Source organism: Candoia aspera, chromosome 3 (assembly GCF_035149785.1).
Source record: "Candoia aspera isolate rCanAsp1 chromosome 3, rCanAsp1.hap2, whole genome shotgun sequence".
Lineage (NCBI taxonomy): Eukaryota > Metazoa > Chordata > Lepidosauria > Squamata > Boidae > Candoia > Candoia aspera.
Window position 1 is genome coordinate 943121 of NC_086155.1, and position 69514 is coordinate 1012634.

The window sequence follows — 69514 nt, forward strand, 5'->3', positions numbered from 1 at the left end:
GAACTGCTTCTGGACAAGGTGTAACCCTTTCCTGTTGACTACTGCTTGATTCAAGGAGGAAGCGGTCAATTTTCCACATTGGATGCGCTGATCAGCCCTGGCAAAGTCCTGGACCCTTGAGAGCAGTGTTTCTTAACCTTGGCAAGTTTAAGATGGGTGGACTTCAACTGCCAGAATTCCCCAGCCAGCATGGGAGTTGAAGTCCACCCATCTTAAACTTGCCAAGTTGGAAAGACGCTGCATGAGAGTGGGATGGGGTACAGAAAAGATGGGGCTGAAGGTGGGCACTGAAGCACTCTGTCTGTAAGAGAATGGCTCTGTTGTGCTTTCTGGGCTTGTTGGCTCCTCCGCACCAGTTTGGTTTCTGCTGGCATCCTACAGGTTGCCTGGCTGCCTCTTCTGCACTGTCCCATGCCCAAGGCAATTTTGTGCATGCTGTGGTGGCAGGACTAATGCACAGGCCCCCTTGGGCCAGACCATCCCTGCTTTGCCTGCACTGGCAGGGAGACACCTGTGCCCCAGCTCCACTCCAGGTAGCTCCCCATGTGTGGGAGTCTTCCAGTGACACCGGCGTATTAGGGGAACCTGTCTGGGCAGGGCTGGCTTAGTGGGGAATTCACGCAGTTGCTGGGAGAGGCTCTGAAAGAGCCGGCGCCCAGGCAGCCCCACCTGCTGGGCTCTTTAAATCCAGCCTGGCTTGTCTCCCGGGTTCAGATGCAGCTTTGGCAGCGCCATGAAGGCCCGCAGGTTCCTCCTTGCCCTGGCTCTGCTTGCCCTCGGGGCCCAGGGTGCCTCCTTGGCTGGCCAAGGGGAGCAAGGTGAGTGCACTCAGCCGACGGGGAGGTTCAGTCCCCTGAAAGGGGTATAGCCTCTTCTGGGATTAGAAGGGAAAAGTTGCTATGGGGCACTCACACGTGCATTTGTGTGCAAACACACATACCCACACGCAGCAGCTGGACTGCTTCCAGCTGCACCTCTTTAAGTGGCCAAAAGTGCCTGCCCCTGGGGCTGGGTTTCTGGGCCCCTAGACGCTCAGGAGGCCCCGCACCCCTGCTGTGGTTGCCCAGGATGCCCGTGGAACAGTGGGGGATACAAGCACTGCATCCTCAGATCCCCCCAGATCTTAGTTGCTATGCCCAAACTCCAGAACTGGGCACGTGGTAACAGACCCCTTGTGGGGGATCCCGGGCCCCCAAACCTCCTTAGAGCTGAAGGCTTCCTGTTTTCCTAGTGTGGATAATGATGGCCTGAACACCCGAATCTGCTGGAGTGGAAGAATTGGCACCTGGGTGGGTCTCTTCTTTCGAAGGGTGTCCTCAGGGTATAGTAAAAAAAGTTAGGATGGCAGCCAGGATGGTGCAATCAAAGCTTAGCATGTTTTTTTTGTATCTTCTTTTTTTTTTTTACTATACCCTGCGGACACCATGGTTCTTTCTCTTCACCCCCGGACCAGAGCTGATTTCAGTGGGCAGAACTTAATTTGTTAATCTATTTTTGTGTACATTGCTCATCCCAGCAATTCCAGGTACAAGTCAAGGATGCAGTTTTTCCAAGTGCTTGGAAAAGATAGATGCTCTTCTTCCAAGGGCTGAGAGTGGGATGTTCCCCTGGCCCCCTTCCCTCCTCATTCTCTCCCAACAGCCCTATGAGTTAGGTTAAGCCTTGTGGCATGGGCGGCTGGCCCAGGTTCTCCTGCTGGCATGGAAATCCTGGCCTCTCAAGAGCCTTTCTAGAGACACCCCAGGAACTTTCACCCAGAGGCTCAGCTGCCTATATCAAGATTAGGGCAGGCTCCCTACTCAGCTATCTGTGCAGCTGGTAACAGTTCACAAAGACTTGACAGCACATAATCAATCAATCAATCAATCAATCAATCAATCAATCCCTACTCAACTGGCTTCTGGACAGGCTGGATCTGCCCCTCATTGACAGAAGGAGTTGGAGAAAGCTAGATGATGGGAAGGATTCCTGAACAAAATGCTTTTGAAGCAGAATTAGCCCCAGGGTCTCTTCTCCCAAATGTGGAGCCCACCTTCTGGGTTGTTCTCTCCTTGCATTTCACTTCTCACCCGTGCTTTGCAGCCAAGGACGGCCACTGTTACAACGTGCCACCCTTGGGAGATGTCTTTGACACCCAGGACTGCAGTGCCTGCCTGAAGAACAAGTCCTGCTCCAACTGTGCCAGGGATGACCGGTGCCCAGGCACCCAGAAATGCTGCCCTGGTGACTGTGGCTATGTCTGCCAGGAGGCCATTATGGGTGAGTTGCCCCCTCCATCTGCTGTTTACCCATTTCTTTCCTTTCTGTCAAGGATGGGAGTGGGAAGACAGTCCAAGAAGCCCCCCTGCCTCGCCCAGCTCCCCTGTGGCTTTTAAGACCTTCTGACCAGGACACATTGTGCGGGAGACAGGTCTTCCTTAGATTACGTACATTTCTGGCAGAAGAAGCATTTGCATGGTTCAGGGAATGTCCTAGGTTCATAGTGTTGACAGAGATCTCAGAGGTCCCATAATCCAAGAGATCATGTGCTGCAGGCCCAAGGATGGACTTCCTTGCTTGCAGCATGTTGCAGAATGTGGAATGCTGGTGGCCACGGGAGGATGGAAATCTGTTTCCAGCTACCCCAACATCTTGGCTCCTCCAATCACACTGGCGGCCTGTTCAAAGCCGACCAGAGATCAGTAAGAAGCAAGGAACCCCAGCCTACAAAAGACGGCACCCTAGGGATGGAAGGAAGACTGGCTCCATGGGAGCAGGAAGGTCCCCTAGCTGGCTGCCAGATCTCCTTTGTGGAGCATCACGGCTGCCTTTGACCCGTGCCCCAGCTTCTACGAGCTGGGCCTGGCTCACTCCAAGGCAAAGCCAAAATGAATGGGCAGAGCACGGTGGTATAATTATTCCTTTTAAATTGGTTTGCAAGGTTCCTTTCTGAAATTATTAGGAGTCTCTGTCAGCTAAACATTTGACTACTGTAGTCTGAGTGTGGTCCTGGCAATCCTGCCTTCAGGGAGGACAAGGGAGCCGAAGAGCCGATGGACTGCTCCTAGGAGACTATCCCCAGAGTCTAGGTATTTCAAGGGTCATGTGGGATGTCCCAAATCCCCCTGCTCTGATGGGCCTTTTCGTCTCCTTAATTCCTCGATGGCTCTGTAATTGCCACCCTTCCGAGGTTCCCTCCAGGGCCCACTGTTCCTATTTGTACAGCCCCAAGTGGAGAGAATCTTGTCAGGGGTCACTTTGTCCTGAGCTACCTCACCTGCAAAACATCAGCCCTTTGCTGTGCCTGAGATGGAAACCCACCAGACAGATCATTGCCATAGGCTGGAGGGGGAGGGGTGGGTGGGAGGATTTGGATCTGTGAGAGAGAGGGGAGATGCTGACCCCTGCCCCTCCATGCCTCCCTGTTGCATGCCTGGTATTTCTTCCTGATTCCATGCTTAGTGCTGGAAGGGAGCCACTTGGGTGCGTCATCGCAAGGGTGGGGCCTGGAGGCTGTTGACAAAGCCGAAGAATGCAACCGCTGGAGGTTTCATCCTGACCTTCCCCAACGCCTCAGGGAGCTGCACACCCTGCTTGGCTTCTTGCCTTTTCTCGATTGCTCTGGCATGTTGTTTATCCCTCACTTGCTCGTTTGCTTCCTCCTTCTCTCCAAAAGAGCTCATTCCTTCTGCACTTTACACTTCCACCATCCAGTCTACCACAGAGCTATGCGAGCATCATTATAACCCTTTTTAGTAAATAAATAAATAGTGTCCTGAAAGGTAGAACAGCAGAGAACATCTGCGGCACAGAAAATAATAGAGTGGGAAATGTGTCTTTTGGACAAATGCTTCTGAAATTGGAGATTGAGAGGTCAGCTCAACCTGCTTTGCTGGTTCTGAAGCATCTCCTTGTTCAGTCCTGCCTGCTCTGACTGGTTTCTCTTGAAAGCCCCAAAATCAGTGTCATTCAAGGAGCTGGAGGTATTGAGAAGAAACCCATCTTAGAAAGGAATGTCTAGCTCTTATCAGAGGATTTTCCCAAATTATCCATCCATAAGACTTCCAAGGCTCTAGAAGCCAACCCTGGGGAATGTTGAGCACAGAACCTTGGGAGGGGCATTTTCCAGGCAGCAGGAAACAGGCAAGCTCTGGGTGAGCAAGGACCAACTGCTGCCAAGGCAGCTGCCTACCCACAGGCCTGGTGGGGTGGCAGACTCACTTATGGGGCACTTCCATAGAGAAGTCCCACCCTTTTTTTGCACAGGGTGCTCTGAGAGTGAGATCAGGAACCCAACAACCTCGCTCTTTGGTCTCTCACTGGGTGGAGGGTGGCCTGGGCCAGCAGAACACTTTGGTGGGTATGGGGTGAAAAGGCCCTTCAGCTTGCACTCCCCTGATAGTTGTACTGGCACATGGACACATCCCTGTAGTTGTCCTGGCAACTGTGTGACTAGTGATTTTCTCCCACCCATCAACCAATCAGGCCTGACTTCCATGCCCAGCGTAGGGCAGCAGGCACTGCTACCTCCTGAAGTGTGAATGAACGTGTGGGGTCCCAAACATAGGTTTCCCCAGCAGTGTGATTGTGCCCTGCAAGGTGGGCCCTCTGAGCCCCGGCCAAGCATGCTGCAAAGCAGGCAGAGTGCAGGCGCCATCTTTGAGGCCTGGGGCTGTCATGTAATCCAAAACTGGGGCTTGCCTTGTGTAAGGGGGGGGGATGCGCCATTTCCACAGCCTCAGGTATTAACACATCCCACCTTCCTGTTGGCTGGGGCAGCCAAACCTTCTCCCCGCCCCTTTCTGAGAGGGTGGATGTCCTGCCGGTGACCGGCGGGGGGCGGGGGGCTTCTAGAGATCATTTCCCCTTTTCTCCTGCCTCATCTTGTGTCTCTCTGGCTGCCGCAGATATCTGCCAGCTCCCCTCCGTCAGTGGAAACTGCAAGGCGATGTTCCCACGCTTCTTCTACGATGCCTCCACTCAGAAATGTGAGAAGTTCATCTATGGTGGCTGTGGGGGGAACAAGAACAACTTTGAATCTGAAGACGAGTGTCTCAAAGCCTGTGGGTCGCTCCAGAGTGCCAGCCGCTCCCCAGCCAAAAGCAAAGACTAGGAGGCTCTGGGAGGAGGGAAGCCGAAGGCAGACGCCTCACAGGGCCAAGCAGGATCTTCAGGTCTTCAAGTCTTCCTTACAGCTAAAGGGCCCTTCCTTTTGAGCCCACTTGTCAGTTGGTGCTGATAGGCAGGATTTGAAATGCTTTCAACTTCTGGGGTTTTGACATCACTCCAGGAGGAAAGACCCATCCTCATGTCCTGCTAACCACAGCACCAACTTGGACTGGTAACTGTTTTGAGCATTGTGTCCCCCTGATGTGGCCTTGTCCTCTTCCCTAGCCCATGTCTGGGCAGCCTGAAGTCATCCTTAGCTTCTTCCCAGTTTTAAAGTAGTGTTTCCCCCCAAACCCAAATTTTTGCTGTGGATGCAGCTTAGTCTTTCATTGATGGTTGCTGGGATCTGCCCTCTGTGGTCATTCTACTTTGGCTTCAGGGGACATTGGACACCTGACTACCAAGAACATCTGCCTGCATAACGTCTGACTGGTGCTTTCTGAAGTGCCTGTTTGGTTTTACGTGGGCTCCTTATAAATGTAGGTTAAGAGCTTTGTGAAAGACCACTAGACTTATCTTCAAAAACGGGATGAGCAGTCTATCACCCTTGGGTGCACAACAGGGTTTCTGCTGCTTCCACCAACAAGGAGTTTCACGTGCTTGTGCTTCTTGGCCCCCTCAACCTTCACCATCCTCAGTGCCTGCAGCCCATAAGCCAGGATTGTTTTACCTGCTGGTCAGAAGGTAACCCCCTCTACGCCTGCAGCCTGTTAGTTGGGCAACTTGGTAAGCGGTGAAACGTGCCAGGGTTCCAAGTAGCTGTTTACACTTGCTCAGTCCACATGAAGAGGGACAGGTGGTGGTTTTCGCAACACAGGCCATGTCTGGTGGGAAAGAAACAGAGTCAGGGGACTCCTCCAGTCGCCTTCCTTGACCTGTCCCCCATGAATACGGGAAGATCACCATCAGTGGACAGCAGACAAGGGCTCCATCAATGGGTTGGCAAGTTTTGTGTGGCCTCTTCTCTTGTGGCTTGTGGGGCAGTGGAGAGGCCACAAATGCAGCTGTGGCCAAGGCAGCCAACACTTTCCTGACTGAATAAATTAAGTCACACCAGGCAGGGCTTCTTGGCTGGGTGGCTTGCCTGGGACTGGACTTTAAAATGTTAGCTGGCCACATGGTAGCCCTTTCAGGCTGAGGGCTTGTGAGGCAACTGTGGAGGCCACGCCACTCTTGCAATTTGCCCCTGGATCAGGTTTTCTCAACCTGGGCCACTTTAAAGTGTCGACTTCATCTCCCAGAATTCCCCAGCCAGCAGAGTTGAAGTCCACACCTTAAAGTGGCCCAGGTTGAGAAACCCTGCCCTGGATTGATCATGACCCCAATGGGTATCTCCCTGCTATTTTAAGCCTATGATGCAGCCATTGCTCTGTTTTTTGGTGGTCAGTTGCCAATATCTGGGCTAGTCTCGATTGGCCCCTGTGGTCTAAACCACCATCCTTCCATTGTCAGGGAATGCCTAACCACTGGCTGGAAAAGAGATGGCAAAATCACCTGACTGGACTCCTGACTCAGCCGTTTTCCTGGACCTTCAACCTGCTGCAGAGACAGTGCCTCCAAGTGGTTGAAACTGCCTCACCTGCCCCCCCCACCACCACCACGCACACGCCATGTTCTGTGTGTCTGCACAGCTGTCTCCCAAAGGACTCTTCCTGCCACTCCCTGGGCTGGCCCAGGTTGGCACGTTCCCCTTTGCTATTGCCTGTCCCCAGGAGAGAGTCACGCCCCTTTCCCTGGGTCTTGAGAAAGGGTGGCCCTGCATGTTCCTGGAACTGGATGGGAGGACTAGCAGTCCTCGGCAGTCTGGCCAGATGGGACCGTGGCTGCTTGGCTCACTCTCTGCCAGGCGCCAGGAGGGCTCCTGCTTCGGGGTCGTTGGTCTTGAAAGGAAGGGCACATGAGGGGGCAGAGGGTGCTCTGAGTGCAGGTGGTCCTTGGCCTTTGGAGACTTGGGCCCTGGCTTGGTGGGAACCACCAGGGCCCAGCCTTGGGTCACCCCAGGGGCAAATGGCATCATCCTGACTCAGGGAGCCTTGAATTTGGGGGAAACATGAAGTCGGGCATGCAGTGGCTGAAAGGCCAGGAGATGGGAGACCCTCCTGGACACGGTCTGGGTCACTCTTTCTCAGCTCAACTTCCCTTCCAGGGCTGGTGGTGTGGGGAAAACGTGGAGGACAGGTGGTTTGTGTGGGGTGAGTGTGGGCACATGTGCTGTGCTGGAGGGAAGTCGGGATAGAGGGCTGATAAATCCATGCAGAAAGGCTCCCTGCTTTCAGGCTGCCCCCCCACCCCAACCTGTTCACTTTGGGACTTTGCTTGTACATAATAAAAGAGAGCATTACAAAGATACTGAAGGCTTACAAAACAGCATGAAGCTGGGCACGGGAGAGTTTGTGTGTGTTTTGTCAGTTGCTGTGTTGCTGCAAAATGACCCAGAGGAACCACATTCCAGCCAGCCCTTGCAGGAGCAACGCAAGCGGGGCAGGGGGGTGGGGAGGAGGAGGAGGATAAATGGAGACCTGGCATTCCTGGCCAAGATAGACCCTGCTGTAGCCTCACTTCTTTCACAGGTTCATTAGAAGGGTCAGTTGTCTGGCCCCCATCTGTGCTAATTTGTGTCCTTGGCAGGAAGCGAGGCAAGAAGGCGATAAAGTCTTGCTATCTGAATGCAGGTTGGTGGCAGCAAAACCGTGGGTTAGGAGGCACCATCTGGACTGCCCTTCCTCTTCTCCCTGCAACAGTGGGTTGATTGTGCTCTAAGCTGATCTGGAGAAAGCCAGAGATTGCTCGCCCTCCTAACACAGAAATCTAGTCATCGAATCCAATGGTTGGGAGGGACCCTGAGGTCTTCTAGCCCAACCCCCTGCCCAGGGCAGGAATCCTCAGACCGCCAACAGATGCCCGCCTTCGCTTGGAACCCTCCAGAGAGGGAGCCCCTAGGACTCCCACAGGGGGGAGGCTGTGCCACCACTTCACAGCTCTCTTGTGGGCAGGAGCGACTTCAAGCTGGGCTCTCTGTCCGTGATGCTTCCACACGCTGGTTCTTGTCCTGCCATTGGGAGCTGTGCAGAATAAGCCTACACCCTCTTCCCTGGGGGAGCCCTTCAAGAACCGAAGGCGGTTGTCACGTCCCCCTCTGCCTTCTCTTCTTTTGGCTAAGCAGACCCAGTTCTTTCAGTGGCTCTTTGTTGGACTGAGCCTCTGCACCCCTTTCCCCCAGCTTCTGCAGGTTCAGCACAGAGACTTGGTGGCTGAGGTCACCTGGGGGAACATCCACAGTGGGTGGCCGGATGTCTGGGGGCTGCTGGGGCCCTTTGTCCCCCTTTCTCAGGAGCTTCTGGGCTCTCTCCTCCCTCCCCTGAGTTGCAAAGGGGTCATTCCACCCCCCGGATCTGGTGCGGAGGGTTCGCAAACTGCAGAGACCCAGAGGCAGCCAGGAGCATCGGACTGCAGGAACAGCCTCTGGGCTGAGAGTCTCGAAGATGGCGATGCAGGATCAGCCCCCGGCACTGAGCCCCAAGAGGGGACCCCTGCGTCCCGACTCTGGGTCTGAAGGCCTGTCTCCATGATTCTTGAGCCAAGAACGCTTGCGCGTCCCCAAGAGCTTGATCCCTCGACCCCAAGCATGACTATCACACAGGTTTCCAGATTCCTTGGTTCAGGGCAGGTAAGAGGAATTCATGTTACCCGGAAGAGAGAGGGGAGCACGTCCTTGCTGGAGGCCTTAAGCAGAAGCCAGGCACCAGTAGCTGGGGAAGGTGCCCAATGCATTGCTCCTCATAGTTGTTTCAATGCGCATCCTCCTGTCGTAGAGCAGGCAGCAATGCCACGCTGACATTAACGGCCCTGCCCTGGCTATCCAAGTATGGTGAGGGGAGAATTCCCTTGGCTGGGTTCCCCCCTCCCTACAAGTGTTACCTGCTGGTGGGAAAAGCCAACCACCAACCACTGCCTCCCGGGTGGGTGCCCAGGGTGGAGGGCTTAGCTCGGTGTTTCTCAGCCTCGGCAACGTCAAGATGTTTAAACTTTAAGAACTTCTTAAAGTTGCTGAGGTTGAGAAACACTGGTTTAAGTGCTTTAAAACTGCTCAGGTGACAAGTCACCGGCATGGAGGTTCTCCGAGACAGCAACCTGCCATCCTGCCTATTTCTGAATGTGGGTCGAGAGCTCTTCTCAAACCTTGTCCAAAAATAGGGCTGTCAGCAGGTCCCTGTCTAGTAATAGCCTGAATCACGCCCCCATGCCCCTTTGCTGCACCGGCAACCTGTTCCTTGGGCTGACACGGGGAACAGCTTCACCTGGGCATTCATGTGTCCCAAGGGAATGCCCACAGGGGAAAGGCAGTGCTGGCAGTGAGTGGGCATGGCTGTCTGCACCCAGGAGGAGTCTCTGCCACAGGCAAAGCGGTAGAAAGTTCAGTCACTGAGCCCCCTTCCTGGCAGAAGCTTTGAGGAACTTGCAGTGCCCTCGGGATACATGCTGGCAGAACCTGGCTCTCTTTCATGATGGGAATGGCCTTTGGGGGCCACCGCTTTTTCCAAGTCCTGTTTTTAAATGTAGTCTAGCCCTCTTTTAAAAGCCCGAAACCCATGAATAGAAGGAATCTACACAATGCCCAAATAGTACTCTCTGAAGTGCTGGTTAGAGATTTTGTAGGCAGAAGTTACTAGTGGGGCATTTTTAGGGCACAGTTAGAGGGATGGGAAGGTGAGCCCTCTCTGTCCTACCCCAGCTGGGCACTTGTTGGGCAAGCAGACTGACGGAGCTTCTCCCACCTCCAACTACCGGAAGCTGCCTTCGTATGTTCCTTCAGCCTCGCCTGGAGCTGAGGAGCCCCTGAGATTGCCCAGAAGCCCTCCTGCTCCACGGATCTTCTGGAAGAGAGGGATTCAGGACAAGGGGTCTTGGCAAACACCTCCACTTGCAGCCTCAGAGCCAGGAAGAGTTGGAGCAACTTGGTTCCCATCTCCCAGCGTTTCTCCACAAGGTGGGGGTCTCTTTTGGGAGGGAAAGGGCCAGTAAAAGGAGGAGGTGCAGGACGATGGAATGGGTGGCCAGAAAGGAGGGCAGGAGATGTGTCTTGCAGGTGATGGGAGGGTCAGGCTAAGGCTATCACCACCTCCCACCATGGAAATGACCACTGAGACCGGCATCGGGCTGCACCGGCGTTTATCGGCGGGGAACGTTGCACAGCGAGGCCCCTGCCCCGGAGATGAGACGGACAGCCCAGGTCAGGGCTGGCAGTGAGGATGGGGGGAAGGAGGGAGGGGTCTTTCGGGTGGTCATCTCTGCCACGGGGGGCCAAGAAGCCAGAGCAGGGAGGAGGGAGCACTTCGCAAGCCGGACAGCGAGGAGGAGGGGGGGGAAGGCTTCCAGCACGGCCGCGTCTTCGCCCGGGTTGGGCCCAAAGGACCGTCCCAAGAGCCGGACCTTCCGCCCGGGGGGGATCACGGCCTCTGCAAAGGAAAGAGAGGCGCTCGGCTGGGGAAGCGGCAGAGAGGCTCCCTGGGGAGGGCGGGGGCTGCCCCCCCGCACACCAGCCCTGCGCTTGACCGAGTGGCAGCAGGGCCCATCCAGCAAGAAGAGCCAGGCCGGGCCTCCGTGGGTCGGCCACGAGGGAAGGGGACGGTCTGCGGCCAATCGGGATTCCTCCCCTTTGGACAAGCCGCTTCACACACACACACACACACACAGAGCTCCAGCTCTGAGGGCAGAAAGGCACCTGCCGTCCAGGGAGCCCCAGGCCAACCCCCCCTGGGGGGGCCAGTCAGGCAGGGCCTTCAATGTCCAGAGCCCCCTGCCTGGGAAGGCTGCCTGGTGCCCAGGAGAAGGTGGGGCCCTATTCCAGCATCCTGCAGCAATGAGGGGGGGGGGGGTAGGCAGCAAAGGGGAGCTCAGTAATTCACTTCCACACTCTCTCTGTCCCTCCCCCCCCCCAGCCACCACTCCTGAAATGGGAGACATACCCTCTGAACTGGGTCTTGGCAGGTCCGGCCACAGCCGTTGAAGCAGCATTTCCTCCCTTCTGGGCAGCCATCATCTGAATCGCATTTATGAATACAGGTGCCAACAGTAGCAGGGCGGACGGGTGGGCAGCGTCCTGGTCGCCATGGAGAGAAACTCTGGTGGCCAGTAGAATTTCTCAGAAGCACTTTCCCTGTGAGGGGGACGCCAGAGTTTGGACGATCTGGTTTAGAAAAGAGACCCTTGTGAGGAAGAAAATCGAGGTTTATAAACCGGCATTTGGCAGATCCAGCACAGCTGCTGGGGCAGCATCTCCTCCCTTCTGTGCAGCTGCCACCTGATCCGTATCGATTAACACGGGTGCCATATTAAGGGGGGTTGGGCAGCCTCCTGGTCGCCCTGGAGGAAAGGTTATTGCTGTTTCCCGCAAAACCAAAAGAGCCTCTGGCTGGGAATCAGAACTGAGGAGAAGGGAGGACAGAGGGGAGGGAGGCGGCCGGACACAGGTTTGAGGTGGCCCTGCTGCCTTCCAGCTTGGGGAAGCCTGGCCTCTCCTGGACCAGGCACTGGCCCCCCACCTTTGTGGAAAGCCCTCTGTGGCTGCAACCTCCGTTACGTGCCAACAGAATCACCACAATTAAGGGTGCCTTCTGCAAGGACAGAGACTCTTTCCAGTTTGCAGAAAAAATGGAATTTGCAAACTTGTTCCAGTCTGAGAAGCCGCTCTGAGCCCCACAGGCTGCAGCCGGTGCTTTGTGCCCCGCGGCCCAGATCCCAGGCCGCCTCTGCCCAGGACTGGCCACGCCCCAGCCATATCTGCTCTCACTTAGACACTCTTTGGTCGAAGGAGAGATTGCCTGGACAGCTGAGGTTAGACAGATGGAAGGATGGAATGAAAAGCAAGGATACCCAAGACAAAGCACCTTTGTCTGACTGGGAAAATGGAAGGAATCAAGTTATAGATGAATGGCAGAAACTTAAAGAAAGTAAATGAATCTGTGTCTCTTGGTGGAAGGATCACTAAAGGTGGGAAAATGGATGGAGAAATTCCGAGTAGTCACACCACCCCTTCCTCTGGGTTTGTGCATCTGGGGAACAGGGAGGTTTATCCCCAGAGGTCGCCCCAGGAAGCGCATGAACAAAGTCATTGCTGCTGCCGGAAGGAGCGCTTCACCCTTAAAGCTTGTGGATGCCAGTTTCTCCCTTTCCCCCAGTGCTTAGAACAGTGCTGCTCAACCTTGACCCCTTGAAGAGGTGTGGACTTCAACTCCCAGAATTCCCCAACCAGCATGGCTGGCTTGGGAATTCTGGGAGTTCAAGTCCACACCTCTTCAACTTCCCAGGGTCGAGAAACACTGGCTTAGTAGCAAACTCCAGCCCAGCGGGGCGGCTGGCAGAGGAGAAGCGGCAGCCAGGAGGGACCCCTGGCAGCGAGGGGGGCAGATGAGCGGCCGGCGCACTCTCTGCTCTGGGACGGAGTGCCAGCTTGAAAGAAGGGTCTGGGCAGGAGAGGGTCTCTCTCCGTAGTGGGCCAAGAAGCGGAGCCTGCCCAGCTGCCCCCCGTGTTTGGCCGCCCAACCCGCTGCAGGAAAGGGCGAGCGCTGGGGGCCGAAGCCCACCACGGCACCTGGCCCAGGTGGAGAAGGACGGAGCCCCCACCCACCGGGCCGGACTCTCGGAGCAACCCCCACCCGGGCTTTCTGCAGCTTCACTCCCCGCCAGCCACTTCAGAAAAAAAACATAAAAAGTGACATGCATTTGGAAAAGGAATACCTTTGCTACCTTGCAATTGCTTGAGGATATTATGAAAGGCCTATTAGATGCCAGTTCAATTTTGGGCCTTGTCACCCCGGGAAGGATCACTGGTGGTGGCGGTGAAGCTGGGGAGGTGGCCCTTTCCACCTCTTTCCACCATCCACCGTGGTGATGGACAGAGTGAGTGTGACCTGGCATCCACCTGACCTTCCCACTCACTAGTGGAATTTTTCACGTACAGACGCCTGAGCTCCGCCTTCCCCCGGCTTCTCCACTCAGAGCGTGCTTCTTGTCCGCAGAACTGCTCAGCGTAAACCAGTGTTTTTCAACCTTGGCAACTTTTAAGGTGTGTGGACTTCAGCTCTCAGAATTCCCCAGCCCACAGTTGAAGTCCACACATCTTAAAAGTTGCCAAGGTTGAAAAACACTGGTATAAACCACAATGAAATGTGCATTGCAAGAACACAGTGCACACCTTGGCTTTCATATTGGTTTCCTGATGTCCAATGCAAGTATGCAAGTCATGTAGTTTGTGTCACAACCTGGTGAGGCACATTTTGTTATTTGCCCCACCTTGTCCCCCCCCCCCCATGGCCATAGTGGACCTGTGCCAGGTGAGAGAAAGGCTGCTCCAGATGCATCACCTTCTTGACCCAAGCTGGATCTGGGTGGGAAGAGCGACCTGCTGCTGCTGGGCCATTCCCAACCTTCTCGCCACCTGCATAATGCCAGAGACGATGGGCCAAGACCAGAGAGGCTCGCTTCAGATTGCAAGGGAGGTCTCCTCGGCCAGTGTGCAGGCTATCTCTGGACCGAGAGAGACCGTGGGCCTCCACTGTGGAGAGACAATGGGGGTGAGAACATGTTTCCATGCTGCCAGTAGCAAACAGCCTGATACCAGATCAGTCAGTTATTAAAACCAGAGACAGATGGAAACCGACTTTCCTCACAAGAGAGTGGTTCTAACCCATGATATTATGCAGGTGGGAGAAAGAGGTGCAAGGATTTGGTTTCATTCTAAATAGGGCTTGCATCTGATACAGAGCAGTTACTTGAATTCTTTCATGATGGCTCCTTTAACTTTGCCGCAATTCAGTGGCATGATGAGGCCTAGGTCTCTGGATCAAAGTCCAGCTCCTGAGGTCCCAAATGGCAACCCAGAAAGAGGAAGGATTAAGTGGTGGGAAACTGCCTTGCTGGAGCAATGTCCATAGCTATGGATGCTTATTTTATTGGATTTACATGGCAAAAATATACAGCTATGCGGATCCTCCACAGTATGGCCCCCGGCGAGAATGCTGGAGGTCCTGGGTTGCTCCTTTGCTTCCCGCAAAGTCCACGTGAGGCCGGGGTCTGGATCTCCCAGAGGGGGCTACTCAAGAACCACACTCAGAATATGCAGGGAAATCCACATCTTTATTTTGGAGAAGACAGGAAGCTCTAACAGGAAAGGAGCTTGGGCTATGGCAGCGGCAGCAGCACGATGCTGGCATCTGCTCCCACTTCCACGCAGTGACGTCCCAGAGGGGGACATGCTTTAGGGGGCTGCTGTCACTCTGCGGAGAGAACAGAGAAGCGGTGGGTGGGCAGGGGCTTCTGCTCCCGTGGTCAAGGCCTGGCCAAGCAGGGCAGAGCAGAGGGTGCTTGGCCTTGTGGGGCGTGGCAGCTTCTGCCTGGGTCTCTTGCCCAGATCCTAACCTCTGTCCCAGAGGCAAAGGGGACCACTGGCGGCCCTGAGGGGGTCCCTCTGCTTTCTCTGCCTCCCCTGCCTGGGCCTTTCCCCTTGCCGAGTCAAGGGCTCCCCACCGGCCCTTGAGTGGGTGGAAAACTCTCCTGGCAAAACTCTCCTATCCTGTTTCTGTGATGAACAAAGCAATCGACTGGGTTCCCCCCACCGCCGGGTTGGCTGCCCTCCCCTCCAGCAATCCCCAGCCAGCGGGACAGCCTCCACCAGCCACAGCTGCGTAGCAGGACTCCGCTTGCCTTCCTAGGCTGCTTTTGGGCCCTCTTTCCATGCCCCACGATGTCATGCATGTGGTGCAGGTAAAAAAAAGAGGAGGGGGTTCAATTACCCAGTCACAGCCACAGTCTTGACTTCCTTGGCAACCCCACCCCAGGATGCCCTGGTCCTCTTGTTTCCTAAGACTCATTTTGTAAAGGAGTCAAGCAGGGAGCTAAGTCACTGGGACCAGCTTTGGGGAAAGAGCACGTCAGCATAGGGTTTCTCCACCCCCAACGCCGTTCTGTTGCTGTGCAAGACCAGCCTTGTGCAAAATGGGGAAATAGCAGAGAATTACAGCGAGCAGGACTGTCTCCCGCTATTGCGCTCATCCGGTTAACCACAGTAACTGTCATGATCGCCGTTGCGATGGTTGTGACATCGCAACGGCTCGCATGACAATACAAGATTATGGGTCCCTGGCTGATAAGGCAAGAGCAATAAAGAAACACAAAAAGCAACACTGAGTCTAAAGAAACAATGTAACGACCGAGGGCGGCAGCCCAGGAAGCAACAAGAAAGGAAACTGACACAAAATTAAATAATCGAACAGGTGAGGTTCGGAAGGGCGCGCCCGGGCTTTTGAGGAATTAGAAGCCTGATCGCCCGGCAACGGATCGTCAACACACAGGAAGGTGATCGAGGTGATGCCCGGGGCGCAGGGGGCTGGACGACCTCTCACCTGGACGAACTGCTGGACGAACTGCTGGGACTCGTGGGGCGCACCTGGGGTAAGGTGGGGTGGAGCGCTGACCGGCGCGGGCTATTTAAATCCCATTCCGGCACGCTCCCCTCACTCTCAGCTTTCTAAGGGCGTGGAGTCTATTCCCAAATAAACCCAGAACCTCTCCTCTAGCGTCTGTGTTTTTATTGGGTCTCAGGCAGACCCTGACAGTAACTGAGTTTTCACAGAACACAAGGAGGTCATTGGACAATAAATCCTGCAGTAAAGTTGGAGATACAACATTGGGACACAGAGGGTGGCTTATGGCAGTCTCACTCAAGAGCTGGAGGCAAGACGTGAGATCTTAGGAGAAACCATTAATGACCGAGTTGTGGTTAGGGTAGGGTTATCTTCCAGACACAACACGTGCGTACGCACACAAGCCTGCGTGCATTCTTGTTCCTTACCTAACCCTTCACAGACCATACGGCACTCCAGTTTGGTGGGGAAGCGGTTCTCGTTGCCACCGCACAGTCCATGAACAAACTTTTCACACTTTTTGGTGTCCCGGTTGTAGTAGTAATTTTCTGAATAGCCACGACAAGGCCCTGGGTCGGCTGGCAGCTTGCAAACCTCTGTAGCCGGAGGGAGGGAGTGGGGCAGGAGAGGAGGAAAGAGGACAGTGAGATGGACTGAGGAGGAACCTTTTCCTTCCGAAAGTGGGTCAGGCTACCCTTCCCTGAAAACATTAGATGAACCCTAAACTCTAAAATTGGATGCTTCCAATAGAGATTTGTGTGGGACTGAATGGGTCATGTGCAAGAGTAGAATCACAATGCAGGCCAAAAGTGTTAGTAACTGTAATGGTCTTTGGGAATGGCCTTGGGAGACGGGAGGAAAAGCTGCAGACCAGGCAATGGTAGGAGAAGAGGCAGCTGAGCCTGCAGCAGGAATGGGGGCCTGGCAAAGGTCTCAGGAGGGACCCTTCCTCGTTTCTTGGATCATAAAGGCGGGGGGGGGGGGGATGCACTTTCAGATTTGCAAGATTCTGTTAATGTAGCCTTACAGTAAAGTTAGAGCTAGGACTTCTGAGAAAATAGAGGAATATCTCAGAAAACAAAATTTAACGAAGACCACAGAAGAACAAATTATGAGTGGACCTACAATGATAAGAGAAGTTTCAGAAGCTGTTAAAAAGAGTAAACTAGGAAAGGTGCCTGGAGCAGATGAGTTATCGAGTTTGTATCACAAGTGTTTTGAGGATGAGCTCGTACCACCTTGGCAATTGGAAGCTGCTTCTTTCTATTTCTTTTTATTTTTTCTTACTACAATTTTGTTTTTTCTTCTTTCTTTTCTTTCTTTTGTAGTAGTTTGTGTTACTCTTTAAAACTTTAAATAGAATTTATAGAGAAGAAGAAGAGCAGAGTTCTGGCCTGTTCCCTCCAAGTTCTTGTGCTCCTCTGGGGGCAGGGGGGAGGGAGTGCTGGTGTTCCGGCCTGACGGGGCCAGGGTCACCGATGCAAAACGGACCCGCCGTGCCTCGACTGAGTCTCCCACAGGCCTTCTCGCACTGACTCCTGGTCTCAAAGTTGTTGCGGTTGCCCCCACAGCCGTGGTAGACGAACGGGACGCACTTCTTCTCGGCCGGGCTGTAGTAGTAGCGCTCCAGATGCTGCGAGCAGCTCCCCTGGTCTGAAGGCAGCTGGCACCGGTCACTGCAAACTGCAAGAGGCGGAGAGGGGCAGCTCACAAGGCCAGGCTCGGGGGCACTTGCGGCTGTCCTGGGGCTCAGCCCCAGGGAAGAGGGGGAGGGATGGAGGCCTGGACAGACCTGAGGGCAGGCAGCCTCGGCTGCAGCCACTAAAGCAGCACTTCTCAGTAAGGGGGCAGTCCCGGTCATCGCTGCAGCTGCTGTTGCAGGTGGTGAAGGTCTGCACCACCGTCTTCCTGGGACACACGCCAGGGTGCTCTAGAAAAAGAGGCCAGGAGGAGGAGGGCTTGCACGGTGCCCTGGACTTGGATGGCAGAAGCCTCTGCCCATTGCAGGCTTGCCCCTTCCTCCCCTGCTGTAGGGCTGGGCCAGGCCCCCCTCCTGCCCCCCACCCTGGGTCCTGGAGCGTATCAGGAAGGAATTCCGGGGGTCAGTCCAAGAAGCCTGGAGGGTGAGGAGGATGGAGGCCCTGGGAGGATGCGCAGCGTGAACAACGTGTGGATGCAAGGGACAGGGAAGGCCAAGCAGGTACAGTCCACCCCGTGCTCGGCCTGGTTAATGTTAAACTTGCATGGGTGCCTCGGTGGCTTAACACTGGGTGCAAACCTGCACATCTGGTTCCTTACAGATAGGCAGGTTGTCCACATTCAGGAAATCAGTTAATTTGGGAACCAGGTCAAGTGCATGCTGTGAAGAGCTCCAGTGATATTATGGGGTTGGGCACCCTGCCGTCAGTCCCTGTTGCCCCTGGTTGGCGGGGGTGGGGGTGTAGAAAGAGAGAGAGAGAAAGCGGGGGACCTTCTGCAGCCTCCAGGCACAGCTTCCTGTCCCCAGAATGGCAGCACTTCTTCCAGGGAATGTGAACGCCAGAGTTGCAATCCCAGTCACCAGTGCAGTTTTTGAAGCAAATGGTGTCATTGCCACGCGGAAGAATCAGCAGTGGGCAGTATCCGCTGAAATCTGGGAACAAAAGGGGGACACAGAAGAGAAGAGTCTATTCAGTCACGGAGTGGAGTTCTCTCCCTAGAACAGCGTTTCTCAACCTTGGCAGCTTTAAGCTGGGTGGACTTCAACTCCCAGAATTCCCCAGCCAGCCATGCATTGAGTTGAAGTCCACCCAGCTTAAAGTTGCCAATGTTGAGAAATGCTGCCCTAGAAAAAGAGGATCTCTCCAAATACTGCTGGACCTTCCTCAGCCAGCAGGGGCATCTGTGGGGTGGGGGTGGGGGTGGGGGTGGGGGTGGGTGATTTTACAAGTCAGCCCCACAGCAACAGCCCTTCCACCTCTTTTACAAGCTTCGACATGCTGGAGACTCTGGCCACATCCCACACAGTGATGGAATGGCCCCCTGGCCTGTGTGGCACCTGTCCTAAGAGGCTGGGGGTGGGTGGGGCAGGGTGGGGTACGGAGGACAGCCCTGGAAGCTCCCCCTGGCCAGAGGTGTCTTCCCTGACCAGGCGGCATCAGGTCTGGTCCTGCAGGGAAACTGTCCAACCTCCCTTCAGGGCTTGACAGGGTCTGTCCCAGCCTCCTGGGAGGCCCAGGGAATATGGCACAGAGAGGCATCCAGCGGGGCTGATCTGCCTGCAGATCAGGACTGACTGGGGCTGCCCAAGTGCAGGCTGGCACTGGAACCATCCACAAGCAGCTCTAATGCGCATGCCTTCTCCTTCCTTTTAAATGGTGGGAGTAGCTCACTCAAACTGTGTTGAGTTCTTGCCGCAAAGCTTTCTTGGAAAGTGCCTTGGACAATGACCTCCCAACCCCCAACTTTGGCTGCTGGCAGGAACCCGCTTCCCCTTGAGACCCAGCGGTGTTTCAAGATGACCTCCTGGCTGGTGGATGCCAAGTCTAAGCTGGCGGGGCAAGAACCCCACTGGCTCTTGGACGGCTCTCCTCTGCTTTTCTGGATACTGGATGGGCACGCCCTCCCCCCCTCAATTCCTCCCCCCTTCTGTCCAGGACCCCGGGCCCAGAAGCAGGCTTACCTTCTTCCGGGCGTTCACACTGCCGCCCGCAGGGGGTGGCACAGCAGCGCTCGCTGCCTGGGCAGCTGGAGTCGGTGGAGCAGAACTGGCCGCACATGGTGTTGTTGGTCTGAACTGGGGTGGGGCAGGTGCCAGGCTTCCTCAGACCTGCAGGACGGGTGGGATTCCTATTGGCAAAGTGCTCACATTCACCTGGAAAACTGCCTGTGAATTCAGCAGTGCTTTTGTCAGGCTCATCCAGCCCTCTTGAAATAGAGAATTCTCCAGTGTTTCCTCAGGCTGGGGGATAAACCCGGGGGGAAACTGGGGGAGGGGCTGTAAGTGGGGGCTAGAAAAGCTCATGTTGAGGCCTAGCTTTAGCTTCCATCTTAAGACGGATTGTGGGAAGGCCTGAAGGACCAGGTTGGGGACAGATCGTCCTGGAGAAAATTTTCTATGCCGTTGCTAGGAGTCAAACATGACTTGATGGCACATAATCCATCAACTGGTTAGGGAAGAAGAAACGGAAGGAAGAAAAGCTTGTTATGGGTTAGTACAGATGAATAACTGCATGTCTGGAAACAATCAGCGGGAAACTAGAGGATGGTGAAGAAATGAAGATGATTGTTCTTTGAGGGTGAAGAAGGGATAAAGATGGAGAGAGTGCTGGAGAAGTAAAGGGAAGATTAGTCCTAGGGAGGAAGGCAAGGACAGGAGGGAAAGGGCACTTCTGTGTCCATAAAAAGATAAGAAGAGATCACGCAATCATCTTTCCAGCGGCAAGGTATGGGTATGAAAGCTGGACCTGAGAAGGGAGATGGAAATATTTAGATCAGTGTTTCTCAACCTCGGCAACTTTAAGATGTGTGGACTTCAACTCCCAGAATTCCCCAGCCAGCCATGCTGGGGTTGGTCCACGCTGGGAGTTGAAGTCCACACATCTTGAAGTTGCCGAGGTTGAGAAACACTGATCTAAGTTATGGATCTGGAAAGGGTTAGGTGAGAAGAACCAACCAATCTACCTGGACTATAGAATGGGTGACTGCCCTCTTGAGCAAGGATCAGCAATGAGAAACCCACATATTTTGGGCAAGTGATATGAGGAGGAGGAGGAGAAGATAAGATTGGCAACATTGAAGTAGAAGAAGGAAAAGTCCATGGATAAGGTAGATGGACATGATGATCAAAGAAATTACTGGATGCCCCCGGAAGAAGTTGTTGTTACTAGATAAGTCAAGAGTGCAAGCATTGATTCACAAAGTAACCAGCAATCAAACCCAGGTTAATGGGTCATAACTAATTAACTAACCTAATTAAGCACCAAAAGGCAAGTGTGGTGAGGAACAAGTATTGCTGCCGCTCCACTCCATCCTTTCCTTCCTCTGCTTCTGAGTACTGGACTTGCCCACCTGTCCCTCTCTATTCTCTCCTTGAAGTATTGTTTCATGAATGGAAGTCTACAAGAGGGCTTACCCTTTCCAGCACCTCCTTGTCCTCCTTTCCGCCGCCATTCCTCCTTTCTCAGAACCCTTCCCTTCCCTTCTTCCTCCCCCCCTCGTTTCTGCTCCCCTTCTCTGTTTCTCCTATTTTCCAACCCCCTTGGATCTCAACCACCTACAGGGCTTTGCTCCAAGCAGCAACCGGCCCCCAAGGCAGCCTGTGCCAGGCAAGGGCCATCTGGTCTACTGTGAATGCTCCTTCCCTTGGACCTCGGACCTCTCCTCTGTCTGCCTGGATCTCACCTGGATTGACGCAGCGGCGCTCACATTCTTCAAGAAGCTTGAAATTGTTAGCATTCCCGCAGCAGCCTCCATAGATGAAACGCTCACATCTCCTGGACCTGTGGTTGTAGAACCAGCGAGGATCTCGTGCGTCACAGGGGCCTTTCTCTTTAGGGAGGTGGCAGATATCTGAGAAACAGAATAGAAGGCCGGGCCTGAAGTTTGCTCCTGGATGCCACATCTCTCAAGTGGGCAGAGGAGGGCAGGAGGACTCAGCGACTGTGGAACGGATCTGTCACCCACTCCTGTGGTGCCCTTGTGCTGGTTGGTGGCTGCATGCAGCTCTGTCTTGGGGAGAACATGACTCTCAGATGCCCAGGAGACATCTAGCTGGCAACTACTGTGGCTGGCATCTGGCTTGGCTGGAAAACAGAGGAATCTGGTGGTGGAAGAGCCGGCTCACTGAATATGAGCCCTCCCCATTATTGCCTACTGCAGTGTTTCTCAACCTCAGCAACTTTAAGATGTGTGGACTTCAACTCCCAGAATTCCCCAGCCAGCCATGCTGGGGTTGGTCCATGCTGGGAGTTGAAGTCCACACATCTTAAAGTTGCACTGATTTTTTTAAAAAGACGTTTGTTGTGAAGCATTTCATTGCCTTTCAGTGGGATCAACTTTTCCTCTGGGCTTTAACTAGCTGTCCTGCTGCTGCCTTCCAGCTCCACCTCAGTCAGCTCAGGAGTTGTTGCTGTTGTTGTAATTGTTACATTTTTATGCTGCTCTGGCGAACCATGTTTGGGGTCTGTTGGGCGTGAGGACGAACTGGGAAGTGGCGGGCGGGATTTCCCCTAACTTGGGCATGATTTGCCAGCGGGATGGATTTACTTCAAGCGCGCGTCCTCCGACCGTTTCAAGCCCTGAACTTTCTAGCCACGAATCCTTCGGTGCCTGGGCTTTTTCTTCACCACACAGGGGCGCATTTGCACAAAGGGAGAGCCTGATGCGTGTTGATATTGGAGTGAGCTTTTGAAGAGGGCAGCTCAAGCCGCCCTCACGCACGCGGGGGGGGGGGGGCGCCAGTCGTCCTGTCGGCTTTCTTCCTGCCCCCTCCGAGGCCACCCGGAGCCGCTCCCGCCCCGATTCAGCTTGGGACTCACCTTGTGGCCGGCATTCTCGCCTGCACACTCCCCTGCAGCACCTCTTCCGGTGGGGACAGTCCCGCCCCGTGTGGCACCGTGCCCACACGGACTCCTCCTCGGAAGCCTGAGCATCTCCACCTTCTTTCCCTGGAGGGGAGCGAAGACCCTCAGGTGCAGGCAGGCCAAAGCTGCCAGGCTGCAGGAGATGCCCTGCCTGGTAGCTTCTGCTCTGCGCCACCATCGCCCCCGGCAGGAGCTTCCTGTGGAAAGAGTGGCCGGCTTTCCAGGGCCTCTCCTTTCCTCTGCTCTGCTCCCGGACGGGTCAGCCTGGGAACCCCACCGCACAAAACGGGTCCTCAGCGTGTTGCACCCAGGTTACCCAAGAAAAGCCGAACTCCGGAACGAATATAGAACTGGCCGCCCTCATTACTTCTGCATGTTGGCAAGATTTGTTGCTTGAGCCTGTGGGCTCGTTTGTCTTGCTTTGTACTTTGCGGGGGGGGGGGGCAGAGGGAAGTCAGGAAACTTGCCTAACCCCTCCTGATACCCCTCCAGATATTCCAGCGAATATGCCCCCCACCCCAAATTTAAAGAAGAGGATCTTGACCCAAAGCTTTCCAGGAGGCTGTTCCTCTCCCCCTTACCCAACCTGGCAACCTGGCTTTTCCCACCAAGCACATGCTGGGACCTGGCTGGCAAGAATCGGGCAGGTGGGGAGCACCTTTGAGCCTCCTCTCTTCCTTCCTCTGGACCAGCCTTTCTCAACTTTCTGACCCTGGAGGAACCCTTGAAATATTTTCCGGGCCTCCGGGAACCCCTGACCATTCAGGCTCAAATATAGGCCAGAAGTTACAAAATTATTGTATTCATTTCATGGGTAGGCCTGTATTACAGGCATTAACAGTGTTCTTAAACTAAAAATAAAAAATGAAGCTTGCCTCTTTCATGTGAAGTTGCCCGAATTTGAAATAATTTTTTAAATAAATCGTGATCTCCCAGTGAACCCCTAGGGACCTCTCGCAGAACCCTGGGGTGGCACGGAACCCTGGTCGAGGAACCCTGCTCTGGACCTTTGCTCTCCTGCCCCACATATAATCTCCGAATCGATCCTGGAACCCTGGTGTTAGAAGGGGGCCCTGTGGGCCATGCAGTCCAACCCCTGTTCAGGGCAGGAATCCCAGTCACAGCTCCCCAGAGGCCAGTGGCTGCTCGGCCCCTGCTGAACACATCCACATCTTTGGACCATCAGTTTCACTCTCCCACTGTTCTTACTGCTAGGAGTGCTTTTCTTATGATCAGTCAGGACCTGACTACCTGTAGCTTAAATCCATTACGCCATGCCCTGCCCATTCAGGCCATGCAGAACAGCCTTCAGGACAAATGGCCTGATTTGGGACAGGGTGGGCGGGAAGCTGCAGAAGGAAGACGCTGATTTAAAACAGCGATCAGGACTTGGATTAGTGCACAGACTATGTGGTAGGAGCCACGCCAGGGGGCTCCAGGATCTTCATATATTGTCCAAAGATCTCTGTGATTTTTTGGTAAGGGAGCAAAACCACACAGATCCAACTAGTCTTCCAAGTCTCCAGAAAGACCACAGTGACTGAGCACCCCATGCTGGTTCCAGTTTGAGCTTTCCCAGACAAAGGGTCTTGCCCCACCGTGGAGCTGAATGGCTCCTTCAGTCATTGGAAAACGATCATGGCATGGCTTGGGCTGATCCCTGGCTGATCCTCTGCTGATCCCTCTCCTGCCTCAGTTGCCTCTGTTCCCAGTCCCTGGCTTCCCTCCAAGATGAGAGGTGACAAGTGGGGCTTACCTTGCAGCTGTCCTTGGACTGGATCAGACAAAGGTTGGGGAACGACTTGAACCCCAGAACCGCCAGGATGCCTTCAGCCTGTCTCATGGATAAGGTGGCGAGGAGGTGATGGAGGAAAGAAGGTGGCCAGCCAGGGCCTGGAGGTGCCGCAGTTGGGGCAAGGGTGGACAGGCTGAAGGACCTTTTGGAGAACCCATCAGAGTGCGAGAGACCCACGGGGGCTGCCTTGCCATCTCTTTCTTGCCTGGGGCAGCTGCTTCCTCACCTGCCTTCTGCTCTTCAGCCTGGTCCCGATCCTGTTTCCGGGGCTCTCCTGGACGGTGTCTTTCAGGGGTGACGCACTTCAGGCCACACTCGGCAAAGCAGCACTTCTTCCCAAGGGGGCAGGACCGGTCATCCTTGCACTGGTTTGTGCAGGGGGTGAAGACCCGTGGAAGGTTCCTCTTGGGGCAAAGGCCGGGGGCAGCTGGGCGGGAGGGAAAGGGTTAAGCGTGCTGGAGCCACAGGGGCTAGGTTGGGGGGGACAGCAAAGGAGAAGGGGTGGCACTCAGGCGCTCAGCTTATCCGTTTGGTGGGGAGGGACAGAAGCAGGGCACCCATCCCCTGTGTACCCATCCAGGTTTGGTCCGAGGCTTCTAAGTCTACCTTCCTTTGCTTCCCCCCACCCAATGACTCTACTCTTTAATTTCTTTAAACCCAATTAAAAGGAAGGCGGATCTTGCAAAGCAAAGGGCCAGCCTCCAGGGTCCTCCAGATTTCCAGGTTAGCTCAGATGCCTGAGGGTTGGTGGGTTACGTGTGTTAGAAGTCCTGGCAAATCCAGCATGCCTCATTAGCATGTGAATTAGCATGTAAATTGAGTTGTCCCACAATGCAACTCTGAGGAAGCTGTTTGTTGCCACTCCCACTTCCTCTCTCTCTCTTTCCCCTTCTTCCACCAATCAAGCAGGCAGCATGGATGCTGCTCTTCTCATCAGGGCCATGTGCTCGGGCCTTGATGAAGAATTCTGCCCCTTTCTTCCACGCAGCACTTGGCAGCTGTAGGGCTGAGAGTTTAGGGCAAACTAAGTATTTAGAAAGAAAAGAGGAACAAAGGAAGTTCATCTTTTCCACCAAGGTGGATGTAACAGAAGCAATGAAGACTAAGGTCAGTAAGAAATGCTTTTACTTATCTTAACCTAATGTCTAAGTGTGTGATTCTTTATGCTTGGGAGGGCTGAATGGGTAAGATCAATAACCTGTATTTCTCTGGCATGCTCACTGAAGCTACCTAAGATAATTTTCTTTTTCTGCGCCAGCTTCTCAGCTGCGTTATAAGCTCTGCTCCATTTCAGTGGTTCTAGCAGGCCACTAAATTGGCTTCAATGTGCCCACCCCTCAACAGCATGAAGATTAGCAGGAAGGATCCTCAATGGGCTCTCTCTGCTTGGTAGCCATTTCAAGAATGGTCAAGTCTGCCCCCACAGCAGCCATTTTCTTTGAATGCCCATGATGTGTGCCCCAGTGGGTGATGGTACCTCCAAAATTGGAGGACCCTCAGTTTTTGTACCTGCACTGTGAGCTAACCCTCTGAGGCCCTCTAGGGGAGGCGGGGGCATGTGTCCTGCAGATACTCCACCTGGCACAGCTGGGGTACATTTCTTGTGATGGTCCGTCTTGCAGCATTTCTCGTGCCAGCTGCACTGATGGTCTCCTGCACAGGGCTTCTTGTAGATGGCACCATCTTCCTGCCTGGGACAGTAACCATGATGCACTGGAAGGGAAAGGGTGAGCACAGAGTGGGCCCTTCAGGCCAAGATGGTCTCCTGGCATCTTCTGCAGTTGGGTCTGAACTTGACACTCAGGTTGCCTGGTGGGCACATCTGCAATCCCAGCTGATTGCCACTGGTAGAGGTGACACCAGGAACGTGTGCTACAGTCCCATCTGTGGGGTCTTTAGAAGGGCACCACGGTACTGGAGGGGAGGCACTCTGACCCTTTTCCAGAAAGTACACTCCTGGCAAGAACAGAGTTGGATCCTGGGACAGGATGTGAGATCCCTCTGGGCCCTCCTCCTCCTACTTCCATCTCTGTCACCCCAACCCTCGGTCCATCGTGCAGCAGAATGGGGAGGGGTCACCCACCTCCTTCCGGAAGGATGCATTTCCTGATGTTCCCAACGCGGCAGCATTTTTCGTCCCCTGGGCAGCATCTGTGTTCCAGGCAGTAGGCCGTGACAGGATGGGAAAGCCAAGAAGGTGTGGCTGGGCACAGGCCATACTTGGGGGGTCCTGAACAGGAAGGGAAGCAGCCTCAATCAGCATTTGCCAAGGCAGAGGAGGAGGGTAAACAGTCCCGCAGCCAAGGGAAGCCTGGACCTTCCCTTGGTCTTTCGGAGGGATGGCTCCAGTCTCCTTCCAACTGCAAAGTAGTCATGCCACCATCTCAACAGGATGAAGACCTGGAGAAAGCTGGCTTCAGCCATGGCCCTAAAACCCACCCTGGGAGAGAATGGAGGCATCGTAATGTCCTTCAGGTTCATGCCAGTAGAAAAGCTGATGCTCTTCACAATTTTCCGAAGGCCAGTGTTACAGCAGCCCCTGTCCTTCCGCGGGTCTAGATCGAGGATATATTGCTTGATCCCTTGCAAGGCCCTCTCAGACCTGAGGGGTACCAGTGATGGGGCTGAGAATCCACAGGGTGTAAAATCTGATCTCCCTGCCCATCACTCCAACTGTACTATGGAAGAGAACACACTTTTTAATTAGCTGATAAACCCTCAGAAATTAAAAAAAAAGTGGGGAAACATTGCTCAGTCATGACTGTGTAATGTAAGGAAACTTTAGGAGCAATGAAGCCCTGTTATACTGCCCCATATCAGAAGGTAATTAGCTATGTTACTCGTTTTGAATAATTTAGTTCACGTGGGGTTGCTGGATGTTTTATATGGTGTTTTATATGATGGCATAAATAAACTTGGAACACTTCCCCCCATTTGAAAAGCAAGATGCAAGTTGTTTTCTACAAGGGGGGAATGTTCCCTGTGGCTGCCTTTGCAGGATGGGGCTGCCTGGAACTGGGGCTACATGGACTTTCCATGGGGAAATTTTATCTGCTCTTGTCCCAGCCAGAAGGTCCTTGCAAGGACACGACAGAGATGGTTTGCTGAGGGCTAATGTGTGACATTTGATCCCAAACAGCCTTTCCATGAGGAGAGATGGGGACCTTGTCTGTCCACTCTCAATCCTGCCTTCTCGGCCTCGCTTGAAACACCCTAGCTGGGCAATCCACTCTCACTAGCTGTTCCGGGAATCTAGTATCGCTGGAGGTCGATCAGAGGCGGAGGGGCAATCGCACTGTCTCTTTTCCAAACTGGGTGTTCCTCTGTGTTCCTTCTTACAACGGGGTTTGAGTATTGGAGTTGTGGGGCAATGCAATAATGTTAAAGGAAGGACTTATTCTTATTTTAAGACGTGGACTACTGAATGATGAAATGAGCAAATATAAAAGAACAAAAACATGTTAAAGAATCCATGGAACACTTAGCAAATGGTTCAACAATAAGCAGTGAGGAAGACAAGGAAGTGAGATTTCCCCTGGGTTTCTATGGGGGACGCTTGTGATGACCTTGGAGGCATGTCAGTTGAGGGCATGGATGGACGTGCGCTTTGGTACACAAACGGTGCTTTCTCATTTGCAGAGAAGCAAAATGATTTGCAGTGAATATTAGATCGATCGTTTAACACGTTGCGGAGTGTGGAACTGAAAATAAGGCATTAAAGACAAAGGCATTTGTACTTGGCACAGAAAATAGAGCGACCAATTCAAGGCTGCCAATAAAGGGCAAACCATTAGAGCAAGTAGAGAAATGTTAAATTATGCAAAGGCTGGCAGGAAGGGAGGGGTAGTGTGTGACTGGTTGTGAGGAAGGAATGTTTGACAAAAGCAGTGAAAATGGCTGTGCATAACAGCTCGCTTCTGCTGACTTTGAGACATGAAAGTGAGGTATATCAGGAGGAACCTCAGAGTGAGTTGGCTGCAGTGGGAACTCAGTATGGAAACGGGGTGAGGTCAAGAATGAACCAGTGGGGAACAAATGTGGGCAGAAGAGAGCGGGGGGGGGGAAGTAAGTTGGAGGTGGTTTGGTCATACTGAGGGAACAAAAGAGGGTTAAATCACAAAATAAACTGATCAAGGAAGACAGTGGGGTAAGAGCAAGAGAAAGATTAAGAAAGCCAGGACTGAGTGAGACTTGAAAAAGTGGGTAGTTTAAAGAAGAGAAGGCAATGTAGGAAGTGGGAGATGGCCATGGTGAAAACAAGGCTGGTTTGCAAGGAGAGATGTAGAGAACGGGGCTGGCCCTCACTTGTTCTAGCCTGATGTCCTGGTCTTGCCTCCCACCTCTATTATCTCTGACCTGCTATTTCTTTTTCTGCCCTCTCTGTAACGTGGCTTACTCTGAACGGGAATAGTGTGATGATTGAAAGGCGAAGGGTCCCCTGCGCCAGCAGTGAGTCACACCTGACCCTCTGGGGGGCGCCGCTTGCGCAATGTTTTCTTGGCAGGCGATAGAGCGGGGTGGTTGGCCGTGGCCTCCCCCAGCCGCCCCTTCCCCAGCAAGCAAGCCGGGTGCTCCTTTCACCCACCTTGGAAGGACGGGAGGCTGAGTCGACCCGAGCCGGCTGCCCGAGAATTAGGCATCCCTTAACTGAAAATGAGTAATTTTGCTACCATTCCTATAGGGAGAGATTGCCCAAGGACATAGCAAAAGTCATGCCAGGTTTTCCCTGAAGCTTCTCACCAGGGGGGATGTTAGTTGGAGATGGTGGACTCTGGAAAGACAACTCCTCCGCGTGTTTTCCCTTTTCATGGTGCTGACTGTCATCTAGGAGGAGGGGACAGAAAAATTAGATCTTCGTCATCTGCAGTGTGTCCTTTCCTCTCCTGCAAAATGCTTTGTCCCAATCCCCGAGAGCCACTAGTCAGCCCCATGGCTGTAGCTCAGCTGTGGGTGCTGCTTCTCTTCCCCAAGGTGGGTCTGATGGGGCAGGGCCATCTGAAGTGGAGAACCGGTGGGAAACAGGGACAGGTGTGTGTGTGTGTGTGTGTGTGTGTGTCTACAATGCCAGTCCTTTAATTTCCTCCCCCAGCAGCTCTCCTCATTGCCCCAGACCCTTTGCGCTCTCCAGAATGCGCTTTCTGGACTGCTTAAGGAGCAGCGGGTTCCCATGTTATTGTGGTGGAGAACTGAGGAAACGGGAGGCGTTGCCTCCTTCCCCTGCCATACCACTCCATCCAGGAAGAAAGGAACCTGCACTCACCGCTTCTCCTTTGATAGGGCTCCACTTGGAAGACCAGGAGGCCCACGAGGAGGAGGAAGGAGACGAGGGGGCCCTTCATGGTTGAAGCTGGGGCTGGTGCGGTGTGTGGTGGATGAGCCTGGAATATATACCTCCCACCCTTTGATGCCAAGGCTGAACCTGGCAAGCCAGGCTTTCATATCCCTGCTGATGCCAATTCCCAGAATGCCTTGCAGGTGTGTCCACAGGCTTATCTTGTGTCCCTCAAGGTTGTTTGGGGCATGTCAGGGTGACCCCTGGAGGAAGGTAGATCTCCCCACCCCATCCTTGGCAGCAGCCAGCGGGCTGCTCTGCTCCCTCTGGATAGCCAATATTTACAAGGCAATGGACTGTGGTCGCCTTCCGTGGATTCTTACTCGGTCCTCATGGGGAGACGACCAGCTGGCTTTTAGGGCAGCAGTGGAACCATTGCCTGTCCGGGCTGCTGTGCCCAGGTTGGAATCCTACGAGCAGCATGTGCTCTTGGTAGGGAGGACCCCGAGGGTGCCATTGGCACGAAGATTTCCTCCAACCGCTGCTCCCCATATTCCGCTTGGTTAGAACATGACAGCAAAGTGCCAGTCCTTCTGTTCCGGCCTGAGCTGATTGTTTCCAAAGACCTTTCCGGCTGAGAAGCCTCATTCTCCCTTTTCCACTGAGAACAAACGTCAAACTCCTTAGCAATGTGGGGGCCTTCTCAGCCTCCTGGGAGCCAAGCCAACCCGATTAGCAGCCAGCCCGTGAGAAACCATGTTTAGGGAGCGGCACCCATTTGCAGCTGTGCCCCAGTAGGGGGTTGTGTTCAGCTTTCCTTGGCAAATGTTTAATGTGTAACAAGCTACAGTACTTATTCTCCGATCAGGAAAAAGAGTCACTCCTTTTTCCTCCTCCAGAATAGTTTATCTAGAGCCCAGTCTCATGGCAGACTCTGCTGGCACCTCCTCCTAAGGAGTGGATCAGAGCTTCTTTCTTTCCAGAAATGTGTGACCCCGGGGTAGTACCCGCAGGAGGGAGAAGCAAGGACACAGCCAGCCTGCTGCTCCACCACCCAGCCCGCGTTCCCTTCCCTTTGCCCCCCCTCCCCCCCCCGCAAAGGCCGATCCTGGCCAGTGCTTAGGAGCAGCCTCCTGCCCGCTGAATTAGGATCAAAGGTGGACCGGGAGGAGGCCAGCAGTGTGGGGGCAGTCTGCCTCTCCCTCCAGTGAAAGGCAAAGCCCAGGAGAAGCTTGCTGGACAACGCATCCACCAATATAAAGCAAGGGAAGGCGGGGGCGGGGGGGGTGGGACCGGTAGAGCATCTGGAGAATTTTGCTGGTCACCAAGAGGTGGCACAAATGTGCAGCTGGAGAGGGGGTGTCCAGAAGCAAATGCTGGGGAAATCTCGGGGTGGGGGGATTCAGCACAAGTGCAGAGCTGCCTCTGGTGATGGAGAGCCCCCCGTTTTGAGTCTTGAGCTCATTGGGGCAGGATTGGCCCACTGGCGGCTCCTCGTCTAGATGGCTGATAGCAGCCCCTGGAATCCCACCCTTGGGGAGAGGGAGGGGGAGACCCTCCAGCTAGTTTTCTGAATGTGCCTGGCTGGCTGTGGACCTGCGACTGAAGCTGTGGCCGGAGGGGCCTTGGGCCTGGCCCAGTTCAGAGTGAGTGAGCCAAAGCGCTTTGAAGGAGAATTCCTTATTAATCCTTCCTCAGGACCAGAACTGCATATTCACAAGTGACCTCTTGAGTCCTTATCACGAGCTTTTGCTAAATTCCCTCATCCTGGGAAAACCCAAAACACCATTTCCTTTTATTCTTTTCTTAGAGCTGGGCCTTGGCCAAAGCACTGAGGATGGTCAAGAGGCTTGATCCAACGGATGGCAGCTTCTTGGCATGTGGGGAGGACACGTAGAAGAAGGAATCTGTCTACCTCCCCTTTCAGGTTCCATTACAAACAACATTTTGGTTCAGGTTACAACACAGCTGAACTTCAGTTGCTGCTGCTACTTTTGCTGAGGTCAACAATCTGAGCAAGCTCACTGATGCTGTCTAAAAACTGCTATCCTGGGCTGGAAGGAAGGAAGGAAGACGAGGACAGCACTGCATGCAGGGAAGGTGAAGAAGCTACACTTATAGAATCATAAGTTGGAAGGGACTTTGGAAGTCATCTAGTCTGACCCCTTGCTCAGTACAGAATCCACTGGAGCATCTCTGACATACGACCATCCTGCCTTTCTCTGAAGACCTCCAGTGGAGAACTCACCACTTCATGTGGCAGCCTGTTCCACTGGCTGACAGCTCACATCAAGAAATTGGCTCTCTCAGCTGCATCTGGAAGTTCCTTCTGGTATCTAGCCTGAATTTCTCTCTTTGTAGTTTTAATGCCATGATTCTAGTTCTGCCCTCTGGGGCAAGAGAGAATGACCCCTCCCCCTCCCCATAGGATGGTCCTGTTAGTATATTGTTTTCTGCTACAGATTAAGGTTACTGTGGTAACAAATGATTTTGGCAGTGAGGAGGTTGAATTTAATTGTCCTCTTTTCAGGTGTTAATAGTTGTTAATAGCCTGAAGCAAGGGCAGTTAGCTTGGTTTCAGTTTTCCTTCTCTTTAGGCATGTAGCCAGTAAGCAGCTCTCAGAGAGCCTGTGAGAATGCAGAAGCCTGTAAATATGTTTTTGTGCTTTCTGTAAATAAATTTATTTTTATAGAAATGCCTGGTGTGAGACTTTTCTGATCTCTCCTGGGCCAAATCCTTTCTAGCACTCTGCCAACAGGTCCTTCAGAAATGGGAAGGCATCTTTTATGTACTGTAAAGGATAACAATATCGGGGATAGCTTTGACGGTGTGGTCAGTGAGCTAGAGCCAGACATCCTGAAGAGTGAGGTTGAATGGGCTTTAAGAAGCATTGCTAATAACAAGGCAGCAGGAGACGACGGCATCCCAGCTGAACTGTTCAAAATCTTGCAAGATGATGCTGTCAAGGTGATGCATGCTATATGCCAGCAAATTTGGAAAACACAAGAATGGCCATCAGATTGGAAAAAATCAACTTATATTCCCATACCAAAAAACGGAAACACTAAATGTTCAAACTGGGCACTTATTTCACATGCCAGTAAGGTAATGCTCAAGATCCTGCAAGGTAGACTTCAGCAATTCATGGAGCGAGAATTGCCAGATGTACAAGCTGGGTTTAGAAAAGGCAGAGGAACTAGAGACCAAATTGCCAATATCTGCTGGATAATGGAAAAGGTCAGGGAGTTTCAGAAAAACATCTATTTCTGTTTGATTAACTATTCTAAAGCCTTTGACTGTGTGGACTACAACAAATTGTGGCAAGTTCTTAGTGGTATGGGAATACCAAGTTATCTTGTCTGCCTCCTGAGGAATCTGTATAACGACCAAGTAGCAACAGTAAGAACAGACCACGGAACAACGGACTGGTTTAAGATTGGGAAAGGAGTACGGCAGGGCTGTATACTCTCATCCTACCTATTCAACTTGTACGCAGAACACATCATGCGACATGCTGGGCTTGAGGAATCCAAGGCTGGGGTTCAAATCACTGGAAGAAACATTAACAATCTCAGATATGCAGATGATACCACTTTGACGGCTGAAAACGAGGAGGAACTGAGTAGCCTTATGATGAAGGTGAAAGAAGAAAGTGCAAAAGCTGGCTTGCAGCTAAACCTCAACAAAACCAAGATTATGGCAACCAGCTTGATTGATAACTGGCAAATAGAGGGAGAAAACGTAGAAGCAGTGAAAGACCTTGTATTTCTAGGTGCGAAGATTACTGCAGATGCTGACTGCGGTCAGGAAATCAGAAGACGCTTAATCCTTGGGAGAAGAGCAATGACCAATCTCGATAAAATAGTTAAGAGCAGAGACATCACACTGACAACAAAGGTTCGCATAGTTAAAGCAATGGTGTTCCCCGTAGTAACATACGGCTGCAAGAGCTGGACCATAAGGAAGGCTGAGCGAAGGAAGATCGATGCTTTTGAACTGTGGTGTTGGAGGAAAATTCTGAGAGTGCCTTGGACTGCAGGAAGATCAAACCAGTCCATCCTCCAGGAAATAAAGCCAGACTGCTCACTTGAGGGAATGATACTAAAGGCAAAAGTGAAATACTTTGGCCACATAATGGGAAGACAGTACACCCCGGAGAAGATGCTGATGCTAGGGAGAGTGGAGGGCAAAAGGAAGAGGGGCCGACCAAGGGCAAGGTGGATGGATGACATTCTAGAGGTGACGGACTTGTCCCTGGGGGAGCTGGGGGTGGCGACCACTGACAGGCAGCTCTGGCATGGGCTGGTCCATGAAGTCATGAAGAGTTGGAAGTGACTGGACGAATAAACAGCAACAAAACAAAGCTAAACATACCCAGGTCTTTTAACCGTTCCTCACGGGGCGTGGTTTCCAAGCCCTTTGCCATCGTGGTGGCCTTCTCTGACCTTGCTCCAATTCGAATTGTGGGGTCAACAGAACACATGCTCCCAGTGGGATTTGAGTGGCCCCACTCTTTGGGACCACTAATGGAGCATCAGATACCTGCAGCCTTTTTAGCAGCTGTGTCGCGTTGCTGGCTCTCATTTAACCATGAGGACATCCGGACCTCTTTCACAGGCACAACCGCCAAGCCAGGGCTCCCCCATCCTACGCTTGGGCCTTACATTTTTCCTACTTAGATGCAGAACTTGACGTTTCTCCCTGTTCGCTTCCACCCCGTGCATCCCAGCCCATTGCTCAAGCCCGTCTCAATGCCCCTCCCGCCTCAGTGTCCTCTGCAGACGTGATACGGGTCCCTCGGCTCCCTCACCCTGCCATTCTTGAGCAGCACGAGGGCCAGGACAGAGCCCTGTGGGGCCCCCCTCGACCCTTCCCTCCAGGCTGAAGCAGAACCATACCACCACTAATAGATGGGCTCTCAGGTGGCTGAATGACCTCACCCAAAGGGTCCCCATTAATGGCTCTGAACAGGGACACTTTGGGTGAGGTCATTCAGCCGCCCATCAGTGGGACCATCTAGCCTGTATTTCACCATTTTATTCAGCAGAAAACAAGAGGTGTTCGGATGAAGGCTGTGCCGAGGTCCGCTGTGAACACTGTGTCTACCGCATTTCTCTGATCTAGTAACTCTCTTAAGGAGACACAGTTCAGTGTGGCACAATTTCTTTGACACAAACCCCATGATGGCTCCTGTTATTTGTAGCCTGTCTATCCAGGTGCTCATAAGATGCTGCTTAATAATTTGTGCAGAGACTTCGTTTACTATAGACATCAAGGTGACAGGTCTATAGTTTCCCAGGTCCTCCTCCTTCCCCTTCCCCTTCTTCAAGGTGGGAACTACATTTGCTCTCCTTACCTTTAGGACCTCCCTGGTCCTCCAGGAGTTTTCAGAAGGTTGCCAGAAATACCTGAGCCCAATAACATTACAGGTGATGTGGAATTGCAAGAATACAGAGCTTCCCTTGCCCCACTGGCAGTCCCCCTCTGGGTGGTGTCATACAACATGCTAACCCAAAACCTGGGTTAATAATCCACAGTTCCCATGTTGAAAAAATGTATTGCCCATTTCTTAATGGCTTAATGGGATGGGCTGGTCCAAAAAGTGGGGCTGGCCCCAAGTCGTTGCCTGGTTTCTACAACACAGTGAACCTCGATGTACCCAACCCCCATTTTCATCTAGTGGCATGAGTGGTACAAATGCAGACCCTGAATGACCAGAAGTGGGAATCCCCCTGTAGATGTCACCTGGTAGGTTGAGCTCCACAATAAGCGTGAGGGCCAGGAATTCCTCTGAGGGCCCCGAATGGAAGGCTGGGCATCTTGCAAGGGCCACTCTCAAGGATGGCACACGCTGCAAAATTACATTTCCTACAAGTATCTACATTGCTTATCTTGTGCAAATCTAGAGGCCTTGGTGGTTCACCCATGCCCCATGTGGAACTGCATTAAGCCGGTTCCCTTCCTTTGAGTTGTAATGCTCTAAAACTCCAGGGATTTGGCAGAAGCTGGCATGTTGCTTACACAGTAAATACCACTCCTGTGATTGGATGTCAGGACTGTTTCTCCCACGGCTAAGAACAGTGCAGGACTTGCACCAGCCAGCCTCAGAACGAGCAGCTCCACAAGCCAAGACGATGTGCAGCGGGGTCGGGTCGCAGGTTTTATTTGACGTGTGGTGGAACGTCTCCCGAATGAGAACTGGTGTGATTAACACCTCCATCCTTCGGCTGCGAACCTGCAGTTAATTCTCTGTACGCAGCTTTCTTCGTGCAAAGAACAGTTGGTAGTATCACTCGTTATTATAATTGGTCACACAGTCAGCCAGATGTTTAGGCTGGACCTGGGATAGGCAGATGTTGTTAAAGGTATCGTCATAGGATGTCGGCTGTTCCAAGTAAAGCTGCCTTTTGCGATTGACCGATGTGATTTTATTTGATTATAATGATAATGGCAATGATTATTACTATTATTAGCTACACTGTACTTGTTCCCTTTAGTCTTAGAGTGAAAGCGCCAACAGTCCCCATCCTGGAGATAACAGCTGCTGTTTCCCAAGGCTTGCTCCGTCCCATCCGTCCAGGAGATCTGTCGCTTCTTCTCAGAAGCCTTCCTCGGGTCCCCCGGAAGAGGAGGTGCACGGGAGCCCATCCTGACCAATGATGGTCTCGTCCAGAATTCTGTGGTGTGGAAACTCCGAGGCCCTCAGCTACTCAATCAGCCTGTTCCTGAGAGAGAAGGAGCAGGCAAATGCTCCTGGGCAAGAGGTCAAGGAAAGGTGCTCTGGGCAGAGGCTGGTCCGGAAGGAGACTGCGCTGAGACCTGGAGGGTCTTCCCCCTGCCCTAGATTGGCACAGATTCTGGACAGGTTGCTCTTATTCTGCTGGATAAGACCAGGGCACATCTAGACCACTCTTCTAATCCATCCAGTAGTCTCTGGACCAGTGTTCCTCGACCAGCCTGGGGAATTGGGGGAGTTGAAGTCCACCCGCCTTCAAGTTCCCAAGGTTGAGGAACGCTGCTCTGGAAGTCTACGTAGTTACAAAAAACCCACTGAAAGCTACCAATACAAAATTTATCTTTGAAAAAGCGGAAGAACACAAATACACAATGGATGGGTAGAAGAGGAAGGAATAAAACTTAAATGCGTTTTGAAGACGCCTGAGAAGAGAGGGTGCTGACCCTTCCCTTCAGGAGAAGACGCTGAGGAAGAAACCCTTTCTTGGGCTCGGAGAGTCCTGCACAACGGCGCAGAAGCCGCTTCCTTTGCGGAACTGACGAGAGCTCCTGCCCCCAGGCTGCCCAGGCCGTGTGGGGAGAGCTGGAACAGGGGTGGGCTGGGCGGGGGGATGAGGGTTTCAGGGTCTCTCTCCCCCCAGCAGGGCCAGCTGATCTTCCTCAGGCTCCTTGCAGACCATCCTGCAGCTGTTGGAACAACACTTTTTGGCCGCCTCGCAGTCAAAGCCACGGCTGCAATTCTGCAGCGTCCCTTCCCGGCACGGTTCCAGGGAGCCCCGCAACAGCAAGGGACACAGTCCAGGCTTCCCTGCAACACAGGAGAGGCCCAAGTGCTGCAGCAGAGCCGGGAAAGGCAGGCCCTCGGCCCCCCCACCAGCACTTGGGCTCCTCTTCTGCCCCTGCCCGCTGCCCAGCCCCCCTCCTCCCCCCCTCGCTCCCCTTCTCTCTCTGGGCTGCAACCCCGAGTGCGTCTCTAAAGCTAAAGCAGGTGAAGATCCACAGTGGGGTTCTGCGGGGGGGCACAGCAGATCAGTCCAAGCCCAAAGCATTTGGCAGCGGCCTCCCCCCTCCATCTTAGGATACACTGGGGGCTCTGCAGTCCTTCGGAGACCCCTCAAGGAGCGAGGCAGAGAGCCACGGAGGGCCTGGCCCTGAGCAGACGCCCGCAGAGCCTCCCCGGGCACAGGCCTTGCTCCAGAGCGGCTGTGGCTGAGGCTGCCCTACCCCAGCCTGGTGCGCTCCGGGCATTGCACGAAAGCCCGCTCTGGGTCCCGCTGTCTTTAGGGGGCATGGCCCAGACCTCGCCCCCCACTCCTCAGATCCTGAGCCAGGGTGGCGAGCAGGCCACGGGTCGGTCCTCTGGGAAGCAGGTGGGTGGCCAAGGAAGGCTCTGGGCTTGGTCGGGCCCCCTTCTTGCTACTGGTGACCAGGGTCCCCCCCGCTTTGTTTTCCTTTCTCCAGGGTGCCTCCCCCAACTTCCCCCAGGTAGCTATCTCGGAAGGAAGGCCCACCCCACCCTCTGTGTTCTGAAGTCCATAATCCTTCCGTTGCTGGGCCTTGGCTGGCCCTCCCACAGAGCCCTCGACACAGCGGAGGAGCAGAGGCCGGAAGGGCCGGCTGCTTGCCTGGCCGCTGGACACTCCCCTCCTCCAGGAAGAAGGGGGACCGCTAGGCGCTCTCCCAGAACTGCCCCCCTCAAAGCGATGAGGACCTTGGCTCTCGGCCTCCTGGGCAGTGGGACTGCTGCTGAGGGCCATCTGCTGGGAGACCGGCGGGCTCCCTCGGGCACTGGGCTGGCCCCTGGGAGAACAGACTGCTGAGTGCCGTCCAGCAGGAGCCAGGCTCAAGTCCCGATGTTCGTCTGGACATCCTTCAAGAAAGCAGGAGGGGAAGCAGGCGAAGGAATGCTTTGGGAGAGCGGGGTGCCCACCAGGGCTCCGCACCCTCCCTGACTAGGCCTGGGGCTGGAGACTCTTCCCTTTGCTCCCGGGGGGCGGGGGGGGGGGCGCGTGCAGAGCCAGGACATACCTGGAGGAGGCCCTTTGCACTGGAAGCCACACGCTGTGGGGCGGCACTTCTCCCTCTCTGCACAGTCCGTGTCCTCCCTACAGAGATCTCGGCATTTTGGCACTGCTGGGTCTGCGCAAGCCCCAGGCCCTTCTGGGAAGAGAGAGAGATGCTTCCACTATGCCATTCCAAGCTTTCCAGGGGTGTTCGTGTGCCCTGTTTGGTTTTCAAGGCCACAAAGGTATGCTGGGCACAGCACATCTGTCTTCCTGCACACAAATGCACCCGATCAATGCCTCCTGCTGCAAGATGCAGAAGCCCCTGGCATCTGGGGGCACAGAGCCAGCTTGCTCTGGATAGGGTTTCTTTCCAGTGCATGGCTATTTCTCAGCAGCTGGGACATTTGGAGCATGGGGAATCCAAGCATAAATAATCAGGTTGTGCCCCCGGCACAAAACAGGGATTTTGCTTGAACCGGTGAGATGCAGGACCAGGATGGAAGAGAGGAGGACAACACTTTTTGTTTGAAAAATGGAATGCTTGCTGGGAGCAGGCAAGTGATAAATGTTTTTTTTTAAGTATGATGCTTTTTATATCTGAGTAATAACACAGGAAATGGAGCAAATCAAGGATGTATAATGTGCTTAACCAAGTCCGTTCAGGACTCAGGTAGCTGTATTCCTACAACATGCCAAGCTTGGTCGCGATTAATTTTGGTTTGGCTTTTTTCTAGCTTAGAGGTGCAATTCTGTTTAGCTTAGAGTTCAGTATTTTATGCAAACTCAGAAAATGAGTTAATTCAATAATCAGGTTCAGTAGGTTGTGTGAAGAGAACCACAGAAGTTTAACCTGGTCTGTCTTTTCTGGGATCAAGAGGTGCAAAACTTTTATAATCACACAGAGCCAGTAAGACGCAAGACTAAAAGCAGGGCGTTCTAGTGCTGACTTAGGCACAGGAGCCAAGTGAATGACTTTGGGCCAGCTATTCTCTCAGCCCTGGGAAGAGGAAGGCAAGGGCTAGCCACTTCCAAAAAGGTGGCTGAGAAAACAGTATGGCAAAGTTTCTCAACCTTGGCAACTTGAAGATGGGTGGACTTCAACTCCCAGAATTCCCCAGCCAGCCAGCCATTCCCCATGCTGGTTGGGGAATTCTGGGAGTCGAAGTCCACCCATCTTCAAGTTCTGAAGGTTGAGAAACATTGCAGTATGGACTTATTCACGGAGTCGCCAGGAGTCAAGACTTACTCCAAGACATACACAAATAAAAAGAGGCTCCGGGGTTGTATCTTTCCAACAGCATCAGCTTAATAAATGCCTCGCTCCACTTCAGGTGAGGCCTGCCTGCTCTCCACAGACAAGCGACCCAGCCTGAGTCCAGAGCAGGGTTTTTCAAACTTGGCCACTTTAAGATGTGTGGATTTCAGCTCCCAGAATTCTGGCTGGGGAATTCTGGGAGTTGAAGCTCCCACTTCTTAAAATGGCCAAGGTGGAGAAACACTGGTCTAGATGGAGGTCACAGAGGAGATAAAGGCGAACCTGACGCATCCAGGAAGAAATAAGACTCGGGATCAGGAGGCACTCTCTCCATGGGGCAGAGAGAGCCCTGGCCTCAGGCACAGAAGTTGGTGTGCGAGGCCAGTGTTTCGAAAGACAAATAACAGCCTCGCTGCGGTTTCCTCTAGAGAGAAGCAAAAGAATTAAAAAACTATAGATCGGCCAGGTTCTTGGCGTGAGATCAGTCACGTTCAGGTGGTGCAAAATGCTGGGTGGGAGCTCTCTGTGCAGGCAAGGCTGTTTCCTCATCGAACAGCCCGCCCCAACCTGATTTGGTGCCCACGTGGCAGGGCCGGGGAAGGGGCAGAGTAGGGCCTCTCCCCTTGCCCTGCAGATGGGTGCAGCTGGGATGGGGTCTCGGAAGCCCCCTAGGCTCACGGTGAGAACTGCAGGCGGCGCAGACCTTCTCTGGTCCCTTTGGGTGCAGCTCTGTCTGTTGGGGCCCTTCTCCCCTCAAGAGGGGCTGCGTGGAGGGAGTGAGTGAGGTCCCTCCCTCAGGACCCAGAGAGCCCCAAATAGCTGCTGTAGAGCAATTCCCCTGGGGGAGATGGTCCTGTCAGACCAAAACACATTTTGCATTTGTTTGAAATGAAATATTTACCCTCCCTCCCTCCTCCCAGGATGCTCTCCAACTGCCGTTTGTTCCAGGCTGGGGGCAGAAATCCAAACAGCCCCCCTCACTTTCCATTTGCAAAGAATGCCTCTGGGGAGGATGTGGGGTGGGGAAGGGCGGCCTCTCCTTTTCTGCTTTTTTCTTTTTCTCTTGAAGCCAGGTAGGGCCATTGCCCCCACCCCACCCCCAAGGTCACGTGGTGGTGGAATTTCCACCCAGGCTTCCCCTGGAAAGGATCCTCTGGGGCGGCTACCTGCTCTGGGCTGCATGCACTCCAGGCTGCAGCCGGCGAAGCAGCACTTCTGACCCGGGGGGCAGCTCCTGTCATCCTTGCACTGGTTTGGGCAGGGGGCCCCAGTGGGCAGCACCCTTCTCCTCTGGCACTGGCCTGGTCAGGCTGGGGCAGACAGAGGGAGACGCCGTGGTGAGCCAAGCCTTCCGCGGCCCCAGGGTGCATGCCCGCCCTGCGCTCTCCCCCTCCCCACCACAGGGGAGCCTCCCTCTGCCCAGCCAGGGAAAGCCCCCACACCTGGCTCAGCCCTCACGCACTGCAGCAGGCAGTCCTGGCGGCAGCACTTCTCCCCGGGACCGCAGGCGGCATCGTCCAGGCAGCGCACCTGGCAGGGCTGCAGGGCTTTGGGGCAGGCGGTGGGGCAATAGCCAGGGCCCACTGCGGAAGAGGCAGAAGAGGAAGCCCCCCGCTGGCCTGCCCCAGACTGGTACAGGGGCTGCATGCCAATGCCTGCTCTCAGGCGGCAGCCGGGGGAACAGCGTTGCCCCTGCCCTCAGCCCTGGGAAAGGCTGGGCTGGCTCAGGGGCTGGCGGAGAGATTGAGCCCATTTTGCCAACATGCGCAGAAGCCCTCACCCTTCAAGGGGCCAGGAGCAGTAGCTGGGCACCTGTTGGGGACATCAGATTCAGAATGTGGCCATGGCCCCCCTCCAGCAGGGTCCACAGGGAATGGCCAAAGCAGGCAAGATGGCAGCCACAATGGTGGGATCAAGCTTTGTGCAATGTACCTAAGAACCATGCAGCTTCAAGAGCACTGCCAGGACCTCCTGCCAACCCCCCGACACCCCCTCACTCTCTCGGGGTCACAAGGGGAGCACAGCGGCGGATACAGCCCAACAGCCGCGTTTACACTGCTCTGTCCTCACAAACAATTTCTACTCGGCCTTGAACACAGGACTGGCAAGGGGCACCGTGCCCCTTGCTGTGGGGCAAGTCGAGGGGCAGCTTCCCCCCTCCCTTGCAGGCCCTACCCAGCACAGGCTGCAGGCGGATCCTCATTCGGCCCAGGTTGCAGCACTTCTCACTCCCCGGGCAGGAGGTGCCCGAGAGACAGTAGAGCTCGGAGGGCAGCGGCTCCTGGGCTCTTCCTGCTGGGCACCGGCTGGCCTTCCCTGGCACCGGTTCCCGAGACCAGAAGAGGCCCCGGGTTGTTCCCATGGCGGCTGTGAAGAGGAGGCGGAAGTGGTCAGGCAGATGGGCCATCTTCGTGGGGGTGCCGAGGCTGGGGGACCTCTTTGTGGCCCTCATGGGAGACCCATCCAGGGGGCTGAAGACCCCTCCTGTCCTCTCCTCCCCCAAAGGAAGCCTTCCCTTGTCCTTCTCCAGAGGCTTCTGATGGCAATGACTGGAGTGTTGTTCCCACAAGGCCTTTGTCTGAAACCCCAGCAAAGACCCTGGCGCTGTTTGCCTGCCCCCCTCTTTCCTTCCCCTTGGGTCCCTCTTGACCTGCTGCTACCAACTCTGCCATGCCAGGGGAAGAACCCAGGGCTTGGATGGGGAGGTGCCACAGCCAGGAACTCCTTCAGTGGAGACTGTTAGTTCCTGGGCACTGCAACCAGGCTCAGAGCCCTGTTAGGTGCAGGGCCCCTGGGTGGGCATTCAGGGGCCCTAGTTAGAGCAGGAGAATGAGCACCTCCCTCCCCTCTGGGGCTCATTTCTGGTTGGAGAGCTGTGAAGGCGCCCGCTCACCTCCCCTTCCTCGTTCAGCCACGGATGTGATCACCCCCAGGAGGATCCAGGCAGCTGAGGACTTCATGGTGCTACTCCGAAGGGCTTGGAGGAAGCCAAGCCACCCCCTTGCCCTATATAGCCGGTCTGGCCAACGGGGGTGGAGCTGGTCCCCCCAGCCCCCAATTCTCCCCAGCAGCCAGTGCTTAGGAGGTTCCCGTCCAGGCGAGTCGTGCCAGCATTGAAACATGCCCTCCTCCAGGGTTTCATTGGCATCTCCTGGCCTTGCCTGACTGATTGGCGCTTTCACCCGGATGGGAGCAGGGCGTTGGAAGCAGCAGGGGCGACTCCTGCTCGCGGAGAGATCAGGCCCCTGACCTGATTCGAAGGGGCGGGGGGCTGACCAGCCAGGCCTGCAGTCAACCCCACAGTAGTGGGGCTTAGTGGGGCCAGAATGCCATTGGTTGGGTGCAAAGACTCTGCTCCAGGCCACCAAGAAGGGCCTTGGTTTCCACTGGGCTGCAATTCCTGGGCTGCTTGATATCAGTTTTGGCAGGACGTCTTGAGTCCCAGTTCCTGCCTTATGGGCCAAGCTCTCCTAAGAGCCCCCATGCTTGTCCTATTCCCCCCATGCCCCCTCTGAGGATCCTGCTCCCCCTTTTTGGGGTCTCTCAGTTTCCCAGTTTGTTCTTCGGGCTTGGAAGGAGGTCCCCGCAGGCTCAGGGGGAGGGCGACGCTCGACCTCAGCTACAAATATTCAGTCGGCCTCAGACGGACAAAAAGCTCCACCTTCCAACGGCTGCCAAAGTCCATGCCTCCCCCACCCCCCGGCCCCGAAAGGGGGATCTGCAGGTGGGAAGTCCCTGTTGAGAAAGGTGGGGTCGACTTTGCACGTGGGGGGGTGGGGTCCGGCAGGAACAAAGAACTGGAGGAATCGGCTCCTCTTTGGGCTCAGCCTGAGAGCTCTGGTTTGCCCCTCCCGCACGAAATAGGCCACCGTGTGCGTGGGGACCACGTCCAAGCCCTGCCCTTGACGTGGCCAGACGTGGCCGGAACCTGCTAAGGCACAGCCAGGACAAGGACCCGGGAGCGGGACCCTCTCTGGACCCCACTTCTGCTGCCTCTGGTCACGGCACCCTTTGACATTCCCACATACGTTGCAACCCGGGATCCAGGAAGAGCAGCAGCCCCGAGGCGTGCCAGCTCGCCCTGCACAAAGCCCGGCTGCGACCAGGACGGGCCTCCGCTGGCGAAGATGGCGGTTATCTGCCCCCCTCCCAGGGGAAATGCCAACGGCCTCTTTGGTTGAGAAAGAGACCTCGGCACCTTTCCACTTCCTCTTGCTCCTGCCAGGGCCCTTCCTTGCGCCACCCCAGCGCAGGCCTTAAAGGTGCACCCAGCCCAGCCTCACGATCCCGCTGGGGCAGCAGCACCATGAAGGCTGTGCGCGGCCTCCTCCTGCTCCTGGGTCTCCTCGCCCTCCTGGCTGAGCTGCCCCTTTCCGGGGGACAGAAAGGGGGGCAACGAGGTAAGGGGGCTGCTTTGCAAATTGCCCGGGCCCATTAAGGAAGAGATGGCATACAGACTGGCAAATTCAATGAAATCAATAAAGGGCAGGTAAGGGGGGCTTCTCCTCCTTTCTCCTACCAGTGCCTCGAGGGCCCTTGCAGGGCAGAATGGCAGGATGCAGGCCAATAGATAACAAGAAGGCCCTAACAGAAGGGCTCGTGCTGAGCCCCAGAGTCCCTCCCGGGATTCCTGCCAAGCCAGGTGCCAACTGGTTGCCCACATTCTGTCTCATCTCAGCCCAGGTTGTTGAAGCCTCCCATTTCTTCTACGTCTCTCCTGCCTGTGCGTTCAGTACCCTGCTTGAGGAGAGCGTTATCGGGACCCCCTATCCAGCCCAGGGGCGCCTAGCACTGCCCCACAAGAACACCTTTCGGGTTTCCCCTTCCTTCTAGTCTTACTGAAATGCTCTCCACAGGGCCCCTGTACTCAACTTGTCCCTTAAATCTGGGCACGGCCCTTGTCTCCAGATTCCTACATCTCTGGAGGTTTGGGTGCATTTCATACACACCTGGTCCTCCTCCCCGTTTCTCTTCCTTGGGAATAAGTCACAGAATGGTGAACCTGGAAGGGACCACAAGGAATATCTTGTCCAGCCATCTGCAATGTGGAGGGAAGCCAATTAAAGCATGTTCAAGAGGTGACGGTTCAACCTCTTCTTAAGAACCCCAACCTCTGTAGGAAGATGGCCCATTGGTATCCTTCCATCTGGATGTTTTGCTTTATGTTTAAATGAAATCTAGATGGCTGCAACTTATACCCATTTTTTTCTGGTTCTCATTTCAGTGGCAGTGGAAAATGGTTCCTTAGCACACCTTTTAATGTACGTGAATGCTCAATGTCCTTCTCCTCAGAATGACCACTCCAGGTTCTTCAGCCTGTTCTGAAGACTCCGGGTCATCTTTGTTGCCCTCCTCTCAGCCGGTTATAACCTTTGAAAACCTTTCTGGAACTGTGGTGCCCAGAGTCATGCCCAGCACTGTTTGAGGCTCAGCTATCTTTCATTCCCTCCTCAAGGACCCTCTTGGCCTTTCAGACTGTCTTCCCATGGAATCGTCTTAACGATTTCTCTCAGCTTGCTAAAATTGGCCTTTTAACCCTCTGTGTTTTGAATAGTCTGGTTTTTACCAAGCTCGATCATTTGCACTCAGGGTCTCGCCACTTGATCTCCAATCACTTCCTCCCTGTTAGGCTGTGCTCATTATTGGGGGCTTCTGACTGGGGCCGACTCCACCCAGTTCTGCTCCCAAGCCTTGGGGTTTAGTCTCAAGGCCTCTGGGCCCATTTTCCAGCTCTCAGGAAGAATAGCCCATCTGTTGCCAGAGGTCCCTCTCTTCTTGAGCCTCATCCTTGGATAGGAAGGAGTGAAGACCACCCCACCGGTGTGCCCCGCTTCTCCCCCTCCTTCCCAGACTGTGGTGTTTGTGCCCAGGCGCACTGCTGCAGACTTGAACTTTGGGATCTTATGCAGGAATGGCATGTGCAAGAGAACGTAGAGCACGCAGAGGGTCTTTGCTCCTCTACGAAAGCTTTATCAGTGACGCATGAGAAAGACTCAGACTCAAAGCTGGCCAGGGGATGCACAGAAGCGCTCTATAGATGGTGGTCACAGGAGTGAATTGGGATCTTCCAACCAGTCTTGCACCCTTTCCCTTGGACCTCTTGGCAGGAGAAGGTCTTGAGGTTCACCTCCTACATTCTTGGGTGAAAAGCGCAGGTTGGATTTTAACTTTCGACTCGTTGCGGCTGTTCCGTAAGCACATTCCCTGCCTCTTGTCTAGCTGGTGCATTCTGTATCTGCTTGATGTATGGACCTGTTTGCTGTGAAACTACAAGACAAGGAGGGTGTGCTGTTGTCGCGCAGGGAAGAGCCTCTGGACCGCCAGGGAGCGTGGCCTCTACGCCGGGGCCACCCGGAACACGGGCGATGGGCAGCCCGGTCCTCCAGGGGGGAGGAAGAGCCTGCTGGCTTCAGGTGGACCAGCTGGAATGTCCCGTGGACAAGCCAGAAAGACTGGAGGGCTGTTCTTCAACAGCTGAGACAGAGGAGCTGGAACAGAAGTCTCCACCTAAGGAGTGGGGAAGGAATTTCTCTTGCCACTGTCATGTTCCCGTTCCGATGTTTATGGTTCCTTGTAACGTTTCACATGTCATAGCTGCAGTTGCGTGCCTGCCTGGCCACGCTGGTAAATTTCCTTTGTGCTGACTTGTGATCTTCTGGAATGTATGTTTGGGTTATCTCTGCTGTTCAAGGTTACTTTCTCAGGCCGATTCTAACGGTTGCTAGCATCTGGGGTGGGTAGTTGCTATGCTAGCCTGGGGGGAGGGTTCGCAACGGGAGCAAGGCTTTTTAAGTTTGTATTTGGCGCGCTTTTGCTCATTCTCAGCTTTCTTCATACTTTGCATACTATTCATTCAATAAATTAGTTTTCTCTAGTAATTACTGGTGAGACTCCTTTTATTGGAATAGGCAATCATTACATAAAGCTGAGAATCTTTAATATCAGTCCGCTAGCATCCAGTTTCCTGTGAGGAGTTTAATTAGCGATGACTGAAACTGCCCCAACCTCAACCACCGGCTCGGGGGAAAGTCAGCTCTCCAGAGGTGGGGAACAAGAGCCCATGGGACCACGGAGAGAGGGGACTCTCACGCCAGGGTCGGATGACCTCTCCGAGGCAACGGATTCCAGTTGCGATACGGAGAAGGCAGTGAAGTCAGTGGTAGTCAAGAAGACGGAGGGACCCTTGTATGGGTCGCCACCAGCCCCAGCCAAGCCGGTGTATTCCTCGCTGTTTCCGACCGTGCAGATCACCAAAAGGACAAGAGCAGTGACACCAACGGAGATGGAGACGGAGAAATCCCAGCAGCTGGAGGCGAGGATGAAATCCATAGAGGATTTGTTGGCAAAGTTAACCTTTACCAGGGACACTCAGAAAAAGGAAAAGACGGGAGGTGAAGAAGGTAGTGACTCTCCTGACACCTCATTACAGCCACAAAATGGACGCACACAGTTTCCTCGGTTTTACATTCTGAGCCTTCTGAGACGGGGGGAGAGGGAGATTGTCCCTGATTGTGAGGGTCTAGTCTGCCTCCATGAAATACCAGCCTCCTTGGAATTTATTTGCGCTCCTAGGCTCCTTTAGGCACAGAACCTCAGCTGGGCATTTCTAAAATGGTGCCTGGCATTTCCTCTTCTTATCCTCCAATCAGGGTTAACTGCTGTCCTTAATCAATGCTATTTATGACAACTTTCACCACATTCCTACTTTGCTATAATGAATGTTCCTTTTTTTTATACGCAACCTCTTTCCACCTTGCCTCAACATTTATTTTTAAGAACAGCAGCAGCAGCCGCCACCACTGAAGAATCCTGCAGATTGCTTAAGTTATAGCTGAAAATCAGTTTGTGGTTTCTGACTCAAGGATCCCATCATTGGCAATGGAGGGAGTTTTAAGATGGGAGGGGATCACGGAGACCCTAGGGCTGGAATGCAAGGTGCCAGGAAGACGCCTCAGGAAGGAGCGTCCGCTGCAGTCCACAGCCATCTGCTCCATTTCTGAGATATCCCTCCCAATGTAGAGCCCAAATCTGCTTCTATGGAATTCCTCCCCGCTGGTTTCAGCCCTGCCCCGTGGAGCCACACTCTGCTCCATTGGCTTGTGAGAGTCTTTCAGAAAACCACGGTCAGGTCTCCCCTGAACCTATCCAGATGTTCCATGGAACTTGATTTCCAGATACTTTTCCACTGTGGATGGTTTCCAGTATGGAGTCCTTGGTGCTCTCTGACCTTGGTTGTTTGCTCGCAGACGTTTCATTACCCAACCAGGTAACATCATCAGTACTTAGCGACAGCAGTCCTGGCAATTCTGGTTGGGGTTGTAAAGTGAGTCATCCACGGTCATTAATCAAGACATCATGTGACCACAACTTGCAGTTTCCTGCCAGCTTCCCCCTTGACTTTGCTTGTTGGACGCCAGCTGGGAAGGTTGCAAATGGGGATCACATGACCATGGGATGCTGCGACCATCGTAAGTGTGAGGAGGACCAGTCATAAGTCACTTTTTTCAGTGCTGTCATAATTTCAAACAGTTGCTAAATGAATGGTCATTAAGTGAGGACTACCGGTAATGATTTTTAAAATCTGCATTAACCTTAACTTTATTGTACCATAAATATCCATGCCATCCAAATCTCAGGTCTTGACCTTCTAGCTCTAAAAGTCTCTTGCTTCTCAGCAACATGCATCCTTTCATCCAGACCAAACAGCAGGCTGCAAAGTACAGTTCCAAATCAGGCAGTCCCAACCCTCCTCATTCCTTTGCATCTTGAAGAATTTTAAGTTTAACAATTTTCCCTTCCCATATGAACTTAGATATAGCTTATGGTACATAAGTTGTTAGGATAGGTATTGTTCAAAACAAAAATTCATTTTTATCACAGAAATTCTGCCCAGCAGTGACAGTTGTAGTTTTCCCCAACTTAACATGTCCTTCTTGACTTCATTCCACACCTTAACATAATTATTTTGAAAAAAACATACAATTCATATTAGTCATAGTAATACCCAGGTATTTTACTTTTTTTCTCAATCTGAAAACTAGTTTTTGCAATAAATTCTTTTTTATTCTCCATCTTCATTTTTTTTCTTAACATCTTTGTTTTTTATTACTAATTTTAAATCCAGCTAATGCACCAAATTCCTTTAACTTTTCCATTAATCTCTATTCCTTCTATAGGATTCAAAACCAAATTGTTTGCACATGCCCTTAATTTGTGTACCTCTTTTTTAACCTTCACCCCAGTCATTCTCTCATCTTGTCTTATATCTCTGTTCAATATGTCTAGAGCTAGAATGAAGAAAGGTGGAGTTAAAGGGCATCCTTGTCTTGTCCCTTTTTGTAACCCACAAGGTTTTGTTAATTCTCCATTGACATTTATTTGTGTCTTTTGTAAGGTATAAATCAATTTCACCCATTTAATAACATTCTCTCCAGTCTATACCTTCCAGAATTTTAAATAAAAAAGTCTCATTCAGGTTGTCAAATGCCTTTTCTGCATCTAAGAAGACCAGTGTGGCTTGTTTTTCATTATGTTGTTCTAAATATTCCAAAATGTCCAATACATTTTTAATATTATCTCTTAATTGTCTTTTAGGTAAAAACCTACATTGATCTTAATTAATAAAATCCTGTAAAATTATTTTCATCCTCTCAGCCAGAATCATCATAAATATAGTCATTGTTCAGTAATGATATTGATGGAGTTTTTAAACGTTAATAAAATAACTCCAAGCAGCTAACAGCAATCTTGCAGAGTAGAAGCATGGACCAAAAAGAGAACTTGCACATCAAGCTTAATTATGTTCAGAAATAAATTCAGTCTTCACGCTGTAGTTAGATGAAGAAAAATAGAGATAGTTTACTTTTATTCAGTAGATCTGGATATAGGCAGGTTCATAGCAGAAAGCACAGAATCATCACTGGTTCTTGGACTGTCTATGTGGAATAGAAAGTCTGTGTGCAAGCAAGATGGTAAGGGAGCAGCTGCAGGCCTGCAGCTCCCCTGCTTGCATGTCTGCTCACGAGGTAAAAATGGAGACTGTTAAATCTCCAACCCAAGAAGGAGGAGGAGGAAGAGGAAATCAGGTGATCCATGTGACTTCCCACAAGCACAACAGAGACACACCTACCAGATAAACCGTCTTACTATGCTTGTGAGACAATGCGGTGTTGACCCCTGATAATTCCAACAGATATGTCAATAATTTTTTTGGTGAAGTAAAACCTTGGCCTTCTTTAGGAATTAATGCTATATTAGCCTCTATCCAACTATCTAGTATTCTTACATTCTATTAAACAGAGTTCATTATTTTTTGGAAAGGATGAAGTAATTCATCCCCAAAGTATTTAGAATACTAAATATAGGCCATCTGGTTCCAGTGCTTTCCCTATTTTAGTCTTTTTTTATGGCTTCACAAATTGTTCTTTATTGCTTATTGTTATAGGTCCATTCATAATTTCTTTCTGTTTGTCTGTAATCTTCAGTAGATTTTGTTTAAGTATTCACCAGCTTTTGCCAGGGAAACTTTTCCTCCTTTATATAATTTTGAATGATATTGATGGAATATTTTTCATATCCTTACATTGTCTGTTGTCGTAATATTTCCATCTTGTAATTTCAATATCAATTTTTTCTCTTTTTCTCTTTGTACTTTATATGACAACCATTTCTCTGGCTTGTTTACAAATTCAATTTGCTTTTTGTTTTTTTTTCTTTGCTTTGCATAGTTCATTTTTACTTCTATTTCTCTTATTGTTAACATAGATACTGTTGCTGTAAAAGTTTGATTTGATGCAAAATATTTTTCTTTCCTGGAAATTTCTTTAATTCTTCTTTCACCTTTATCTTATCAAAAACCACCTGTTTTCTCTTGTCTCTGTTTTTTAAGTTTGCCGTTACGTTGCATAAAATGTCCTCTCATAAAAGCTTTACTTGCATCCCACACTGTCCTTATATCTGTACCTTTGTTAAGATTATTCTCAAAAAATTCTTTCAACTTCTTTTTACACTCCTCCAATATTGTTTCTTTTTGCAATAATGTCTCATTCAATCTCCATCTGAAGGAACTAATTTTCCTTTCAAATGTTAAAGTCACTTGATTATGATCTGAAAAAGTCTGGCCATATCTCTACTTTGTTAACACCAGTAGCTAAGTTCTTAGAAGTCCAGAACCTATGAATTCTTGAAAAGGATTTGTTTTTCAGAAAAACAAGATTACTCTTTTGAATCACCGTTTATGTATCTCCATACATCCACAAGTTCTAAATTGTCCATCATATCAAAAAATCTTCAGCAAAGGATCGTTACCTTGTCGTGGTGCTGGAGCTTGAGCACCTCAATGATGCCATGAGCTAAACCGTGAAGGGTCCCCCAAGATGGGAAGGTCATGACAGAGAGGTCAGACTAAATGCGATCCCTGGGGAAGGTAATGGCAACCCACCCCAGTATTCTTGCCATGAAAACTAAATGGATCAGTACAACCAGAGATATGTCTGTATACCATCGGAAGATGAGACCCCCAGGTCGGAAGATGGTCAAAATGCTACTGGGGAGGAACAGAGGATGAGTTCAACTAGCCCCAGACGTGATGACGCAGCTAGCTCAAAGCCGAAAGGACGGCTAGCGGCCGACGGTGCTGGTGGTGAACGGCGAATCCGATGTTCTAAGGATCAACACACCATTGGAACCTGGAATGTAAGATCTATGAGCCAGGGCAAATTGGATGTGGTTATTGGTGAGATGTCAAGATTAAAGATAGACATTTTGGGCATCAGAGAACTGAAATGGACTGGAATGGGCCACTTCACATCAGATGACCACCAGATCTACTACTGTGGACAAGAGGACCACAGAAGAAATGGAGTAGCCTTCATAATTAATAGTCAAGTGGCTAAAGCAGTGCTTGGATACAATCCAAAAAACGACAGAATGATCTCAATTCGAATTCAGGGCAAGCCATCTAACATTACAGTGATCCAAATATACGCCCCAACCACAGATGCTGAAGAAGCTGAAGTACAGCAGTTCTATGAGGATCTGCAGCACCTACTGGACAACACGCCTAAAAGAGATGTTATTTTCATCACGGGAGACTGGAATGCTAAGGTGGGCAGTCAGATGACACCTGGAACTACAGGTAAGCATGGCCTGGGAGAACAAAACGAAGCAGGACATAGGCTGATAGAATTTTGCCAAGACAACTCACTCTGCATAACAAACATTCTCTTCCAACAACCTAAGAGACGGCTTTATACATGGACTTCACCAGATGGACAACACCGAAATCAGATTGATTACATCCTTTGCAGCCAAAGGTGGCGGACATCTGTACAGTCGGTAAAAACAAGGCCTGGAGCTGACTGTAGTTCAGATCACGAACTTCTTCTTGCACAATTTAGGATCAGACTAAAGAGATTAGGGAAGACCCACAGATCAGCTAGATATGAGCTCACTAATATTCCTAAGGAATATGCAGTGGAGGTGAAGAATAGATTTAAGGGACTGGACTTAGTAGATAGGGTCCCGGAAGAACTATGGACAGAAGTTGGCAGCATTGTTCAGGAGGCGGCAACAAAATACATCCCAAAGAAAGAGAAAACCAAGAAGGCAAAGTAGCTGTCTGCTGAGACACTAGAAGTAGCCCAAGAAAGAAGGAAAGCAAAAGGCAACAGTGATAGGGGGAGATATGCCCAATTAAATGCAAAATTCCAGAGGTTAGCCAGAAGAGATAAGGAATTATTTTTAAACAAGCAATGCGCGGAAGTGGAAGAAGACAATATAATAGGAAGGACAAGAGACCTCTTCCAGAAAATTAGAAACATCGGAGGTAAATTCCAGGCCAAAATGGGTATGATCAAAAACAAAGATGGCAAGGACCTAACAGAAGAAGAAGAGATCAAGAAAAGGTGGCAAGAATATACAGAAGACCTGTATAGGAAGGATAACAATATCGGGGATAGCTTTGACAGTGTGGTCAGTGAGCTAGAGCCAGACATCCTGAAGAGTGAGGTTGAATGGGCCTTAAGAAGCATTGCTAATAACAAGGCAGCAGGAGACGACGGCATCCCAGCTGAACTGTTCAAAATCTTGCGAGATGATGCTGTCAAGGTAATGCATGCTATATGCCAGCAAATTTGGAAAACACAAGAATGGCCATCAGATTGGAAAAAATCAATTTATATCCCCATACCAAAAAAGGGAAACACTAAAGAATGTTCAAACTATCGAACAGTGGCATTAATTTCACATGCCAGTAAGGTAATGTTCAAGGTCCTGCAAGGTAGACTTCAGCAATTCATGGAGCGAGAATTGCCAGATGTACAAGCTGGGTTTAGAAAAGGCAGAGGAACTAGGGACCAAATTGCCAATATCCGCTGGATAATGGAAAAAGCCAGGGAGTTTCAGAAAAACATCTATTTCTGCTTTATTGATTATTCTAAAGCCTTTGACTGTGTGGACCATAACAAATTGTGGCAAGTTCTTAGTGGTATGGGGATACCAAGTCATCTTGTCTGCCTCCTGAAGAATCTGTATAACAACCAAGTAGCAACAGTAAGAACAGACCACGGAACAACGGACTGGTTTAAGATTGGGAAAGGAGTACGGCAGGGCTGTATACTCTCACCCTACCTATTCAACTTGTACGCAGAACACATCATGCGACATGCTGGGCTTGAGGAATCCAAGGCTGGAGTTAAAATCGCTGGAAGAAACATTAACAATCTCAGATATGCAGATGATACCACTTTGATGGCTGAAAGTGAAGAGGAACTGAGGAGCCTTACGATGAAGGTGAAAGAAGAAAGTGCAAAAGCTGGCTTGCAGCTAAACCTCAACAAAACCAAGATTATGGCAACCAGCTTGATTGATAACTGGCAAATAGAGGGAGAAAATGTAGAGTCAGTGAAAGACTTTGTATTTCTAGGTGCAAAGATTACTGCAGATGCTGACTGCAGTGAGGAAATCAGAAGACGCTTAATCCTTGGGAGAAGAGCAATGACAAATCTCGATAAAATAGTTAAGAGCAGAGACATCACACTGACAACAAAGGCCCGCATAGTTAAAGCAATGGTGTTCCCTGTAGTAACATATGGCTGCGAGAGCTGGACCATAAGGAAGGCTGAGCGAAGGAAGATAGATGCTTTTGAACTGTGGTGTTGGAGGAAAATCCTGAGAGCGCCTTGGACTGCAAGAAGATCAAACCAGTCCATCCTCCAGGAAATAAAGCCAGACTGCTCACTTGAGGGAATGATATGAAAGGCAAAACTGAAATACTTTGGCCACATCATGAGAAGACAGGACACCCTGGAGAAGATGCTGATGCTGGGGAGAGTGGAGGGCAAAAGGAAGAGGGGCCGACCAAGGGCAAGGTGGATGGATGATATTCTGGACTCGTCCCTGGGGGAGCTGGGGGTGTTGACGACCGACAGGAAGCTCTGGCGTGGGCTGGTCCATGAAGTCACGAAGAGTCGCAAGCAACTGAACGAATAAGAAACAACAGTCAAAAAATATTCTGGTAACTTACCTTGTGTTCTCTTAACGTCTTTCTTAGAGGTTCTGGAACTGAGCTGAATCTCAAGCAGATTCTTTATCTCTCAATTCAATTGTCCAAATCCTTTCCCATCTCTCTGCTTATTATTTCTATCTTACTTTGTAAAATTTCCACTTTATCATTAATTTCTTTTACTTCTCTAGTCAATAGTCCTACAGATGCTTCAATTTTTAGAGCTTCTTTCATTTCCACTTTCATCTTTGCAAATCTTCGTCCCGTTCTTCCCTCAAATGCAGCCAGGTCGCTGGTAACAGATGCAGATGCTTCCCTCCCCATCTCTTCAAACATTTTTTGTGATATCTCTGGAGTAATCCCTTTTCTGCCGGCTGCGCTAATGATCCTCCTCTTCCTTCAACCAATTTTGCCGCTTTCCTTGCCGTTCTTCTATCTGTAATCCAAAAGTAAAAGTGAGTTAATTACAAAGGTAAAGGTAAAAGGCAAGCCTGTCTCTCTTTTTGCCCCTCTTATTTCTCTGATTGGTTGTCACTTCCTGTCCCCGGCGTGGGTCTAACCTTCTAGACTTTATTATTACGGTCACAGACCAGAATTACAAATAAAAAAAACATTGTAATGCATTGAGATACATTAAAAATACATTAAATGAAATGAACAAAACATGATAATACATTTACAAATTGATAGAATTGTCAGTGGGCAGTCGAGGTCTGCCTAATTTGCAGACAGTATAGCAAAACTTAGCTACGTTCAGGGAGACTAAATCATTCTGATCAGACAGATGATTTAGTCTCCCTGAACGCAGCTAAATTTGGGGTCTAACTCTTCACCCTTAGCATCGGCTGCCAGGCCTCTCCCCACCCCGCTGCATGTCCTGCAGTGCCTTCCACATTCCCCGGTGGCGCGTGAACCCGGGTCTGCCGAAGGAGAGAGGATTGCGTGGAGAGACACGCTCGTCCCGCGTTCGCTTGCCCCACTTTGCCGGGAGGACCTCAGGGTTGGCAGGCGGGGGGGCGCTCAGATGTGGGGGGGACATATCACAGGCGGGAATCCCAGGCCGGCACGCGGCTGGGGAAGCGCCTTGGGGGTCTCCAGGCCAGCTGCTCCAAGAAGAGACGACCCCCGCTGCCCTCCCCGCCAGCCGACGAAGCCTCTTTTTGCCCCAGGAAGGTGCCTCCTCCCGGCGGTCACTGGACCGTGCAGAGCCTACATGCGGCGCTTTTTCTACAGCCGGGCTTCTCGCCGGTGCGAGCGGTTCATCTACGGCGGCTGTGGTGGAAACACCAACAATTTTAAGACTCACCAGGAATGCCGGTTCACCTGTGAAGGTAAAGGGCGAAGCGGCTCTGGGGCTGGGCCGGCCCCGGCGAGGACATCCGGGCGGGGGGAAGGGGGCGCGGCCCCGGCCGTCACCAGACCAGCGGCCATACGGTTGGCCTCCTCTTAGGGTGAGGACGTTCCTCCTGCCTTGCCCCTGAGCCTGCCGCTTGTCCCGTAACTCCCCGTTGCCTTCAGAAATCCTTCCTATGCCCAGAAGGAAAACGTAAGAAGCTTCCTCCTTGGCGGACGCCGGGTGTGCACATTTCCCCCCCAGGATCCCAGGTCAAGGGAGAGGAGCCCCGTTCTTAAGTCCTGCCCGGTGTCCCGAGAGGCCTCGCGCTTGCTGGACCTGACCCAGAAGGAAATGGTGGCGCTTTGTGGGGAAGGCGGCGGCGGCGGCGGCGGCGGGGCGGGGGGGGGGGAGGTGGTGCCCTGCTCCGGCCGGCACATCTCATCCTCGACCTGTGGAGGGGCTTCGGCTGCTGAAATGCCCGGAGAAGGGATCTTGCTTGCTCTGGGATTCCAGTTCTGGGGGAATCTCTCCGCCTTGGGATGTCCTGTTTTGCAGAAAAGCCAGGGGTGTGTCGCAAGGCCCCTCCAGGTACGGTCACTATTTGTCTCGTGAGGTGTGAAAGTGACTGGAAATGCCCTGGGAGGCAGAAGTGTTGCCCTTATGGTTGCATGGTTACCTGCATGAATCCTGTCAAAGGTAAGATCATTTAGTTTTATGCAGCTCTGTAGGGTTTCCTAGATCCCAGTATGGACTGGATCCAAGCAGATCTCTTGGAACCCTTCAGGATCCCGTGCCTCTTGGACGTCTCCTTGGATGAGCCAAGCGCCAAATGTGACGATCAGAGGGGAGAACCCAGATACTCCCCCATCCTCAGGGACCAGGCAGGGAACACCAGCCCTAAGAAGGGCCCACGGGGTGGGGGGGCACACTGCAGTTGTCTCGGCTGCTGCCGGAAATGCGCTGATCCGGCCCTGCAGAGACCCGGGGGCTCTCGGACCGCAAAGGACCTGCACAGTCCCAGCACAGGAGAGCTGCCTGTGTTTCCTCGGTGCTGAAAGACAGACTTGTTCACGTGGAACAAGCAGAGAAGGGCTCTGCCTCCTGTTCCCTGGAATCCCTTCCTGGTGGGCAGGCAGATCGAGATGGGCCCCAGCACACCCACTAGGAGAACCACCTTCCTCCTTGGCGGAAGCCGGGTGTACACATTTCCCCCCCAGGATCCCAGGTCAAGGGAGAGGCCTGCCCGGTGTCCCGAGAGGCCTCGTGCTTGCTGGACCTGACCCTGTTAGAACTTTATGTCTTACCAGGTTTGCTTCTGAGCCGGGACCAAAGAGACAGGCAGTTGCATGAAATGAAGTTCTGTGTGCTCCACCCAAGGGCAAAAGCAACAGGACCCCCTCCTGACAGCACATAGTATTCAGCCCCCCCTTCAGAATGCCGCCCCTTGCTCCATTACCCGGACCCCGCACCATTCCACGTTAGGGCCCGCCTTCCTTCCCCCCCCCCTCCTTTCCTCCCTCCCTTCCTCCAAGGTAAGGTTTTCCTTCTCTCCCAAGGAAAAGGGTCTCCAAGCTTACACACCTGAAGACAAGACTGAGGCAGGATTCAAAGATCCTTAAGGGAAGTCTAAATATGAGAGAATATGTATGTGTGCAAACACTAAATATGAAATGTGTGTGTGTGTGTTTGTGTGTGTGTGTAAATTCTATAGGCATAAAGTCTTGTATGGTAAGGAAATGGCTCGTAGGGAGCTCTGGGCTGCTGAAATGCACAGACGGGATCCCGCCTGCTTGGGATTCCAGTTCCAAAGGGAATCTCACAGCCCAGGGATGCTCCATTTTTCAGGTGTCCCCCGCCACCTCCAGGTGCGACCGCCATCTCAAGGCCTGGAATTGACTGGGAATGTGCTGGGAAGCAGAGGCGGTGTGACTATGCTTCCATGGCTGCCTGCATAAATCCTGCCTAAGGTAAGAACGTGGTGTTCTCCCCGTTTCACTCCCTGGCCAAACCGTCCTGTGTGGAGTTTCCTGCATGCCAGTATGGGCCAACAGCCTCAGCGCAGGCGTCTGATGCCCCCGGGATGCCCCTCCCCCGCAGGGAGGCCAGAAGGAAAGAGACGGGCGTGGGGTGAAAGGTCAGAAGGCTCCTGACAGCACAAGGCCAGCGTCTGCCAACGGAGGGCAAAGTGTTTGGGGGTGCAAGGATCTGCCAGGACTCTCCTCCATCTGTGGGAATCAGCACAGGTTTACCTGCACAGTCCTAGCACCACTGACTCATTTACGTGTTAATCCATGGCCAGCCTTATCCATCAGGAGCACCAGGTCACGCTCCACGCCCAAAGGAGCAAGCCAAGTGTCCTTGGCCGTGCTGTGCGGGGTCCCTTCTTCCTGGAAGGTGGCCCCAGCTCTCTCCTGGTGGCCAACCCTTCCAGGTCCTTCCTCCCACCCCCTTCTGCTTCTCCTCCTCCTGAAAGTGTCTCTGCTGCTGCTTGAGCGGTGGTCACCCAACTGACCGCTTCTGATAACAGGCACTTTTGAGACTGGACAGGGTGGAGCAGGGGCCCTGCCCACTGGGTTCAGCTCACTCTCCGCCGAGGTGAAGAGCTGCCTGGCTGTGGAGTAGCCATTAGTCTCCCTCACGATCCATGGCTTGCATGGGGGAGGGCCGGGTCTGAAGGGCCCTCCAGAAGGTTGAAAGGGTGGGGGCCTGTTGAATCTCAGGGGGAGGCTGTTCCGTAGGGCAGGGGCTGCAACGGAAAGGGCACGCTTCCGAGGACCCGCAGGGTGGCAGTGTTTACGGGGAGGGACCTGCAGCATGCCCCCCCGCTCTGCTGGATGGGCAGACACCGCCAGGGAGAGCCTGCCCCGCAGACATGAAGACCCGTGGCCGGATCTGGTGGGCCAGCTGCAAACTCTGGTTTCGGAGGGTCAGAGAGGGTCTCCACCCCAATCGGCGGGGGTCCTCATTTGATTACAGCCCTGCGTGTGCTCCGAGGAGAAATCTTTTGAATTCTCCCTGGCTGGGGAGACGGCCCAGGGCTGATCCAGGGGCCCACCTAATACTGGGGCGTGTCGAAGACCATTCTGGGCAGGACCCACATGCCCGGCGCTGTTTGTCTCCACAGGACCCGCTCAGTGGTGACTGGCCTTTCTGAACGGGAGCTCGGCCTTTCCGAATTGTGTCCAGCGCACCGACTTCACCCAAAGGCCTTCCTTCCATCCTTGGCCACCCCGGAGACCCTCCCCACAAAACACACACACCGGTTCATTCCTCCTTTTCCCCCAATAAAGGCGCTGGGTCTTTCCCTCTCCCTGTCTCAGGTGTCTTTTCTTCTGCCCCCCTCCTGAGGCTTCCCCCCCACCTTGACACAGGTCCTCCCCACGTCCGAGAAAGACGAGCTGAGAGGCAGCGCATTGTTGCATGATGTGACTTCCAGAGGGGATGCGCAGGAAAGGCCCTCTCGGAGCCGGAGGTTGGGGGATTCGGAGTCCCCCCCCCATTGGCCCGAAACTCAGTCCGCACGACGGGCTTACTTCAGAGTAAGTCTGGGAGGGAGACGGAGACTCTGCTCTCCTGCGTGGGCTCAGCACGGATGGCCCGGCGGGAGACAACGAGGCAAATCAGCAGAGTTGTTTGCCTGTAATCAAGCTGAGCAGAAAAAGAAACGGGGGAAAAGAGCAGAGCAGAGCAGAAAGAGCATCAGACATACGAGGGCTTCTTGTGCATGGAGATACGCGCCTGTTTTCCACGTGTGTCATTGTAACTGTCCACCGAAATCTCCTTTGCACGCCACCTGCTCACAAGTCTCCGATAACTTCGTCTCTTCCACTGGAGCGGTTCATCTCTCGGCAGCGGGAAAAGCTGAGAAAAGCCCCCCTTTCCATTCTCCACCTGCCCATTTCCACTACAGAAAGCGCCACAGAAGAGCACGTGGGCATCTGGGGCGGGGGGTCAACCCCTGTCCGGAAGCTGAATGAACAGCTTCTGCAATGACCCCTCCCCAGGAGAGAGCCATTTAGGCCCCCCAAGCGTGTTCCCAGGAGCGCCGCCTCCGCGCGTCCCCCACAGCCCCCCACCCGTCCCTTCCCCTCCCTCACACAGCCACGGGGGGGGGGGCTGTCTCCCAGCATGCTCTGCAGAGGCAGCCCTGGACGGAATTCTGCTTCACGGCCGTTCGTGCTCCAGCTCCTGCATCACCCACCACTGGGGCAGAGCCACAAAACCTGCCTCTAAGGGAGAGATCTCTGCAGCCAAGGGATAACAGGGGCTCCCTTCTGCCGCCCCAGGGCCTGGCTTGCCATGGCCAGCACTCGCTCTCCCCCCATTGCCTGCAGTGCCCACCTCCCACCCTCCCCTGCGGGGTCCAGCAACCGGGCTGCCAACTAGGAAGGCCCAGGGGAGGGCAGTGAAAGGGATCTCTTGGCTGCCCCTGGGTTATCTTGGTTGCCCTCTGCAGCCTGCTTGCCAGCCCCTTGCTGCATGCACTTAGCCATGGCGCCAGGGCTGCCTGCAGGGTATGGCCAGAAAAAGTCAAGATGGTGACCCCGACGGTGCCATCGACACTCTGCCCATTTTTGCACTCGGCGCAGATAACGGTCCCTCCTGTTGGAATTTCTTTGTTTTTGCCCGGACAAGCCATTAGTTACCATGGTAATTGAGTACTTCCTTAAGTATCGGCAGGGTGAAGAGGTCGAAATTAATTGTCCTCAGTTTGGGTGTTAATAGCTGCATTGCCCGGGGGAGGGCAGCTTGCTTGTTACTTGTTTAGTTTCACTTTTACAGCCAAGTAAGCAGCCTGGTGCTCTCTGAGCACGTGTGAATGCGCAAGCCTGTAAATATGATTTTCAGCTTTCTGTAAATAAATTTATTTTTATAGAAATGCCTGGTGTGTGATTTTTCTGATCTCTCTGGGCCAAATGCTTTCCAGCACTCTGAAACACCTCCCACCCCGAGGATTCGGTGGGTCTGTGCATTCTGCAGCCCATAAAGGGCCCTGGACTGCCGCGGATCTGGTCAAGACCGTTGCCCCTGCGCCACCCTTCATTTCTTCATTTGGCGTGTTTATGCAGCCGCCTTCCCCTCTTTGGGGCCCAGGGCTGGCCGATGCTGCAGCTGCATCGAAAAAAGCAGGAAAGGAGATCGCCCTCCGCAAAACTGCCTCCCCAGCTGCTCCCAGCAAGAGGAGGCCACCCTCAGGACATAGCCTGGGAAGCCCATGGGCGAAGCACCACAGGTCAGCTCTGGCCTACCAGGCTAACACCCGGGCAGAGGAGACCCCCAAGGCCCCTCTTTTCTGGAGCAAAAGCTGTTGGTGTCGCTTGCAGCATGGAAGGACCCCTAACATGCCCCCCACTTCTGTTTGCAGGACATGCTCCCCCTCAAGACCGCTGCCACTCCCCAGGCATTGTTCTGTGCTCAGTGAGGTTGGATTGAAGCCACCAGGATCAAACCGATTTGTCTTCTCAGGCGTCTTAGCAAGTGCATGCTTTACAACAGCGTGGCGATTGGTAGCTTGGTATCACCTGCCTGCCAAGACCCTCCTGTTCTCTGAGCCTCCCCCGGAGAGACGTGGGGGTGGAGGTGGGTGGGAATGGGCTGGAAAAAAACGGTCCCTCTGCTTTTCATGCTGCATCTGAGGTCAGCCAACGTAGCTAGGATGAGGTGGCTGGTCTCTGGGTTGCTCTTCTCTCCATTCTGTGCTCTGGGCAGCAAACGGGTTCTGTGTACCCCTTTCTGCAACAGCACTGAGTGCCAGCCCCTGGTGAGCCCCTGCATACAGCCACCTAAAGTGCGAACGTCCGCACGTTCAGTTCTCAGCAGAGGGTTCAAACCACACGGAGAAACTTCTGGCTGCCTATGCCTGATGAGTCCCAAGGACGGATGAAGCCAGTCAGGTGCTGCCTCCTGGTGGTCCCCATAACTGGAAATGAAAAGCTCAGAGTTTGGAAGTGGAAGAACCTTTCCATGGGATCCCCAGCCCCAACCCTAACCCATCCTTGGGTGGACATTTATTTATTTGTTTAAATTTATCAGCTGTCCAATTCCAGTGGACTCTGGGCAGCATACAAAAACGAGAGAAAACATATCCTTATCTTGGGGGTGGGGGCGCTGTTCTGGGAGGTGGGGGCTGCAACAGAGAAGGCCCAGTTCCTCGGTCCCACAAAATGGCAACAGTTAACGGAGGGGACCCGAAGCGCAGTCGCTCTGCTGGAATGTCCTGGGTGGGCAGAAACAGTGGGAGACCAGTGGCCTCTCAGGCGTCCAGGTCCGCTTCCTCACAGGGCTTGATCGGTAATGCCATGGCATTAATGAAGACAGTGGACGTCATGACCAGACGATGCTGGGGATAGCAAGGCCTTCAACCTGCTGTTCATGTGAGGTTTGAGGTGCCCCTCCAGAAGTATCAGCTCTGGCACATTTTATCCTCTTGACTATGAAGGGCATGGGGTGGGGACGGACTCCCTCCTGGATCTTGGTCTGCTTTTCCCTGAGTGTCAGAGTCTTTCTCTCTGGCTCTGCCCTTCCAGGTCCCCATAGGAAGAGCCCTTCCTTCTCGCCCCCCCCCCCCTCCAGGAAGAGGAGATTCGGAAAGGCACTTTTGCTCTCAGGGCATGGCAGGGCCTCAGCTACCGTCGCTGGCCCTTCCCCATCATCTGCCTGGCCTTGGTTCCATCATAGATGGAGGCTCTTGAGTCACTGGAGGAGTCCAGTCAAGAGCTGACCACTTTTCCCCTGCACCTGAGACGTTTTCGAGCACAACCTCCCATTCCAACAGAGAAGATGGGGGTGGAAAATCGGGCAGGGAAGGGCCTCGGTCCTCCCCCCCCCCCGCCCCCGTGGCCACAGCTCAGCGGAGGAGGGGCCCTGCCTGCCCACGGGAAGGGAGGCAAAGCAGTCAGCACAAAGGCAGAGGAGTCGGAGGCTGCTGTGTGAATGAGAGCTTTACTGCAAAGGGGAGGGGAGGGGAGGGGAGGGGGGTCTCCAGCAGGGGGGGAGGACCGGGCGCTAGGCGGGGAGGAGCTCAAGGCTCGTCAGGGTCGGTCGTTTCTTCGGAGTCCGGTTCTGCGGAGGCCGCGGTTCCCCAGGCGGAGCTGCTCTGCCGGACGGTCCCAGCGGCGTCTGCAGGGCAAAGGAGAGAAAAGCGGGGCTGTGCGTGGGAGTGTCGCCCCCTCCTCAGCGCTGCGGAGGGGAAGGACGCGGCTCGGGACCCGCCTGCGCGAGGCGTAAAGCCCAGTGAAAGGGGCCGGGCGAGCGCCCCGCGATGCGCCGCTCCCCAAGAAGCCAGAGGCGAAAAAAGATTATGGGGGAGAACCGCCCAGCCTTGCGATCCTGCCCAGGGTTTCGTTGGGGAAGCTGAAGGGAGGCAGCCCTTGGCCAGCCCTGCGCAAGGTGCCCAAAGCGGGTTCCTTCCCCCGTGGCGGATTACCCTCCGGCGGGGAGGGGAGGGGAGGGGAGGGGAGGGGGGAGCACAGCAAGGGGGAGGATTTGGGGGGGGCGGCCGGAGAGCAGGTGGGGAACCAGGGCGGGGCTGATGCCTTGACTGCAGGCTGCGCGGTGAGCCGTTGTTAAGGAAAGAGGCGCAGGCGCCTGGGTTCAGGGGGACACGCACCCCCCATCTATCAATCCGGCCTTTTCACTCTCGCTGGTGGAGAGGCCGAGCATGAGTGGGTTTCCTCGGGTGTAACACAGCTGCTGCTGCTGCTGCTGCAAATACGCCTTCGGCTTGGTGCGCCTTGGAGCTTTGGACCCACCTGCCTCACCCCCTTTCTACGTTCAGCTGACCAGTCCAGCAGGGGGTGTCCCAGGCTTCCCTCCTCCCTCACCCTCTTTTCCCTTGTGGGGGGCGCCTTCTTCTGCACCCCATGGCCCATCCTGCATTCTGCTGGGGGGGCAGGCCTGGGGTGGGTGTCCATCCATAGCACCTTGTCCGGGGAGAGGAGCAGAGCTTCTGCTGGGCCCGGCCAGGGCGCAGCCTGCCTGGAAGGGCCACCCTCTACTCTGGCATGGCAGCATTTTTCACCCTGAGACATCCCCTTCCACACCTGGCCCGTGTCCAAAAGGTGCTTACCTCAAGCAGGAATTGCGCAAGTCATATTTCCACAGCCATTTCTGCAGCACTTCCTATTATCTGGGCAGTGTGAATCTGTTCCACACGTGTCTCTGCAAAGGCCCAGTGGTTGGATGGGCCCCGGGTAAACTGGGCAGGACCCAGATTTATCTGCAAGGAGAGGAGGGCAGATGGTGAGCAGACAGGCCCCTGCTGAGAGGGGGCATCGGGGAAAGCCGAGGAAGCCCTCAAAGGCCCTTGGGGGGACCTCCTGGCCGTGCTCCAGGTGGGACCTCGTGGGCTTGGCTGCTGTGGGCATGGCCAGCAGTCAGGCTGAGTGGGAGGAGCTGCACCCGCTGTTTCAGGATTTCCCCTGAGGATCCTGCAAACACCCAGGCCAGGAAAAACCAGGAGCACCTTGATCCGAAGGAGCTGCAGTGGCAGAATGGCCAAGAGGGATTTGTAAGGAGCACATTTGAGGTCTGGCACCAGCTCTTTTGACCCAGAGCTGTTCCTGCCTGCTCCCTGCAGCGGCTGCTTTGCTGTGGGCTCCAGGGGCCAAGAAGTCACGCAGGCTGGCCCAGGCTCAGGGCACTGGCTTTAGTGTGCCTTAAGCAGCCCCCACAGCCTGACCATTTGTTCAAAAGTGGGGCTGGGGCAGCCTGGCAACTTCTTACTATCAGAGCAAAAGGGCTGTCTGGACCCGCAAGGCCACCCGGCCTGCTTCTTCCCCATTCGGCCTCTGTGGTGGCACTCGAGGCCTCGCCCGTGGCTCTGCGTAATGTCCAGATGGGGAGGGAGGGGGGGCCCTCAAACCACCAGGCCCTGAGCCATGTAGGGCTTTCTAGCCTGGTGAGCATGTGCTGGAAAGGCCCTGGCAACCAACACAGGTCACTCCAGAGGGGCCGTGTGTGATCCTTGGACTGCCCTGCAAGCAGCTGCTTGTTGCATGAATCTGCAACTTCCAGTGTTCAAGAGGTGCCAGGTTGGCATAGACAAGACCGGCTGAAGCCAAGGTGTGGAGAAGCGTCACCGAGTCAGGCCAGCTCAGGAGGGGGCACAGCTGGTGCACTAGACCCACTTGCAAAAGGCCGCCTTGCCACAGCTGCCACCAGCTGTCATGACCTCGTTGAAAGGCACAAAGAGCCTCACAACATAGATCATGATCATAAAGGAATAGAAGAAGGAGATAATTAAACCAGGGATTAAAACAAGCACCCAAAGCACCCACACCCATGGACTCATATACAGCCAAAAAGAAGGGCTTCCGATAAGCAGAGATAAGCCGCACCTGGTGCCCTGGAGGACACACCGGAATCAAGAGGACAAGGGAAGACACCGGGAAAACGCCCATGCAGCAATCAAGGCACCCATCAAGGGGGATTAGGGACAATGAAGGGTGGAGAAGCACGGGACCCTGAAAGAGGGTATAAACAGGGCACCTCACCACCGCACCCCCATTCCTGTTTTTCATTCTGTCAGCTACCATTCCAATAAACCGGAAATTCTTAATACCCATTAAGTGAGTCCATGTCTTATTGCGAAGCAAGCCTGACCCTGACATAAAAACGGGAACCCACAAAAATTTTTTACCCAGCACCTATCCAACCAGCTTGTGAGGGACCCAGCTAGGTATGAGCAACCACTCGGCACCCGGCGGAGAAGCTCCCCTTTCCTCGGGCGGGATGCGGCTGAGGCCCGGGCGGCGCCATGCCTGGGTAAGTATGGGATCCAGCTCGGGGGAAGAGGAGTGGGAGGGAACCACCCCGGCACCCCGGGGCCCGCGGGCCGCCAGGTGCGAGACGAGGGGGTCCTCTCCAGGTTCGCCCGGCACCCCGGAGGAAGCGCGAGCCGAGCCGACACCCGTGGCGGACGGAGGCGAGGGATCGCCCGGCACCCCGGAGGGACCGAGGGAAGGTCCGTCCTCCACAATGGCCACCTGAAGAGAGGGTGAGCGCACCGGTGGGAGTCTGCAGGCGGTGGCAAGGCTGGACGCGCTGGAGGAAGGGATGCAGGCAATGCGGCTGCTGCTCCAACAGCTGATGGTGGCGCAGAAACCCCGCGGCGGCAGCATCGTGGAGGCGCACCCGGACGAGAGACGGCGGGACGACCTCGCGGGAGGCGGCGGCTACGAAGGAGCGCGGTCCAAGGAGCCCACCCGACGACCGGAGGCGCACCCAGATGAGAGGTGGCGGGACGACCTCGGCGGCGGCGGCAGATACGGTGGAGCCCGATCCCAGGAGCCCACCCGATGACCGGAGACGCACTCGGACGAAAGGCGGAGCGAGGACCCGAAGTACGGTGGCGGCGACGGCAGGGGCCGGTCCCAAGAGCCCACCCAATGGAGGACATCCCGCCCTCCCACCCCGCCTATGGGCCAGCTTACTTGCGAGGAGACCCAGAGAGAGACAAGGCTACCGCAAGAGGACTGGAGACAATCCGACCCGCACCAGCCCCCGCGGAACACGCTGCATGGCCCAGAGACGACCTGGAGCCAAACCAGAATGGCTGCCAAGGACTTTGGCATAAAGTTTGACGGGGACCCCTCAAAACTCTCGTTTTTCCTAACAAATGCAAGGTACTACCTCGAAGAATGGGGTCCCTGCTTCAGGACGGAAAGGGGCAAAGTCAATGCCCTGGCCGTAAAACTAAAAGGACGGGCCGCCGATTGGTATGTCCAGCTGTACCAATCAGGCGCCCGGGCACTGCAGGACAGCACAGAATTCCTGCGGGCGTTGGAGCTGCACTTCAGGGACCCCCTGGAGCAAGAAAGAGCCAAAAGGGTGCTGAAAACACTCAGGCAAGGCCAGCGCCCCGTGGCAGAGTATGCCATGGAGTTCCAAGCCCTAGCTGGAAAAGTGGACACCTGGTCTCAATCGACCCTGATTGAGAAATTCAAACAAGGACTTAACTTAAACGTCCTCTGGTGGGCACTCTGCCGCAACAACCCCAACTCCATGACCGAATGGATCCGGCTGGCGGGGGAAGCAGAAGACGCCCATGACACATTCCTCCACGCCAAGAAGGAAGCACAGCAGATGGAGGCAATGAGACCCCCACGAACAGCTGCGAGGCCGGGGAAGGTGAGACCCCAACCGTGGAAGGAGGAACGGGACCGGTGCTTTGCAAAAGGGCAGTGCTTCACGTGCAGCAAGGATGACCATAAGGCAGCAGCATGCCCCAAACCGACACCCAGAGAGAGCACGAGGAGGGCACCAACCGCACCAACCCCAGTGCCAAGAAAGCGACCAGCAGCGAAGGGGGAGTATCGAGCCAGACACTTCCCCTACAGCTCAGAGGAGGAGGGAAGCAATCCTGACGAGCCGACAGGAAATGACAGCCACCTGGCCTAAGGGGCACCGAAGGACAGGTGGAGAAGAGTAACAGGCACAATGACAAAGGGGTGAGTGAGGAATGCCCCACCCTCTATGTCCGTGTCACCCTCACCCATGAGGATAAAACTGAAAACTGGGCACTGATTGACTCTGGCTGCTCCAAAAGCCTAATGCACCCAGACCTGGTAGCCGTGCTTAACCTCCGCTGCTATCCACTTCAGCACCATTTGGTGTTCACGCAGCTTGACGGATCAGCGGCGGGAGGGGGCCCGGTCACCCAATACACCGGAGAAACCGTGCTAAGGCTCGGCAGCCATGAGGAAAAATTGGCTTTCATCGTGGCACCGGTGGGGCAACCCCTACTCATACTAGGGATCCCGTGGCCCGTGCAGCAAAACCCAGTCATCAACTGGAAAACCAGAGAGATTAAGTTTGCTGACGGGCGTTATCAAGCACCTGCAGGGAACAGGGTCCCCCGAGCGGCCATGGGGGGGGGGGCAACGACGACTGCAGAGCACAAAGAGGCGGCGCTGCCAGAGGGACTGCCAATCAAATACGTGGATTTTGCAGACGTCTTCGGCGAGAAAGAGGCGGACAAACTCCCCCCCCACAGGAAAGCGGACTGTGCCATTGAACTGGTCCCGGGGTACCCCTACCCAAACCCAAAATATATGCCATGACCCAGCGGGAGCTGGCAGCATTGAGGGACTTTGTGGACAAAAACTTGGCAAGAGGTTTTATCGAGCCTGCAAACTCTCCAGTAGGAGCGCCACTCCTCTTTCGCGAGAAAAAGGACGGGTCACTGCGGCTCTGTACAGATTACCACGGATTAAACGCAGCAAGCATTTCAAATAAATACCCCCTACCCTTAATAAAGGACATCTTGTCCCACCTGGCAAAGGGTAAGGTATTCTCCAAACTTGACATAAGGGAAGCCTATTACCGTATACGGATACGGGAGGGGGATGAGTGGAAAACTGCCCTCAACTGCCCATTGGGGGCATTTCAATATAAGGTGCTCCCATTCGGACTGGCAGGAGCACCGGGGGTTTTCATGCAATTAATTAATGAGGTCCTGCGTGACCACCTTTTTAAGGGGGTGTTGGTTTACCTCAACGATGTATTAATCTACACGGAAACGGAACGTGAGCATGAACGCTTGGTAAAAGAAGTGCTCAGGAAACTCTGCAAGGCAGAGCTGTTTGCCAAACTCTCCAAGTGCGAGTTTCACAAGAAACAAATTGACTATCTAGGGTATAGGATTTCAGCTAAAGGAATAGAAATGGACCCAAGCAAGGTCCAAGCCATACTGGCGTGGGAGCGCCCACGCACGAGGAGACAACTCCAAAGTCTCCTCGGATTCACGAATTTTTACAGGGGGTTTACTCCGAGGCTGGAGGAGATTATATTACCCCTAACTGACCTACTTAAGACAAAGGGCTTGGGGGACACGCGCAAATCAAGAAACCTGGGGGCGTTACTAAACTGGACAGCTGATTGTCAAACGGCATTCGAGAGACTAAAAAACCTCTTTACAGCTGAGCCAGTGCTACAACACCCTGACCCCACCAAGCCTTTCGTGGTGCAAGCAGACACCTCCGACTTTTCCATCGGAGCTATCCTGCTCCAAAGGGACTCCGACAACCACCTAAAGCCCTGCGCCTACCTTTCCCGCAAATTCTCCGAAACAGAGCGGAGATGGCATGTATGGGAAAAGGAGGCGTTCGCAGTGAAAACAGCTCTGGAAACGTGGAGGCACCTGCTGGAAGGGGCCACCTGCCCCTTCGAGGTCTGGACGGACCACAAGAACCTGGAGGCACTAAGCACGCCAAAACGGCTCAGCCCGAAGCAGGTGCGCTGGGCACAGTTCTTCAGCCGGTTCAATTTCACGCTGAAATTTATACCGGGCAGGAAGAACTTCCTGGCGGATGCCCTCTCCCGACGGCCACAGGACGACACGCAAGCCTCCGACATCGTGGGGACAGTATGGACCGAGAAACAGCTGGGCTGCCCAGCTGTCACGCGCAGCCAGACAAGGAATCAGCGCACGCCAGCATGAACGACAGGGAACGATCGGAGCCGCCGTTCAATTTCACCGAACTGGCAACAAAGACTCACACAAGCACTACAAACAGATACATGGTTGCAAAACAACCGACACCATGTATCTTTCAAGGACAGCATCGCCTGGAAAGAGAAAGCCTTGTACGTGCCAGAATCTCTGCGGGGGGAAATCTTACACAGATCGCACGATGACAAAACTGCGGGACATTCTGGGTTTGTAAAAACCCTTCATCTAATGAGGCAATTTTGGTGGCCAAACCTGAGAAAAGATGTTAAAGACTACGTAGCCACCTGCCCCACATGTGCCACCTCCAAACGGAAAGGGGGGAAACCACAAGGACTGCTACAGGCAGTAGCCAGCCCCTCCCGCCCATGGGAAGAAATTTCCATGGATTTTATTGTAGACCTCCCACCCAGCCAAAGGAAAACAGTAATCTGGGTGGTAAAAGACTATTTCTCAAAGCAGGCACACTTCATCCCATGTGCAACCATCCCCTCCACCCAACAACTAGCACGCCTGTTCCTGACACACATATACAGGATCCACGGCGCCCCCTGCAGGTTGGTGACCAATAGGGGCACACAGTTCACGTCAAAATTTTGGCGGGAATTTTTAAAACTAATCGGGACTAAGCAAGCACTGTCCACTGGGTGGCATCCACACACGGACGGATCTACAGAGATCCTAAACTCAACACTTGAACAGTTCCTGAGGGCATTCATAAATTACCAACAGGACAACTGGGTGGACCTACTACCTTTTGCAGAGGTAGCCTATAACAATGCGGTACATCAGAGCACTGGCCACACCCCATTTAAGGTGGTCTACGGAAGGGACTTTGTACCGATACCAGAACTGCCGCAACCAGATGCCCCGCCCTGCTCACCAGACGACTGGGCGGCACAGCTGGCAAAACCTGGCCAATCATCCAAACGGCCCTAGCAGACGCACAAACCACGTACAAAAAATATGCGGACAACCACAGGGCGGAGGCACCGAACTACAAAGTGGGAGATAGGGTCTACCTCTCCA

The 69514-nt window shown here is 53.5% G+C and overlaps 3 protein-coding genes across 3 annotated transcripts in view; 1 reads left to right on the top strand and 2 right to left on the bottom strand.

Annotated features, from left to right (window-relative positions):
• The first annotated feature begins 733 nt into the window (after window positions 1–733).
• On the top strand, window positions 734–5092 carry LOC134493499 (eppin-like). Its single transcript, XM_063298088.1, has 3 exons — window positions 734–818; window positions 2083–2259; window positions 4887–5092. Exons 1-3 carry the CDS (start codon window positions 734–736, stop codon window positions 5090–5092), a joined length of 468 nt encoding a protein of 155 aa, XP_063154158.1.
• Window positions 5093–13630: 8538 nt separating this feature from the next.
• On the bottom strand, window positions 13631–29266 carry LOC134493505 (papilin-like). The gene is made up of 15 exons (XM_063298097.1): window positions 29188–29266; window positions 28668–28751; window positions 26011–26157; window positions 25437–25640; window positions 24154–24354; window positions 22088–22216; window positions 20952–21119; window positions 19231–19377; window positions 18040–18201; window positions 17362–17499; window positions 17061–17252; window positions 15998–16165; window positions 15549–15592; window positions 14313–14423; window positions 13631–13702 (listed from the first exon to the last, which is right to left on the bottom strand). The coding sequence occupies exons 1-15, from the start codon at window positions 29264–29266 to the stop codon at window positions 13631–13633; spliced, it is 2046 nt and encodes a 681-aa protein (XP_063154167.1).
• A 33838-nt stretch (window positions 29267–63104) lies between these two features.
• The window catches only part of WFDC3 (WAP four-disulfide core domain 3), an 11193-nt gene continuing 4783 nt past the window's right edge, over window positions 63105–69514 (bottom strand). The window contains exon 3 of the mRNA XM_063298128.1: window positions 63105–63253. Coding sequence (XP_063154198.1) covers window positions 63105–63253 — 149 coding nt within the window. The remainder of the gene's footprint in view (window positions 63254–69514) is intronic.

Excerpts from the sequence above, each read along its gene's own strand:
- LOC134493499 (XM_063298088.1), top strand. The coding sequence starts at position 734 with ATGAAGGCCCGCAGGTTCCTCCTTGCCCTGGCTCTGCTTGCCCTCGGG. Across the intron at positions 819-2,082 it reads GGCTGGCCAAGGGGAGCAAG|CCAAGGACGGCCACTGTTAC; the intron begins GTGAGTGCACTC and ends CGTGCTTTGCAG. Across the intron at positions 2,260-4,886 it reads CTGCCAGGAGGCCATTATGG|ATATCTGCCAGCTCCCCTCC; the intron begins GTGAGTTGCCCC and ends TGGCTGCCGCAG.
- LOC134493505 (XM_063298097.1), bottom strand. The coding sequence starts at position 29,266 with ATGAAGGGCCCCCTCGTCTCCTTCCTCCTCCTCGTGGGCCTCCTGGTC. Across the intron at positions 17,500-18,039 it reads GTGCCTGGAGGCTGCAGAAG|AGCACCCTGGCGTGTGTCCC; the intron begins GTCCCCCGCTTT and ends CTCTTTTTCTAG. Across the intron at positions 16,166-17,060 it reads ACTCAGTCGAGGCACGGCGG|AGGTTTGCAAGCTGCCAGCC; the intron begins GTCCGTTTTGCA and ends CTCCGGCTACAG.